At 44.9% G+C, this 71796-nt stretch overlaps 2 protein-coding genes and 2 pseudogenes across 2 annotated transcripts in view; 1 reads left to right on the forward strand and 3 right to left on the reverse strand.

Moving 5' to 3' along the window:
* The first annotated feature begins 29241 nt into the window (after window positions 1-29241).
* Window positions 29242-43023, forward strand: LGALSL (galectin like). Its single transcript, XM_035110388.2, has 5 exons — window positions 29242-29706; window positions 30350-30421; window positions 30569-30657; window positions 31345-31522; window positions 39863-43023. Exons 1-5 carry the CDS (start codon window positions 29674-29676, stop codon window positions 40004-40006), a joined length of 516 nt encoding a protein of 171 aa, XP_034966279.1. The 5' UTR covers window positions 29242-29673; the 3' UTR covers window positions 40007-43023.
* An 11780-nt stretch (window positions 43024-54803) lies between these two features.
* Window positions 54804-55961, reverse strand: LOC132591853 (ADP-ribosylation factor GTPase-activating protein 2-like; annotated as a pseudogene).
* A 5029-nt stretch (window positions 55962-60990) lies between these two features.
* On the reverse strand, window positions 60991-61534 carry LOC118082799 (serine/arginine-rich splicing factor 7-like; annotated as a pseudogene).
* Window positions 61535-65500: 3966 nt separating this feature from the next.
* Window positions 65501-71796, reverse strand: part of LOC118082887 (opsin-5) — a gene marked incomplete at its 5' end in the record, with an annotated part of 7460 nt that continues 1164 nt past the window's right edge. Inside the window, 2 exon segments of the mRNA XM_060272247.1 lie at window positions 65501-66323; window positions 68070-68401. Coding sequence (XP_060128230.1) covers window positions 65925-66323; window positions 68070-68401 — 731 coding nt within the window.

Raw genomic sequence — 71796 nt, forward strand, 5'->3', positions numbered from 1 at the left:
CCGCTGTTCAGCGGCTTCAGGCCGCTCTCCGGAGGCGCGCGGGCCTGGGGCCACCTCCGCCGCGCGCAGGGGCGTTGCAACAGGGGGCGGGCAGTGCCCCCTGGCCCAGGGCCATCCCTACAACAGGCTGGGTGGCGCAGTGCAGCTGCGCCCGCCTGCCCGCCCACCTGCCATGCTGGGAAACGGGGCAGGGGGTGGGGCGCCGGAGGGATCCGTTGCACCACGGCGCCAGGCGCCGGGCATGCTTAACACGGCCTTGAGCAGACAGGTTAGAGAGGGAACAAGCTGGGAGGTGTAGAATCAGGAGGTGAACATGTGGATCCAGAAGAAAGCCATTGCGTGCCCAGGCGCAGTCCCCCCCCCTCCAGGAGTCAGACCTCAGGATCAAATGGGAGACACAGCAACATCTTTGGGATTAAAATGGCTACAGCTTTATTGAATTTCAGATGTAGAAAAACCTTGCCATAGGCCAGTGGTTCCCAACAGGTGGTCCGGGGACCCCCAGGGGTCCGCGAGCTATGCCAGAGGGGTCCGCAAGATGCTATTAGAATAAAAAATATATTAAATATATTTTGTATGATAACAGATTTTTTGTTTTGGCCGCTTCCTGCATGAGCAGAGTCTAGTGCAAAACTAGAATTAGATAGAGGCAGTAGTTCTGCTGTATGCCGTTAGGTGGCGCTTTACAGACACTACTGTTTTGCAAAGAGGCAGCGCGCGCATTCTACTAACGCTCACCTCCTCAAGATGCTTTGTGCACGTCGGCTTAATTTGTGCGCTACTGCGCAGGTACCCTGTCTTCTCCATTCCCCTCCCTCCTCCCTGGCGTGCGCTGCCTCTTTGCAAAACAGTAGTGTTTGTAAACAAAGCGTTGTTTTTCGCGGAAGCTACAGTTCGTATAGTTAAAAATGAACCGTTGGTTAAAAAGGAAGATAATGCATTTGATGTTCAAGCAAGTAAGTCAGTGACTCTCGAACCGATCTTGTCAGTGTCCATTGAACCTAAATCGTAACTGTAAAAAACGTATAAATATAAAATATAAAAAGACTCTTAATTTGGCTCTCACTTTTTAATTTTAGGATTAGGAATTAATGGGGGTCCTTGTCACAATAGCGGCTCGATGAGGGGTCCTCGAGAAAATTTTGTTGGGAACCCCTGCCATAGGCATTGGGTGTGTATCCTTCTCAGGCAAGATCCAGCAATCTTGCTTGCTATGCACATGCCCTGTCTGGGCTCCTCTGAAAAACAACAGCTGATTTTCAAGCTAAGGCCCGAGGTGGGAGCCCTATCTAGCAGAGCTTTTGGCTACAGCTGCGGCAGGCGCTTGAAAGGCTAAGCCAACTCAGTGCCTTCAGCTCTTTTATAACTGACTCTGGCGCACCGCTCAGGCACACTGCATGTTCTGCCCGGAAAAGACGGGTGGAAAAAGGCTAATGATCCAGCAAAGATCCTCTCTCTGGGTCTTCTTCTGATGTCCCTTGAGGTCGGCTCTGGGGCCGACTGCACTACCAGCATCAGCTCTGGCCCCTTTTTAATGCTTCTGGAGCGGACTGGAATGAAGCCTACTCCAACACGGTCCGCTTCTCTTGCCCTGCCCCCCAGGCTCCGTGGATAGGCAGAGCAATGGCTGGTGAAACACCGTGGCTTCAGGAGGACGGGGAAGCTGCGCCCCAGGCTGTCACAATGCCACCCCCCACTGGACCCAGTGTGCAGCCATTCCAGGACAGGGCTGGGTGCTGCTAAGGGTCTCAGTTTGAGCACAGAATCTGAAAGCGGACAGGGGGAGCTGGACGCTGCTTCCGTTTCACAGCAGCAGGCTGGTTCCTCTACTGCCCTCCTCACACCAAGATCACGGAGATCCTTGCACATTGCTGAGTAATGGGCCAGACAGTCCCAGAGAGGGTGTTACTCCTTCTCGCTGTAACTTACGTCTGCTTGGGAAAAGTCCAGAGGAATAGGGCTAGGCAGGGAGGGGCCAGATGCTAGTCTTAGCAACATCTTCACCCAGGAAAGTTTAGCCTAGATGAACTCTAGGCTGGTTGTACTTTGAGTCTCGAGTCTTCCTTTTGACCTGTGGATGAAGCTGCCTTCCTAACAGCCCCCTGACATCCTCTCCCATTGCAAGCCATGGGAACCTTGGTCAGGTTTCTGGTTTGGGTCAGGTCACTGGAACAGACTACTTGAACTCTTAGCATCTTGGAAGTGGATTTTCCTTCTCTCAGCACCTGGTGCCAAGAAGCAGAGTGGCCTCTGTAAAGGGGGGGGGGAGCTATACATTTATCATCAGTTCACAGAGATGTTACACATTGAATGAACAGCACATGGGGGGGCAGGGGGGAGAAACTACTGAAACACATTTTGAATTAAAGATGTTTATGGTGCTGGCAATCATCCAATGTGTAAATCTAGCATTTATGTGTTCCTCTTCTGTTTCCCCCAGACATTTTCTCAGCCTTGTCAACTACATTCCGTCATCATTTTGAGAGTTTTGTTGGTGACTTACTTTGTATGCTGTTAAACAAGACATTCTTGTTCACGAAAGCTAGATGCTATCTTGTGTAAGCTGCTACATGCATTACTTATATCAATTAGGTAAAGTGGGTGTGTTTCTTTCCAGTCATTTGCAAAGTGTTGTTTTAATTCTGATTCATGTTAAGCTGAAGCAGTCTTCTTTATGCAGGTATGTTAATAAACAGGTATGTTATGTTATACATGCAGGTATGTTAAGTCAGATATGGCCACCTGGTACACCATCTTCTAAAGTGCTTGGTCTGGGCCTCAGAACCGCCTCCTCCCCACAGGATCCCTTGCCCTGCCAACAGGTTGTGCCTGAAGACTTCTTAATAAACAACATAGCAATATTTTGCGGGGGAGGACAGTGACGGACTTTTTCATTTGATTTTCTAGCAACTCACCAGAAGGTAATAAAAACTCGGCAAGCTCTGCCCCCCCCCCCCCGGCAAGTCTAATGGGGCTTTAGATCCATGAACAGAGTTGCCCATGAGGCAAAACACAGAGGTGCCCAGCTTTTTCTGGAATCATGTTAGTAGAGCACCGTGGATCAGACCAAAGACCAATCTAGTTCCAACATTCTGTTCCGCAAAGTGACCAAACAGATGCCTCTAGCAAGCCCAGCTATGAATGCAATAGCTGTTTCCTGTTGTTGGTCCCCTGTAGCTGGCAATTATCTAATCCACTTTTAAAACCATCTAAGTTAATAAAATAAAATAAAATTCCTTCCAGTAGCACCTTAGAGGCCAACTAAGTTTGTTATTGGTATGAGCTTTCGTGTATATCCTACACCAAAGGATAAATGGACATAAATCTGACATCAGGAAACCCAAGACAGAGAAACCAGCAGGAGAACACTTCAATCTCCCAGGACATTCGATACAAGATCTCAAAGTAGCTGTCATATTACAAAAGAATTTCAGAAATAGACTGGAAAGAGAAGTTGCCGAATTGCAACTCATTACGAAACTTAAAACCATGGAGAGACCTGGTCTGAATAGAGACATTGGATTCTTATCTCATTATACATGATAAAGCTATCTTTAGCCATCTCACCCCTTCCATTTTCCTGTAAGGCCAATTGTAGTCGTTAACAGTCATCCACAGGTTTACCACTCCTATCAGCCAATCACCCATTCCAAACCTCCTTCTGAGTAATGCCCCTCCCCACCCTCTCACTATATATAAGGGTCTGGTGACTTCTGTTTCAGTGTATCTGAAGAAGTGTGCATGCACACAAAAGCTCATACCAATGACAAACTTTGTTGGTCTCTAAGGTGCTACTGGAAGGAATTTTTTTATTTTGTTTCAACTACGGCAGACCAACACGGCTACCTACCTGTAACTACATCTAAGTTAATGGCAGTAACTATATATTTTTGAGCAGTGAACTCCTTAAGTAAACTACGTGTTCTGTGAAGTTCTTCCTTTTATTTGTTTTGAATGTCTCACCAGCTGATCTGTGTTCTCGTGCTAAGAGAGAGGGAGAAAAATCTCTTTCCACTTTCTGCACACCATATGTACCGGTAATTTTATAAACCTCTATCAAGACTCTATCTGCTTTTTTCATTTTTTAATGTGAAAAGACAATTTAAAGCCTTGGGATAAAAAAGTTATTTTAAAACATTTGGTCTCCTGTTGAGCTTAACACATTTATCATTTGAGGGTTTTAAACAAATTGTTTACAATTGCATTTAACCTGTTTGTAATGTATGAACATATTAAAATAGCTTAAATTAAAATATATATGATGCTTACATTCAAGACTATATTAACTATGCACAAACACACATGCATAAGTATGGATATTGTATATGTATGTATATTTGGGATACCCAAAAATTTCATTCAATTTACGCTATTCAGCCACTTGACCTCATTCATATTAATTTGTGGATTTCCCCCCATTTTTGCACTTATCTCAATTTTTTTGTAAGGTGTCACTGGAACAAGAATATTTCAGAACAAAATGTGTACAAAAATCGTGAATTTTCATGCTTTTTTGGTTTTCAGATTGATACAGAAATGAGATGGAACAAATTTATGAATGAATAACATGTAAATAAACACACACAAAGATCTTGTAGACTCTCCTGTGGAAAAGTGAGATATTTTAATGAAATAAATTAAATTGTTCCAGAAATTCTAAAATAAAGAACTTAAATTTCCTCAGAAAATCCTTTCAAAAAATGAATACTGAACAAAGCTTAATTTATCTGCATCAAATTGATGGGGCCGTTTGTGAACTGATCTGGCCTGAAAGAATGAATGCCTGTTGTTTACACATCAATGAATGGTGTCTCTGTGCTTTGTTCCTGGATTTAACAACATAGGAAAATGGAGAGGAGGGCTGGTTTTCCGGTTCAATGCAACAACAGTGTGGTTTTGTTAAATTGTTCCTTAATGTGAAATGCCCTTTTATGTTAAGTCCCCTTCACTCCAAGTCCAAGACTCATCTCAGAGAGGATCTCTGTAGTAAAAAGCATATGAATTCTGATGAACTGGATTATACTTACCCAAATTTGCTGTCATTCATGTTACTCCAGCAAAGGTATTCTGCATGAATCTACAACAGTGAATCTGGGATGGGATTCCTGACCTGCCTAAACTTGGCTGTAGCATATATGAAAGGGTTTGCTGTTGTTTTTCACAGAAACATGCTGAGGAAGTCAGTAAATGGGGAAAATGAAAGTAAATTTGATTTCCTATCACAAATGAAACTTCATTGCACAATCTCCCCTCTCCTGTCCTATTATTTTTTCCACAAAAAAACATATATTCCCAGATTTCTGAAGATCATATCCATTACATTTACCAGAGCTTTAAATGTTACTTACACTGTTCCTTTAACGCCTAATATATTTCAGAAATATCTTTCTGCGTTGATTGAATTATTTTCCAGATTGACTTTGCATTTGAACTCTAGGAGATGTGCTTCTTAGAATTTTGCACATAGAAGAATGTATGCAGAGCTGGAAACCCATTCCTTAGATAGTTGTTATTAAATACCTCGTTCAGCACACTGTTTTGGAGCCTCTGATTGGCTGGAGCAACTGGGAAGCAACAGCTTATTCAGCCCACAGCTTCCAAAGTCCTGTTGCAAGCAGGGATAGTGGCCAGGAACACACAGTGTGCAGAATGTCTCTTCTTTTATGATTGTCATAGTTAAATGCTGCTGCGAAAGGAACCAGGATCCAATCACTTTTGACCAGCTGACTTTTATAGGGGAAAAACGGACGGCCTGAATTATTGTCAACATCTGTATTTTTCTGCTCGATTCCAAAACCCAGTTTTTAACCATATTTGTCATTTCCCCAGTGGCATTCTGCATTTTTGTTCCTATAATAATATTGGAAGGAACATTCTGTTCTTGCTGCAGAGCCCATGCCATAGCTGCCAAGTTTTCCCTTTTCTCGCGAGGAAGCCTAAGGGAATTTCCCTTAAAAAAAGGGAGAACCTGGCAGCTATGGCCCATTCCTATTTTCCCCTCTTCCTTTTTGTGCAGCTGATTGTGTCTTTTATAGGGTAGTAACACACACACACACACACACACACACACACACACCAGCAAATCCCATTTGGGGAAAACAATTTCTGCTGATTTTTGTAGAGCCATAAAACTGCTCCATCATGGAAGCAAAATGCTCCTCCTTAATCTATTGATTTCCCATGCTTGTCTGTGATTCATCCAACCAAATTAACTTAAATTCTAACTGCATGGAGACAGCTGTTTGTGGGTATCACTTACCATGCTGGATTTCCTGCTATCCTGGCACCTTATTTACTGTCTGTGAGACACCAGGTTAACTAATTCCATTTCTTGTGTGTTTAATGGCATTTGATTGCTCCTTATATGATATCTAGCCAGTTTTCTTCAGTTATCTGCTGCACCTATTACTGTTAATCTATGGGGTGCAGAGGTCTGCAGTGGGGAGGAAGGGGTGGCATTGCCTCTCCTTCTGCTAACTTCCTCAGTTAATTTATTTTAGGGCCCCAAACTGACTTTGGGTGGTTTTTCACTCCCTCAGCAACCCCCTGTGCCCAATCCCACACTGTTCAGTCAGGTGCCGCAATACTCTAGATCAGGGGTCAGCAAACTTTTTCAGCAGCAGGCCGGTTGACGGTGCCTCAGACCTTGTGGGGGGCCGGACTATATTTTGAAAACAATATATGAACAAATTCCTATGCCCCACAAATAACCCAGAGATGTGTTTTAAATAAAAGGACACATTCTACTCATGTAAAAACATGCTGATTCCCCGACTGTCCGCGGGCCGGATTTAGAAGGCGATTGGGCCGCATCCGGCCCCGGGGCCTTAGTTTGGGAACCCCTGCTCTAGATGGACGTCTCAAGGGAATCAAGTCCTTGAAGCGGACAGGAAAGGATGATAAACTTTCCTTGCATGAACCTCCTTAAGTTATTTTAGAACTGGAGCCCTTGTGAAAACCATGGTCTCTCCCCACATAAGGAATCTGTGCTTCAGCCTGTCTCCTTGATGACTCAGCCTTGCTACATATTCTTTAATCCTTATTGTTCGGGTTTTTCTTTTGCTCTCATGGGATAAACTGCCTAATCTGAGTCTTTCATTCTTTCTACTTGGCCTTGATTTCTGATCCTGGATTTTGGCTGGGATTCCAGGCCTTTAAGCCTTTGGTGTTCTCTTCAGTTTCCTTAATTCCACTTGATCTGATGTTTAAGTGATTGATTTTCAAGCAAACTCACTTCATACCGATTTAAATTGATCTGATTTTTAAAAAATTGTTTTTTAATTAAAGGTTTTCTTGGGTTACAGAAGTACTGGTACATACATCGTCTCCACATTCAAATTACAAAGTCCTTTTTTACAGATCAGCTATATTTGATGTGAGATATCAGTGTTGTACACTTTAAGGTTGGGGGAGAAGTCAGGTGGGGAGAGAGAGTGGGAAAGTCGATCTAGCTTTTAAGTGAATGACTTAATTATCCTTTGGATTTCACAGTTCTCAAAAATTTCAATACAGTTCTTGGTTAAAACAACAAAAACATAGTGCACTGAAATGGATATTTTAGAATAAGATGTATTTTAAAATGTGTTGAGGCAAAATATGTATTCAGATGTGTATTTTGTGACCCCCCCCCATACAGACATCCTTTTGTAAATCACAGAAACAGGATGGAAAGAAATATGACAATGACTAAATACGACATAAGAGGCATCACTGAAACCTGGTGGGATGAGTCTCATGATTGGAATGTAGTAATAAGGTAAAGGTAAAGGGACCCCTGACCATTAGGTCCAGTCGTGACCGACTCTGGGGTTGCGCGCTCATCTCGCATTATTGGCCGAGGGAGCCGGCGTATAGCTTCCAGGTCATGTAGCCAGCATGACAAAGCCGCTTCTGGCAAACCAGAGCAGCACATGGAAACGCCATTTACCTTCCCGCTGTAGCGGTTCCTATTTATCTACTTGTATTTTGACGTGCTTTCGAACTGCTAGGTTGGCAGGAGCTGGGACCAAGCAACGGGAGCTCACCCCGTCACAGGGATTCGAACCGCCGACCTTCCAATCAGCAAGCCCTAGGCTCAGTGGTTTAACCACAGCGCCACCTGGGTCCCTTGTAGTAATAGAGGGATACAATCTATTTCTGAGAAATAGACCAAACAGGCAAGGAGGAGGAGTGGCATTATATATCAGAGATGTGTATACCTGTAAAGAGATCCAGGATTTAAAACTTCAAAGCTGTATTGAGAGTATCTGGGTCAAAATTAAAGGGAGAGAAAAATAACAGTGATCTCATTGTGGGAGTTTACTATAGACCCCCAAGCCATAGCTGCCAAGTTTTCCCTTTTCTCCCGAGGAAGCCTATTCAGCATAAGGGAATTTCCCTTTAAAAAAGGGAGAACTTGGCAGCTATGCCCCAAGCCAAACCGAGGACACAGATGATGCCTTCCTGGAACAGATGACCAAGCATTCAAAAGGAAGTGAGATAGTAGTGATGGGGGATTTCAACTATCCTGATATTTGTTGGATGTCAAACTCAGCCAAGAGCATAAGGTCGAACAGATTCCTCACTGGCCTTGCAGACAACTTCATTGTCCAGAAAGTGGGAGAAGCAACAAGAGGATCAGCCATTTTAGATCTGATCCTAACCAATAGTGATGACCTGGTTAGTGGGGTAGAAGTGGCAGGATCATTAGGTGGGAGTGATCATGCTCTTCTGGAGATTATTATACAGCAGAAAGGAGCAACCAAGCATACTAAGACTCAAATCCTAGACTTTAAGAAAGCCGACTTCAGGCAATACCAATGAGACGGAAACATGGAAGGTGCCTAAAGAAGCCAGGGTGGCTATCTAAAGAACATTTAACTGAGTTAAGATTTAAAAGGGATATGTACAAAAAATGGAAAAAGGGGGAAACCACCAGAGAGGAATTCAAACAAATAGCCAGCACGTGTAGAGACAAAGTCAGAAAAGCTAAAGCACAGAATGAACTCAAGCATGCTAGAGAGATGTTGTAATATCATGCAATATTAATTAATAATTGCAATTAAAATGTTAATCTTACTCCAAAGTGGTCACAAAAATGTGTACTATCAAGGCTCCTTAACTGCATTCTCAGAAAAGTGTCTCCATTTGTTCTTATGTTAGCTATCTTGCATTTTTCTTTGCAATAAAAGTCAACATGTCATGATAGAGGAGATATAAAATAAAGAATAACAAAGTATTTGAAATAGCACAATCTAAATTCTTAATCTGAAATTACATAATATGTAGATTTTGATCACTCATTCTGTTTCTGTTTCTGTTGGCAGATTAAGCATAAAACAAAAATATTTCCTTCCTGGCTGGATTACAAATCCTTCACTCTCCTATCCCAGCCCAAAAGCAGTAACTACTGTAATTTAAGCAACCTACTGTATTTTCTTGCTCTTGTAAAGTATATAGCTGGCAATGTGTCACTGCTTTTTTCACAGGAACACAGGAAGAAGAATTATGTCTTATTGCTACATTTTAGTCAACACACTCAATTCAGAATATGAACACAAGGTTTAGTAGAGCAAATCCAGTGAGTTTTTCATCAGGCATCCTTTAGAAAGTGAGCCCTGGATTTTGTTGGGTTGTGTTTTCTTTCCTTCAGATTTCTTTCCATGTGCCCAGAAGACAGAATACATTCACATCCAGCCATGATAAATATGAACCAGCTGCTGTTTTATGCCACCAAAACCAAATCCAAATCCAACAGGATCTATGTAACCTACATTCACTGAACTCCCCATCCTGCCCTTGCCAGCAAGCCAACTCAAATCTCATCTCATGCAGCCAACAAAGATGTTTATCTGTGTCACTAAAAGCATCCAGATTAACTGAGTGCAGGATTAATGCTGAGCTGAGCTAAGGCCATGGAATTTTGAACTTGCTGTGGAAATTATTGGAGGCTAGATACTGACTTTTAACATGAGGACTTATTACCGTTTGTTGATGTTTGTGCAATGACTTAACAATTAGCAAACCTATTCATCCTCACAGGTCTTTTAAAATTATGTTAGTCCCTGGAACTGATTGCCCTGCTGAATTTATGCTATTGTGCTGGGTTTTATGAGGCTAACTGAATTGACAGTAATGTTTTAACTTTTAATGCAGAGATGTAGAAACTTTTTCACCATTGGAGACCCTGTACATCCTCTTAGGACAACTACAATTAGCACTAGTGATTTATAGATTTCCAGAATCCTATCTTCTCCTTTGAACCTTCAATTATGGAAAATATAATCTCTTCAAAACACTTCCAAACAATGAAAAAAGGATGTAAGATGTATGCTGCAAGAAAGGTGTGATAATTTAGTGCATTCACACTGCAAAAGTAGGGTTGAACATTTTTCTTGATTTTATTGTCTTATATTTCTGTAAACTACTTTGAACTTTCTTTACAATCAAGCAGTGCTCAAATTGTATGAAATAAAAAATAGATAAAAGCTTAATTTTGATATGTCCTTGTAGCCTACCATTTCACTACCAAAATATATATTTTAAGTAACAATTATTTGCTATTGGTGTTGTCTTTTGTGGTAATCTACTCTTTTTATATTTAATAATTTTTAAAGCAAAGGATAAAATTTGATCTTCAGTAGAGTTAAGAACTTGTTATTACTTCCTTTTTTAACAAAGAGACATAAACAAAGGCCGTTTATTTCCCTGTGGATAACAGCTGTCAAATCTGGATTGAATTATACAGATGTAAACTGGAAATTAAGTCTAGAAATCTCAGGAGTTTTGGAAGAACACTTTGTGAAGATCTTAAGTCAAGACAAATACTCTGAAATCAGTTATCTTTTTCAAAAGGCAGACATATGGTACTTCTTTCATTTAAATTGGTAAGAAAGAATATACTGTACCTGGAAGATGTAGCTCTGAAAAATGTAAAGACTTTGGTGATATTCTACTACTTGTAAGTCACACTCAGAGTAGACATAGGACAAAAAAAAAATATTTGGTCTGCATTTTAATGTGAGCCTAACAAATCTGAACCAATATATCAGGCATGTCCAACAGGTAGATCGTGATCTACCAGTAGATCACTGGACGTCTGTGGTAGATCACCGGTAGATCAGTGGCTCCCCCCAAAGAAGCTAAAAAACTTTGGCTGCCCTAAAAAAAGCTCAACATCTTTGCCCTGCACCCCTAAAATGACCTGAACCACAAAAATCAGGGCTTTCTTTTCAAATAAAAAAAGTTCAACATCGCTTTCTTCCCTAAAGAAGCTCAACAACTTTTACGTGAACCCCCCAAAACAGGGCTTTCCATCTTAAAAAAAAGCTCAACAACTTTGACCTGAACCCCAAAAAGGGAGGTAGATTACTTCCAGTTTTTTTTTTTTTTTTAAAAATATTTTTATTAATTTTCCAATTAAAACCAATTATATCACATTCAATATTTCAAATTATACACATATATATATCAATCAGACCGAATGTTATGCCAAATCATCTAAAGAATTTTTTATTTGGGTTCCCATGCTTCAAGAAATTGGGAATTCCTCGCAACTGTCCACTGCCGTCTTTTTTCTAAAGTTCAAATCGTCCTTCAAGTTCATAATAATCCAGATCTTCCCCTTACAGTCACAAAGATGTTTTCCACTTTCACGATTGTTTCCCAGCTGCTGATATAAATATCAAACAAAGTCTCACAGATGTTCTTTCTCCTGTGTGAGTTAATCAGTCCAGCCTCCCCATAAATCTTCTTAATGGAGCTCCTGTTGCGTTGAAGCAATTCGAAGTAGCGCCATCTTAAAAAGCTCAAATCACTTTCGCTTTCCTCTCATGGCCATGAAAATTTACGATCATTATAGAATTTACAGCTTTTCCAGGCAGGAGACCCAAACATCAAACCATAGACTCTTGGTAAATTAATGGATCTCCTTGCCCTATAGCTGAACTTAGCTTCAGGTCGCTGCTCCAATTTCAAGTGCGTCACAGCTCATAAATCCTCCGAACGCATTCAGAACTCCTTCCGTCCGACTAGGGGGGGGCTTTTCTCATCGGCAACTCCACATCTTTAAAAAAATATGCTCAGTAACAACAGTTATAAGGTTCAACTCACACAGTCTTTTGCTTCTCTTTCACTCCAAACAAGCCAGGACATCGCGTCCGGGAAGGTACGAGGCAACAATATGAAGAAAAAAAATAAAATAAAAACTCACTCCCCTTATCGCTCCGTCCCCATCAATCCTTCTTCCAGATGCAGTACAATCTTTGACTCCTCTCACTCGGCAGCATAAATTTCTCAGCAGTAAACAGCGCTTCTTTCCCTCCTTCTGAAGTATGTCCATAGATTTAAGCCTAATTATCTTCTTTAACCATGGAAATCCCCGCCATGCAGATTAGCGTCCGGGAGTCCTGGCCCTTGTAAGTGCTCAGCCCAAGCTCCCCCCACTCCAAAAACAGTCGGAGTGGGTCTGGGGGCATCGCGGGCCAGCGGCCCCTCTCCGTAACCCCCGGAGAGGGTAGGGGGTTGCCATTTACTCCCCTAGCAACCGCCAAATTCCTTACAAAGGTCAGAGAGATGGAAAACAGGTCCGCCATTCCTGCAGGCGGAAACCGGAACCAGATTACTTCCAGTTTTTAACTCTGTGAGTAGATCGCTGTCTCTTGGAAGTTGGCCACCCCTGCAATATATGAACCCCAAACACAGCTCTCCTGAACTTTGTGCTTCTCTGACTTTTGCAATGCAGTTCTGCAATACAAGAATGAATAAAAATATGCATATTGGTATAAAGTGCATGCAAAAGGTGTAAAAATTTTCACAAGGCCTTTTTATATAAAAATGCAAAACTATGCAAAAATGGGACAAATCAAATTTAAGATTGGGAAAATGAGAAACTACCCCCCCCCCAAAAAAACTGATGGACTAGTCCAAGTGTGACTAATGCATTTTTTAATGTGCCACACTGAAATCTACAAGGAGGCATTTTCACTTGACGGCAGTACCTGCCAAAATGCAGTGCAACTGCACCTGTGTTTCCTAAGTCCTACTGTGTTCAGTGGCCTTGTGCCCAGGACTGCAGTTTTAAATATGATTCCCTGTGACAAAGCAAACATCTATGGCTGACCACACAGTTTGATGAATATTGATATCTTGTATGGGGTTTGTTCTCTCTCTCTCTCTCTCTCTCTCTCTCTCTCTCTCTCTCTCTCTCTCTCTCTCTCTCTCTCTCTCACTTTATTAATATTGATTACAGAGAACATACCCTTAAGGTATACGTTTCTATTTTTGAAATGGCAAACACTAAATGACAGACTTAGCTACGATGTCAAATCCATCTATTCCAATGACATTAGGGGGCATGCAGTTCATACTCAACTCCATGTCATTTCACACTGGTCTGAACATGCTCAGTGCCACAAAATGCTTACTGACTCTTAAGGTAAGGAATAGGCAGGCAATGGAATGGAATTTTCTGAAAAAGCGCTCCGTGCTGCAGCATTTTGTGGCAGGTCCACCCTGTATCTTTGACTTGGGCAGTGTATGGCAAACATGCATCAGCAAGGAGGCAAGAGGTTCTGCACAACATTATTGTAGTGTTAGATTATTACAAAATTACAAGTCATTGATTGATTGATTGAAATGCTTTCTTGGAGGGCAAACCATGACAACTGGTTCAGCTTCATTTTGTAGTGTAGACATGTTAGCTCACAAACCAATTTAACTTTCACAACTTATTAACTCACTGAGAAGAAGATAGCTGGTTGCTTTATTAAGGTATTTGCTTACTTGCTTCATAATATTTATATGCTGCTTGATTAAGAAAAACCTCAACACAAGTTCCTCAAATGAGGTTCAACCACAAGAATGGTCCTGTATTGCATGAATAGCTTTTGAGCCAGCCTCCTTCTTTACATTATTTTAATTTTGTTTTGGTCCCCAAAGGCAGTCATTATGATTGGTTCACCTCCACCCTGAAGCATGAGGTTGTTTATGCCTTTTTTCAAAGCACATTCAGTACAGTAGGCGTCTTTTACTGGCCCAGTCATTACCCTCAAGCCGTGCTTTATTTTCTGGGGGTACTTAAGGATGCGCAGTACCAGCACCTCTTTTTCCTTGTTAAAAAGTCTGGCACTTACTGTAACAACTTCATGGTGAGTAACAGCACCTCTTTTTCTGGGAAAAAGTACTGCCCTCAGCCATTGCTAAATTCTAGCTAAAGATACAGAATGGAATCTGCATTGCTCATTGCACAAGAATGTTTGCATTTTAAAGGAGACGAACAGAATTAGCTGAAACATTTGCCCGACTTAGGAGTCCCTGAAAGTAGGAGAATAACCTTCAAACACATTTTTCATAGAATCATAGAATCATAGAGTTGGAAGAGACCACAAGGGCCATCCAGTCCAACCCCCTGCCAAGCAGGAAACACCATCAAAGCATTCTTGACATATGCCTGTCACGCCTCTGCTTAAAGACCTCCAAAGAAGGAGACTCCACCACACTCCTTGGCAGCAAATTCCACTGCCGAACAGCTCTTACTGTCAGGAAGTTCTTCCTAATGTTTAGGTGGAATCTTCTTTCTTGTAGTTTGAATCCATTGCTCCATGTCCGCTTCTCTGGAGCAGCAGAAAACAATCTTTCTCCCTCCTCTATATGACATCCTTTTATATATTTGAACATGGGTATCATATCACCCCTTAACCTTCTCTTCTCCAGGCTAAACATAACCAGCTCCCTAAGCCGTTCCTCATAAGGCATTGTTTCCAGGCCTTTGACCATTTTGGTTGCCCTCCTCTGGACACGTTCCAGCTTGTCAGTATCCTTCTTGAACTGTGGTGCCCAGAACTGGACACAGTACTCCAGGCCAACACCGGCAATATTTGAAAGGTCTCTTTACATTTTAATAGCATATTTAACAATTAAAAGCCTAAAGTTTTCAATAAAAAGAGAGGCAGAACTCTTCAGGTTCAATTATGCGGATTCCACCAGCAACTGACCCCATAGGACAGTTTCTATCCCACTGCCAGTAAAATCTGAATTTTTAATAAAAGGCACGGTTCTCTAAAGATAGTCAATCCACCCCATGTACAATGCATAAAACAACAGCCACATATTATTTAATGCTATGCAGGTAGGACACAAAGGGTGGAAGATTTGTCTGCATAGTCACATACAGTATATATGTTCAAGGTGCCAGTTCATAGGGTTATATCCAATGCTGCGTATACAGAGTTCCACTTATGCAACAGAACTTCCCTTCTCCCCACACCAGTGCCAGTTTTACGTATAAGCTAAACAAGCTATAGTTTAGGGCCTCATACTCTTGGGATCCCCCAAATATTTTTAAACCGAAATAACCTGGATGTACATTTCCAAAATATAAGATAAAAAACAATTACTTTGATAAAATACATATTTTGTTATATGCAAATGGCTTACAATACCTATTAGGTCCATAAATTACCATATAGCATATATTCAACACACAAAAACCGCGACAATTTCTTGTTGACAAAGGACAGCTGGGCATATATCGGGCCCCATTACCTTCAGTAGCTTAGGGGCTCATCAAACCTAAATCCGACCCTGCCCCACACGATTCCAAAATCTGTCCTGGAAAGTCCCAGAACCCTCTGGAGTTCACTTGGAGGGTGTGGGATATGTGGGAGAGGAGAGATGAGGAGGGAGAAGTCTACTGTTCAAGCAGAATGATGGCATTGGATACAACCCATAGGATTTTTGCTTTTCTTTGAAGACCCTTTTGTTCACCCAGACAGTTGTTACTGAAGTACCATGAAGGTTTTATGCTCTGTTGCTATGGCTGCAGTAAATTGTATTTTATTTAGATTTGTATTTTTAATAATTTTAAATAGTGGTTTGTATCCTAAGTGGGTCATGCTTAGAGCAGCAGACTTCCTGAAATTGTAATGGCTCACTGTTTTCAATGGGTCCACCTTAAGCAGGATGAAGTCCGGATCTAGCTTGTTGTGAAGCACACTGAAAGTGTTTCCTGAAGAGCAGGATATTAAAACAAAACAAAACAAAACAAAACAAAACAAAACAAAACAAAACAAAACTGTATATACATAGCCTCTGTACATGCAATCAGCAACCTTGTTTCCAGCTGGTGTGTATTTGCACACATATGATTTTTGTTTCCTCCCCTCCTACCACCGCTGTCAGCTAGAATTTCTGGAGTGGAATCATGGTGGCAGCAAAGGGCTATAGGTCCCCTACCCTGCACCACTGTCCTGCATTGCAACAGGGAACCAGCTGACGGCTGCTTGCTTTTTAAAAAAAACATGTTGCATCTGTTTCGGGCCATGCTCTAGATAATTAGAAAACCATGCAAACTGAGAACCACCAAGAACTTCAGAAGTCCATGGTTGCTAGCAACAGATCTCTTAAATGAGCAGACTTGCATTTAATTCAGATGGGCTCCATTGTTATCAATAGTTTTAAAGGTAAATTAAAGGTAAAGGACCCCTGACAGTTAAGTCTAGTCGCAGACGACTCTGGGGTTGCGGTGCTCATCTCGCTTTACTGGCCGAGGGAGCCGACATTTGTCCGCAGACAGTTTTTCTGGGTCATGTGGCCAGCATGACAAAGCCGATTCTGGCGAACCAGAGCAGCGCACAGAAATGCCATTTACCTTCCTGTTGCAGCGGTACCTGTTTATCTACTTGCACTTTGACGTGCTTTCGAACTGCTAGGCTGGCAGGAGCTGGGACTGAGCAACGGGAGCTCACCCCATCGCAGGGATTCAAACTGCCGACCTTCTGATCGGCAAGCCCAAGAGGCTCAGTGGTTTAGACCACAGCGCCACCCATGTCCTATCAATAGTTTTAATTAGGTATAAATGCAAGTTGGTTGTATTTGTGAATTGTAATCTAGGTATTTCCCATGTATAAGAATCATTTATGTTCAAGTTATTAACCAGTTAAAATGCATTTTCCCTCTGTCACACCCACGAAGGCAATGAGATGGCACAGGATCCTTTGTCTTACAAAATTGTTGGATAGGAGTAAGTACCAATTAGAAACAGAAGAACATTACACAGGAGAATGAGTTGAGCAGGGGTAAACAACCATTTTCAGAAACATGTTATTATTCACTGTTATTAAGGTTAGTGCACTTATTAACTGAAATGCAACTATGATCAAGTTAGAAATGAACATCTTATTAAATGCAAACCAGACTGGACACACCCATTCAGGTTACATCACCAAAAGATAAAGGAAATGTAATTGGTTCTGAGCATAGCCTACTGGTAATTAGGTCAATTATTAATTGTACTTCTAAAATTCAAATATAGCTGTAAATAGGTAGGCATGAATATTCTGTATACATTGCAAGCTAAGTTGTTGGCTACCTGTGAAGGAAGGACCCAATGCACTAGTTAAATTTTTCGGCATCTAGAAATTAGGAAGGAAATTAGGAGAATACAAAAGCCAAGTAATAGGTGCAAACAAATCCCCAGCTGCCAGGGGCGTACCCAGGATCAAAATTAGGGGGGGGGCAAGGGGCGGGGGCAAGGGGCGGGAGGGGAGGGGCCACAGTGGGAATGTGGGCGGGGCTACGTGGCCTGCATCCTCCCAGCTCTTCTGAGGAGGCAGTCCCAGGCTCTTGTTCCCGGCGCGAAGCTCCAGAGGTGCGCGGGGAACGTGAGCCTGTGGCTGCCTCCTCCAATTACACTCCCCGCTCCCGCTTACGCTCCCCTCGCGCCTCTGGAGCTTTGCGCTGGGAGCCGGAGCCTGGGGCTGCCACGCTGCGCCCCTTAGCCTTTTGCTTCTAGGGGGGGCAATTGCCCCCTCCTGCCCCCCTGCCCCCCTGGAAAGGGGAAAGGGGGGAGGGCTGGTCTGTTTCTTTCTGGCTGGGGCCGCGCCCCCCGCTTTTTGCATTGAGATTTCTTCTTTCTTTTTAGCTGGGGGGGCGGCAGCTGACTTCTAGAGTAGGGCAGCTGCCCTAACTTGCCCTGTGGTGGGTACACCCTTGCCAGCTGCCACTGCAAAATCACAGTGGGCCATTGCTGTACATTAACAAAATGCCTTCTGGAGCTGCCTGCTTTGGGATCTGCTCAAAATGGCTGTCATTACTTCAGCTGCATGTTTATATAAAAACTAGCTGGCCCGGCCACGCATTGCTGTGGCTCAGTCTGTTAAATGGACCCTCAGATTCCCCTCACCTTCAGAGTCCCCCTTCATTTTGTTGAAATGTTTTACGTGTGTTCTGTTTACACAGGCTCATCCCTGTGACTCCCCCCACCCTGTCCCGACCCATGAGCTATCCCATCCCCTCCTCCCCCCACCCCGGCTCATCCCTGTGATTGGCCCCACCCTGTCCCAACCCATGACCTATCCCACCCCTCCCCCCCCACCTAGGCGATTCCCCACCTCCACTCGGCCCAGTCTGGAAAGCTGAGCTGAGATGGTGTGGCGAGGGAAGCTTTCCTAGGTGCAGTACCAGTGTAGCCGTCACTAGAGGACGCTGTTTTGCAACCTCTCTTGTGCTCCCAGCATGCACTTTCATCTGATTTGTGAGTTCTGGAACACGTGCTTTTGGGGCTTTTACATGGCCCAGGTGTGACATCTGTCTACGCAAACAGTCTGGGGTCACTCTCATATTCGCTTGGGACGTTGTGTCAAAATTTGAACGCAATCAGTCAAGCGGTTTTGGAGAAAAGTGGAGACACACCTACATGTCCAGTTTACATTTATATATATAGAGAGAGAGATGGAGCCTGCCCTATATACTATCCAAAAATGGAGCAATTGTTTGTGACTTTGTGGTTGACATAGTTTGTAAGGAGCAAATGCACATAATGACAGGAGATTTAAATACTACTTGGTGGTGGTTGCAAATAGAGAAGTCATGACTCAAAGTCTTATGAGACTGAAAGCAAAAAGGTAGGCTAGTTTTTAAATTTTGTTTGAGTAAATTGTCTATGAATGTGTCCAGATGTTAAAACATTTTAAAATGTTTTCAGATGCTATAAAACCTGTTTATTTTATTGCTTTATTTTCCTGTTTTATTGTCACTTTGAGCTCCTTTGGGAGGAAGGGTGGGAATGGAATTTATATATAAACAATGTACACATAAATAACATACCAAACTCCTTCAACTGTTCCTCATAAGGCTTGGTTTCCAGACTATGCTTGTTCATTTTTCTCATTTGTTTATATTGATCTGTTTTCTGCTGCAGGTCTCTTTCAAGTCTGTAAACTGCACTGAAGTTTTGGAAAGTGGTTTCTTCCTTTTATCTTCTTGTATGTTTTGTAATAAATTTAATTTGGGCAAGTGGAAGAAAAGAAAGTGGGCTAAGTGTTTCTGGATGAAGAGAAATCAACAATGAGCTTCACTGGGAGAGGCATTATTGAGATCACATCACAGTAGGGCCACACCTGTCCCTAGGTAAAAGTTTATAATTCCCTTCACAGAACTCTTGTCACATTGCACAGACATGTTACAGTAATTGCCTTCTTGCTTCCATTGTGCTGATGCTACGCCATGTGCACTATGATCAAGAGTGAGTGGGTGGTTGTGCAGTGGGTGTGTTTCTGTGAGCATGTCAGATGGTATGTGGTCCACAAGTTCAGGTGCCAACCCTCCTGGGCCAGACAACATATCCAGTTTCATATTTGTGATGAGGCATTGCTATATCTCCTTTGTTATTATGGAACTTCATGAAACATCACCATTTGATTCTTCCTTGGCCTGTGCTAATTACCTTAAAGATCAGGAAACCAAAAGAGGTTTAAAGACTGTCTCAAGGCAAATCTTTAAAAATGTAGTATAAACCGTATAAACACTGACAACTGCGAAACACTGGCCTGAGAGCGCTCCAGTTGGAGAACAGCCTTTACCAAAGGTGTCATGGGCTTTGAAGACACTCGAACTCAGGACGCAAGGGAGAAACGTGCTAAGAGGAAGGCACGCTTGGCAAATCCACACCGTGATCAACTCCCACCCAGAAACCAATGTCCCCACTATGGAAGGACGTGTGGCTCTAGAATTGGCCTCCACAGTCACTTACGGACCCATTGTTAAAACCATGTTTATGGAAGACAATCTTACTCAAATACGAGTGATCACAGAAGAAGAAGAAGAAGAAGAAGAAGAAGAAGAAGAAGAAGAAGAAGAAGAAGAAGAAGAAGAAGAAGAAGAAGAAAGATCAGGAAGCCTTAGTAAGAGCATGATTTATTTGCTAAGCAGCCAAACTGAGCTCTGCTTAACTTGAGAAAAAACAAATGTGGACATTGCCAATGTTTTCTACACTTTCCTCACTTCTAAAGTTTTCTCTGCCATACTGTCATTAAGGGACCTGAGCTGGGAAGCTTAGTTGTGGCAGTTCTAAAAAAAACGGTTGAGATTTACAGTGGGCCACTCCCACACTTTCAGCATAACCAAAAGGACCTAGACAATCTTTGACCTTATGTCCTCACACAAAATTTTAATTGGTTGTTCATCCTTAATTTGGCACTGATTTTCAGGTCCAACTATAGTACTGTTTGAATTATTAATTGCCATCAAAACAGGAATAGTGGGCGGGAATTAACTAAATGCCAGGAGATGCTTTTGTAAATGTTTATTTCTCTAGAATTTTCCATATTCAAGATATTTTGACTTGGCACTTGTTTGTTCAGATGACTCAAACTCATGCCGGACTTTCTTCTTACTTGTTGCTCATCTTTTCCAGATTGCTGTTACATCTTTCCACCCTGAAACTAAAGGCACATCATTACAACAAAAGACCTGATAGGCAATGCAAATGAGTCTATAAACATAGCACACAATATCAGACTGCTATGTTGTAATACATCCAGTGTAATTATGCCACACCAAAATCCTGATCAGGCTACATTCCTTTTTGGTAAATGGCAGCCAGAAACTAAACAAAACTCTTGAAATGATCAAAGGGAATACTAGTATGGACAATCCATTTGCTGCCTAAGTTGGTCTTTGTGCATTTCCGGTCAATCGCGCAGCCATTTCGGTCAGGGTTTTGCTCATTGGAGCGAAACCCGGCACGTCAAAGGCTGGGGACACCGCTCCAGTGCAGCAGGTCCCCTTAGAAATCCCAAATTGAGCTTTCTGGGAACGTGGACGTCTGGCAGCGTGGTTTGTGGGCTTCCCCCACCCCAGAAAAGGCTCTATTTTGAGCCCCCGAGAGTGAGGGGGTTGGAGCCACAGCGCAAACAGATCTATCACTTCCTTTGACAGCGCGAAGCTGCAGGACTGATTGGCGTCAGCGATTAATACTTCCAAAGGACAATTACTAAAGGATGGAGTATTTGGAGTTATTGGATTTAATTCAAAGAGAATTTGGCCACGGGAAAGGGATTTTACCGTGTTTCTCATATTATAAGTCATGTCTTATATTTATTTTTTTCTCAAAAAAACACAACATGGCTTATTTTCAAGGGATGTCTTATTGAGCTGCGGCTCCAGCCAGCTCCCGGGCTTCGCGCGCTGCCTGCTAAGGCTCCTGCCGGCTGCTGGGGCTTATCAGGAGCGCGCTTTGAGCTGCTGCGGCTCCAGCCAGCTCCCGGGCTTCGCGCGCTGCCCGCTAAGGCTCCTGCTGGCTGCTGGGGCTTACCGATAGTGCGCTTTGAGCTGCGGCTCCAGCCAGCTCCCGGGCTTCGCGCGCTGCGCGCTAAGGCTCCTGCCGGCTGCCGGGGCTTATCAGGAGCGCGCTTTGAGCTGCGGCTCCAGCCAGCTCCCGGGCTTCGCGCGCCGCCCGCTAAGGCTCCTGCCGGCTGCCGGGGCTTTGCTTAGCAGGGTCCCGATCCTTTGTTCTTTGCCCGCCGCGGCTCCTGCCGGCTGCCGGGCTTTGCGCGGCTTGAGCTGCGGGTCTAGCAGGGTCCCGGCGCCGCGCGCTGAGGCTCTACCGTAGCCGGGCTTCGCACTGAGGCTCCTGCTGCAGCTCTTGCTGTGCGTGCTGCAGCTCTTGCTGGCTCCCACTCGGACGGAGCTCCACGTGGCAGCGGCATCCAGTTCCGAGGAGGCATCTTCCTTTTCTTCTTATGGTACCGTATTTTGCACAGACCTGCTCCCACCACAACCCGGTACTGCTACGTCTTATTTTCGGGGTATGCCTTATATTTCGCCAGGTCATGAAAATCCTGCCATGCCTTATTTTTTAGGGATGCCTTAAAATATGAGAAACACGGTAAAAAACGGAAGCTGATCCCTTCCCACATCATAGAAAGCAAGGACATATACCTTAAGCCAGAAAAAAGTGTAAGAAGTTAAACTTCCAAAGGCAGGACTGAAATCCTCCCCCCAGAAGCAGGGGAAGGGGGGGAGGAAATTTATTTAGAATTATATCCCTGTGAAATCTGAGGATTTAGATTGAGAAAGTGACATCCTTTGTCATAGCTGCACAAGAAAATGGCAGCAGCTTAAAAACGAAGGAGACATTCCACTTTCGCTTTTTTATTCAGAGACACTGAATGCACATCCTGTTTTCTCTCTGTGGTGACCTTCAAGTCAGAATGGCAGCCAAAATAACAGATGGACAATATGCAGACATAATAAAATTGATGCAAGAAAACAAGCAGGAATTAAAACCTGTATTTCTGAAGTTGAAAAACTTGGTGACTGTTTTAAAGGCTTCAATGTGAACTTTGAAGAAAAAATAGATACAGAAGAAAAACAGCAAGAAATGGACAATGGAAGGGAGGATGCAGAGGTCAAAAAAAGTTGATGACTGTTTCAAAAACTTTAAAATGAACTTTTAAGAAAAAATGGTTTTAGAAGAAAATCAGCAAAAACTGCAAATGAAAGACTGTGCTTTTAATGAAGAAAGAAGAGTGTATTTTCAGTTGAGAAGGAAAGAAGAATGGGCAAGGGAAATAGGAAGGGGAGCTGTCAGGAGTGGGTTGGAAAGAATAGAGGTTTGGCAGGGGAGGAGGCGGCGGGGGGAGAACAGGAATGAGGAGGTGGGGAGACATTGAAGAATGGGAGTGGGGTGAAATTTGTGAATAATAACAGGTTAATTGGGAGAAAGTAATTTGTAGTTATGAAGAGGATGGATAAAATTGGAAATAGTCTGAAGAGAATTTAATTATATATATATTAAAATTTAGTGAATATGAAAGAAATTTGGAAGAGATGTATAGCCTAAAGGAAGAAAATATTTTAAGATTGTGTAGATGAAAAGGAAAAATAGGTAATGAATTAGAATAGATTAATTATGGTATTAGGGAATAATGGAGTTCCCCTGTGCCCCTACTCTTCACCCTTCGTCTTAGACCTCCTGGTGGCAGGGGGAGGTGCTGGGATGAGGGATGGGGGTGGGGGCTTTAATGAGAAAAAGGTCTGCCTCCTTCGTTCTACTACACCTGAGGATTCCTTGGTGACATGGGGGATCTTTGGGGAGGGGTGGGGGAGGGGGGCAGTATAATATATGTAAGAAAAATTGAGTTAAGGATTGGAAAATTATGATAAAAGATATTTCTAAAAAAGGTTATAAATTGAAGATCAGAAAGGGGGGAAAGGGGAAGTCTACAAGATAATGATTTGAAAATTGGATGTTTTAAAGTTTGTTTTTTCTTTTTCTTCTTTTTTCTGTTCTCTTTTTATTTTTTCTTTATTTTTCTTCTATGTGTTTGTTGGTGTATTTGCTTAATTATGCTTAAAAAATCCAATAAAAATGTCCTTGTGACATAGATAAAATTATGTGGAGATATTTTTGATTTGTCTATCCAAAATGCTACTAATTAAAATGTTCTTTCTTTCTTTCTTTCTTTCTTTCTTTCTTTCTTTCTTTCTTTCTGTGACTGAGTATCTTATGGCCATACTCTTGCAATCAGCAAAACTGAGATAAAATAGAAAAAGAATTGATGAAGTATGTGTAGGGAAATGCAGAATAATTTTGTTAAAATCAGAAGAAGAATTGATGAAGTATGTGTAAGGAAATGCAGAAGAATTTTTGTAATATAAGGAACCAGAAGAGGAAATGGAGGGAAGTCATGAGGTCTAAAAAACCCCAAAGACAAAGTTTTGAAATGTTTTTGTGAATGGGGATGGGGGGGTTGTTTTTTGTAGTTAATTGTGGAAATTAATAGTGAAAAAACAATAAGAATTTATTTACTAAAATAAATAAATATCCTTGTCCCAAGCCTCTTAGGACTTTAAAGGCAGCACTGTGATTTGGACTCTTATCCAGGTGCCTGGCCAGGTTAGCATACTCAATATCCCTTAACTCTTTGGCTCCTGTAGCTTCTCTTTACAAGTGATTTGGCTGACTGTACAAGGAGTACAGGTTGTTTCAGATGCATACATTTCATTGCATATATATGCTAATACCTAACTTCATCTGATCCATTTGCCAGCTCCCACACCCTTCAATTTTGCCATCAATTACCCCTGGTAAGAACAAAGTGACTTCCCCATTGAGCACTGCATCTACTGGTTGCTGTAATAAAGAGCTGTTTGCATCTCTTAAAAAGAGGATCCTCTACCTCTGTTCAGTGCACTCCATTTTGTTCCTTTTTTTTGCACTCAGCACTAAAATTAAAGTACAGGTGGACTTAGGATACCCATCCTGATTGGCTCATGCCTTTTACCTCTGCTCCTTAAGATCATTTTCTCCAGCTTGTGTTCATAGCTGCCAAGTTATCCCTTTTTTAAAGGGATTTTCCCTTGTGCTGAATAGGCTTCCTCGCAAGAAAAGGGAAAACTTGGCAGCTATGCTTGTGTTGGGAAACTTGAATCATCCTATTTCTTGTTATTTCTTGTTATTTAGCAGACCCACTTTGGTCTGAAAAGCCCCTCCCTCCTGTAGCATCGGTCTGATTCTCATTTACCTTTTGTAACAGGTAATCTTTCCCCTTAGGTAAGAGAAGCCCCTTTTTCAATATGCTGAACATGTGTAAATCCTGCACACAAGCAGGACAAGTGGGATGAGTGCACCGAATTCTGCCCCTGTTTTGCTATCCTTGTCACTCTGCATTTCGGAGGACGAAGTGTAAAGTGGGAAATATCCTCTAATTGGGGAGGTTTCCCACAGTATTTAGCACTTGGATTTTGCAGGAAACAAAGCTTAGTGCACTCATCCCCCCCTTCCTGCTTACATTTAAGATTCACATGCATGCGCTGCATACACATAGGAACACAGTCTTTAGGTGTTTGTCCCAAGCAACACGGGTGGCGCTGTGGGCTAAACCACTGAGCCGAGGGCTTGCCGATCAGAAGGTCGGCGGTTTGAATTCTCGCGATGGGGTGAGCTCCTGTTGTTCAGTCCCTGCTCCTGCCCACCTAGCAGTTCGAAAGCATGTCAAAGTGCAAGTAGATAAATAGGTACTGCTCCAGCGGGAAGGTAAACGGTGTTTCTGTGTGCTGCTCTGGTTCGCCAGAAGCGGCTTTGTCATGCTGGCCACATGACCTGGAAGCTGTACGCCGGCTCCCTCGGCCAATAACACAAGATGAGCGCAGCAACCCCAGAGTCGGTCATGACTGGACCTAGTGGTCAGGGGTCCCTTTACCTTTTACACAAGGAACGGCACTGTTCAAAATGCCCAAGAACACCCAAGAATCCAGTCTTTGGAGAGCCTCTTCTTGGAGGAACTGCTGTAACTGCAGCGAGCCTCCCTTACTTCTTAGATTCACCAGGAGCTTTGAGGGAACATGAAGCTACATGTTCTCCCTTAAAGAAAAGTTTCTGCTTTTGGAATCAGGTTGGTAGAGTTCCTGAGATTACTACTGGGTGTAATCCTTCATTATTTGTCACCTCTGCTTCATATCCTGATGTAAAGAGGTAGAGGATGTAAATCAGGATATGAAGCATAGTTGACAAATAATGAAGGCTTACATCCAGTAACCTAAGTGTGATTTGCCTTCAGCCTTCTCCTGCTTCACTTGGGTCTCCATTGCAGTCTTATGGCTTCTTGGTGCCACTACAGTATGGCAATAGTTAGGATTTCCTGCCTTCTCCAACTATCTGTATTCCTGTCACAGAAACAAACAAAAGGTAAGCTGTTTGTCCAGGACAGAATACAACATTTTGAATCTTTGGGTAGAAAATGGGAGGTGAAACTTGTAGTGAAGTTACTAAGAAATAAACACATCCCTCTGTTTGCGTGATAAATTGTGAGCGGGGGACAGGTACTGTATGTGGGCCTGGCCCCCTACTTTAGAGGATGACCCTTTCCATTGGTGTAATACAGTCCTAATATTTTTTTTTTAAGTTTATTCGTCTCTATCACAGGCCAATAGAGAAAGATATGAGCAATATCACAACACACCAACATCCCCCCCTCAATCAGCAGAAAGCAGAAAACAGAGGGACAACTAAACCAGATGGCCAGAAGCACGTTATGTTGATATTATCAAAAACTACTAAGAAGTCCATTGGAATAGTAGGGACATGCTTCCCCCATCCAGTTCCTGCTGTAGGTCATTCTCCAAGGCAAACCAAGTTCAGAACCAAGCGAGAAGCCAGACTGAAATAGTTTCAGATAGTATTTAATATTACTACCACTACAAACCCTTTCATGGATCACTGCCTTGTCGTGGCAAAAGCACATCAAAGTGCAAGTAGATAAATAGGTACCGCTACAGCGGGAAGGTAAACGGTGTTTCCGTGTGCTGCTCTGGTTCGCCAGAAGCGGCTTAGTCATGCTGGCCACATGACCTGGAAGCTGTACTCCGGCTCCCTCGGCTAACAACGCGAGATGAGCGCTGCAACCCCAGAGTCGGTCACGACTGGACCTAATGGTCAGGGGTCCCTTGACCTTTACAAGCTGTTATGCAGATTAGCCATGACAGGTCTCCTCCTCAAACCCACGAAAGACCAATGTCCAAAATGCCTCTTACCATTTGGAATAGGTTTATACTGGCTGATACTGTGCAGATGCAATGCTGCCAGAGAAGTAAGATTTGAAGTTAATGATTGTAGCTGTGGTATAAGGGATTTTATCAAGAATGGATTGTATTTGGTTTCAGCAACAGTCTGGAGGCAGAATTAAGGGGAATCAGACCCTGAAGTACAGCATGTGGGAAACTACACAAAATTTATAACTTGCTATGTAATTGATTTGTATTTGTATTTGAATTGGTATTGGTATTTGGTATTAATATAATTTGGCACATATTGGATTCTTGTAATTGAAAATTAATAAAAATTATTTAACAAAGCATACCAGCGAGAGCATATAAATAGGTACTGCTGTGACAGGAAGGTAAATGGTGTTTCCATGCGCTCTGGCACTTGGCATGGTGTCCTGTTGTGCCAAAAGTGGTTTACTCCTGCTGGCCGCATGACCTGGAAGGCTGTCTGTGAACAAATGGTGGCTGCCTTGGCCTGAAGTGAGATGAAGGCAGCATCCCATAGTCAAGTTTGACTGGACTTGTCCAGGGACCCTATACTTTTACCTTTAACCTATAGGGCAGTGATCTGTCCATGCCAAAGACATAATTCCAATCCTCTCCAATTGTAGATACAGTAATTAGGGGGCAATTTAGGGGGTGAAACTTAATTTTTGAAAATTTATTTAGTGAGGGATCTTTAAAACATTTTTTGGGGTGTGAGGAATAAGCAAGCACATTTAAAAGGCCATAGATGGTTTAATCAGCCAACTACCAGTAACTGCCTGGGTGAAAAGAAATGTTTTTGCCTGGTGCCTAAAATTATGTAATGAAGGCACTGAAAACAGTACAGTGAAAACACCAGCCTGATTTCAGTAGGCAGGAAGTTCCAATGTATAGGTGATGTATGTTAATTGTTCACGGTGGGAAATCTTTGAGCCCCCTGGATTCTAGAGTGAAATGATAATCATGACACAGAAAGCTGTTCCAAGGATGGAAAACTCAGATAACAGGCCCACTTCCTCAAATCTGGCAAGTGTATTAACTAGGCATTCCCAAACTGCGGCCCTCCAGATGTTTTGGCCTACAACTCCCATGATCCCTAACTAACAGGACCAGTGTTCTAGTTACAGGTAGGTAGCCGTGTTGGTCTGAGTCGAAGCAAAATAAAAAAATTCCTTCAGTAGCACCTTAAAGACCAACTAAGTTTATATTTTGGTATGAGCTTTCGTGTGCATGCACACTTCTTCAGATATCTGAAGTATCTGAAGAAGTGTGCATGCACACGAAAGCTCATACCAAAATATAAACTTAGTTGGTCTTTAAGGTGCTACTGAAGGAATTTTTTTATTTAACAGGACCAGTGGTTGGGGAAGATGGGAATTGTAGTCCAAAACATCTGGAGGGCCGAAGTTTGGGGTGCCTGGTATAAACAAACCTCATAAAGAGGAGCCACTGTTATCATGAATTTTTGGAAGCCTAAGGAACATGGATGGGATGCGGGTGGCGCTATGGGTTAAACCACAGAGCCTAGGGCTTGTCGATCAGAAGGTTGGCAGTTCGAATCCCCGTGACAGGGTGAGCTCCTGTTGTTCAGTCCCAGCTCCTGCCAACCTAGCAGTTCGAAAGCACGTCAAAGTGCAAGTAGATAAATAGGAACCGCTGCAGCAGGAAGGTAAACGGCGTTTCCGTGTGCTGCTCTGGTTTGCCAGAAGCGGCTTTGTCATGCTGGCCACATGACCTGGAAGCTGTACGCCGGCTCCCTCGGCCAATAATGCGAGACGAGTGCGCAACCCCAGAGTCGGTCACAACTGGACCTAATGGTCAGGGGTCCTTTTACCATTACCTTTTAAGGAACATGGGTTGTCTTTTATTTTTTAAAATGGGACAGAAATAAGATACTAGAAGGCACAACAATTTATTGATTATTTCTGGGTGCTGCGCCAGCCACGGAATTAAAAAGGAACAAATACAGGACAAACACAGGGGTTATGTTACAGTCAGTCCGCAATTTACGCGCTTGCAACTTAGCTTTACAAGCTTGGCAAAAAATTTTTTTTTTAAGGCAGCGAGTATCCGAGAAAAAAAACACCTTTGGCAATCCTACTCGCCGTTGCACGCTATGCATTTTGACTACATGCGATTTTGGCTAGAAGGCGCGAACCCCAGATGCAAAACACTCCCTTAAAGCGAGGGGCGTCTCTTTCCATCCAGCAACCCTCCTGCCCCGCTGGGTCTCCCGCTGTCCCTTTCCCTCGCCCGGCATAGCTGCCAAGTTTTCCCTTTTCTCGCGAGGAAGCCTATTCAGCATAAGGGAAAATCCCTTAAAAAAAGGGATAACTTGGCAGCTATGTCGCCCGGCCCCCCCCCCCCGGCGTGTGCCAATTGTCTTCCGCCCGCTGGCAGAGCCTCCCCCGCTCCGCCGCCGCCGCCGCCCCTTCCTGCGTCAAAACAGCCCGGCGAGGCCAAGCGCGGTCGGGAGCAGCCTGGGCGAGTCCCCACCCCACGCGACTCCTCCCGGTCCCATGCCCTGCGCCGCCGGGCTCCCCGAAGGCCGAGGGCAGGGCTTGCGAGGCCGCCTCCCGCCTGGCACGGAGGAGCAGCCTCGCTTCGCCCGGCCACCTTCCTCCTCCTCCTCCTCCTCGCCGCCGCTGCTGTAGCACTAGCTCCGCGCGCTGCGCGCAAAGCCGTCGAGCCTCGCCAAGGAGCTCCTCCCGGACGACGCGGCGCTTGGGCGGCCCAGGCTCAGCTTGACCCCTCCGCCGCCCCCGGTCGGCTTCGGCGGCGCTTTGCCCCGCGCTCGGCTAGGCACGTCGGAGGCGGCTGGCAGCTGGCGCCCGTGCGCACCTCCGCGTCTCCCTCCTCTGGCAGAGCCAGGCTTCCCACAAGATGGCGGGATCAGTGGCAGAGAGGGACGCGCTGGTGAGTGGCACCTGGTCGAGATACTTGGCTGGGTGGGTAGGGCGCGCGGGGGGGGGGAGGGCTTTTAAGGGCGGCTTGCCTCTGGATCTGGCCTGGGGGGCTCTCGCCGGGATCCCTCCTTCCTTCCCCACCTCCTGGCTTCAGGTCGGGGCTTGAATCAGAATACCTGTTTGCAGACAGTGGCGGGAGAATCCCGTGCCCAGAAAGCGCGTGAAAGCCTCCCCCGTTACAGGGGCTGAAGTGGGTGCTTGCTGGAAAGGGAACCCTGGTGGAGTCCGCGCCTTGGGTGGCTTTGGCCGTTCTTCTATTCCCAGCCTTCAGGTGGCAACCTGATGCGCGGATGTCGATCTCTCTCTCTCTCTCTGTGTGATCTGGATGATCTTGACAGGCCTGCTCCATCTCTGGGGATAGACCATCATGGATTTCTATATTACCTGGAGCACTTGCTGGGAAATCGCGAGAAGCAGGCGACACCCTTTGTTTTGCAAAGGAAGGAAAATATGGGTTCTTGCTCCAACTTGAAATGAAATTGGCGCCCTCTGTTGCTCCCAGGGTCCTCCCTTCTCTCCCCCCAACCGATCCCTAGTGCTGAATACAAAGGGGGCCTTCTGCTTTTTGAGTGTGCACTTGTTTTTGTCTCCAGAAAATAGAAGACGGGCATTTGAACAACTCACTGGGATCTCCTGTGCAAGCAGAAGTGTATTTTCCACGCCTGGTAATGCGTCCCCCCTTTTTTTGGGGGGGGGTGTGCTTTCTCCTCCCTTCTTCCCTCTCCCTGTCTTGTGATGGGGCCTGATTTAGCCCTTTCTGCCCCTATGGTATAAAAGGCTGTTCATTCTGAATCCTTGCAATCCTTTTCCAGATTGTCCCATTCTGTGGGCACATCAAAGGAGGAATGAGGCCTGGCAAGAAGATCTTGGTAATGGGCATTGTGGATCTCAACCCAGAGAGGTAATAAGACAAGAGGGAAGGCTTTTGTTTTCCACTGGCCCAGTTTCTGTCTTCTGCAAGAAAAGCTCTGTTTGCATAAAAATAAAAAGAATGTGCTTGCCAAACACCCATCATTTCTCAAGACAAGCTATTTTTATCTGCAATGTAAATATAGATTGCTGCTTTCTCCTTTGACCCATGGCAGGGAATGTATTTATATAAGAGAAGGTCATCGTTTCCCAAAATTTCATGTGAGGGCTGCTTCACGCATGATATGTTTTCTAAGTGGAGATCATCTCCATGAGGTTTTTTTTTGGGGGGGGGCAGAAGACATAGGAGCTAACTCTGGGGGGAGGGGTCTTTGCCTCCCATAAAATATTTCAGGGGGCCAACCCCCATAATGTTGATGGGCATTGCCATTCAAATAGTGTGCATGCACCATGTCATGTGATGCAGGGTGGGGCTTACCTACCCCCCCCTATTTTATTCTAGTCGGCAGGAGAAGCATGTAATATACAGTGACTGTAAAAAAAAGATTAGGGAGCCTAGCAGGAAAACTTGTCTACACACACATTATACCTATGTGCCAGCTGTTGTCAATACCAGTAAAATGTATTTGTTTGTACAGGCTTAGAAGCCAAGGGTACTACATCCTGGATTTTATTGCTTTATTTTGGGTGAATGAGTGGGCTACTCTTCCCATTACAGTTTTGACATCAGTCTCACATGTGGGGACTCGGAGGATCCTTCTGCTGACGTAGCTATTGAACTGAAAGCCATATTCTCGGACAGACAGTTTCTCAGGAATTCTTGTGTATCTGGTGAGTGGGGAGAAGAACAGTCATCTCTTCCTTACTTTCCATTTATTCCAGACCAGCCCTTTAGGGTGAGTACTTTTTAAAATTTATAAAATAGTTGTGTGTAATTGATGAAAGTGTTTTTGGTGTTTATTTTTAAAAGTAATAATAGTCTATTTGCATATTGAAAAGAACATTGAGCCACAACAATTTCTGCCCGAGTATCTTACAAAGGCACAGATTCAAAGCTACTGATTTAATCTATGCATACGAATTTGATATTATTCTAGTTTGTGTGTCATGCATGGCAACTCATCTGAACAGTCAAGAAACCCCAGATGGTAATATTAAAGATGGCAATACCGGTATTTAGTGGTATAGCAAACTTTCTGGGTTTGGTAATTACAACCATAAGTTTAAAGCACTCTAAAATTATGCCTCTGTTTGAAATGGCTACTATATAATTCATGCTACTGCTTCCATGCCTCCTGGGGTGCGTATGTGTACACACACGCGCACACACACACACACACACACAGGTGTATATAATTTGCTGATGAACGTTCATACAATCCAGCTGAGTTTCTCCCTGGCTGACTACTGCTTATTATATCCATAGCAGGCACAGGAATAATGAATAAACAAATGCAGCTCCACCAAAAGTTCTTCATCTTTTTTCTGCTACATACCAACTCCATTTTTACTATAATGGGTTTTTAGTAACAGTTGAGCTAAGACAGTTGAGCTAAGACAACTTACAGGCAGAAGCAAACTTCCGAGCACAATTCAAAGTGTTGGTGTTGACCTTTAAAGCCCTATACGGCCTCACTCCTGTATACCTGAAGGAGCGTCTCCACCCCCATCATTCAGCCCGGACACTGAGATCCAGCGCTGAGGGCCTTCTGGCGGTTCCCTCATTGTGAGAAGTGAGGTTACAGGGAACCAGACAGAGGGCCTTCTCTGTAGTGGCGCCCACCCTGTGGAATGCCCTCCCATCAGATGTCAAGGAAATAAGCAGCTATCCTATTTTTAAAAGACATCTGAAGGCAGCCCTGTTTCGGGAAGTTTTTAATATTTAATGCTGTATTGTTTTAATATTCGATTGGGAGCCGCCCAGAGTGGCTGGGGAGACTCAGCCAGATGGGCAGGGTATAAATAATAAATTATTATTATTATTATTATTATTATTATTATTATTAGTTTGGGTGTTATGCATTTGGTTTGGAGCATCTGAGCACAGACATCTATTTGCAGTGCATCACTCTCAAAAGACAGTGTCACAATACATCAGAAACCACTTTGGGTCCAGACATCAGCAAAGCAAATAACGCTCCAACAGGATTGTGATCAGTGTGGGAGCTTGTTTTCTTTCCCCTTTGGTCTTCACAGAGGCTTTATAAGGCAGGGAATATTTCTGAGGCCAGTTTGCAACCATCCTAACTGTAAGAAGAGTCTTCTAGCAGTTTAAAGGATCGTGTGGGCAGGGGAGAATTTAGGCTCAGAAAACGAGTGTCTGAAGGTATTATCCAAGGCATCTAAACTTTAAAGGGGCTGTTCTTTGACCCCAGGTCCTCCCTGTAGAGGGAAAGTGATTTGCAGGCTACTTTACTTCAGCCAAATGGTCAAACAGCAAGTTGTGTATTAAATGCATAATTGCACTGAATGTATTGCGTTTTTAAAAAACAAAAAAATTGTCCCAGGAGCCATTCAGGATCATGACTTCACTGTGTGGGGAGAAGTTTTTAACCTTTTCTCTTCATGCTCCAGTACACTTTCCCCCAAAGAATCATAGAGTTGGAAGAGACCACAAGGGCCATCCAGTCCAACCCCCTGCCAAGCAGGAAACACCATCAAAGCATTCTTGACATATGGCCGTCAAGCCAAGAAGGAGACTCCACCACACTCCTTGGCAGCAAATTCCACTGCTGAACAGCTCTTACTGTCAGGAAGTTCTTCCTAATGTTTAGGTGGAATCTTCTTTCTTGTAGTTTGAATCCATTGCTCCGCTTCTCTACTCTCTACTCAGTGCAAATAGGAATTAGAGATGGGACAACTTTCATTGGAACATGCAGTTAAAAGGTTAAACAACCCTCCATGTACTCTCTAGTCCTGCTTCTACCTACCTGCCACCTTGCAGCTGTTACTTAAAGGAACAATAGCAAGAGACGTGTTAAATGCAATCACAGATAATATTAATCTTGGCCCTAAATCTCTTTTCTGATCTACTCTTTGTTTCCAGGCAATCAGAGGTCTGAACATCAGCACAGACCTAATTTTTTGTAGTTTTTGAAGAGTGCCTGGTGTATGTGTGGAAAATGTATTTGCCTTAAAAAATGTTTATTAAATTTATATTCCACCTTTCCTGGAAGGAGCTCTAGGTGGCATACAGTTCTCCCTCTCCCCGTTTTATTATATATTTTGTAAAAAAAACACACACCAAGATTTCCCTGCACATTTCAGTGAGCCTTCCCTCTCTGCAGGGTCCTGTTCAGGCTCTCACCCTGCGATTACTTTATTGTTTTGGTGTCTAAAGTACCCACACATTGGACACCCACTTTGTGAAGAGGCAGTAGTATCCTGTCCAGGACATGATGGAATGCAGGGCAGGGGGAAAAACATTTATAGTATAGTGGTTATAAGTTTATGTTTACAATCTGCAGCTGGATTCCTTTGTCTTGAATAGAAGGAGGGAAAGTAAATTACGTGACTAGTGCAGCCTGGGATTATGGGATTTCTAGCCAGTTTGAGGAGGCAGCAATTAATTCTACTGTAGACCACATTTATTACTTTTTCCTTAGGAATAGGAGAGTGTCCAGATGAAAACTTGAGAGCCATATTTAAAGTGATACTTAGCATTGTTGCTTATTGTTGTTTTGCATCCTTTACGAAGTGTGATTTAAACTGCAGGATAAATGGCAAAGTCAGCTTTTGAGGTCAAATCAGGATAAAGCTTATCTGAGTACATCTATCCAGGCCACAGGCCCATCCGATACTAAGACTGGGAACGTTTGCCCCCCCCCCCCAGTATATTGTTTACTGGGCTTAAAGACAATCCAATTGCACCATGATCTTGTGTTAAATTAGTTTTAGCCACCATTCAATTTCTTGTTTAGTTTTGTTTCTGTGGGCTGGGTAGAATGCTGGGTTTGTATGAGGGAGAATCAGGAATAAATCCCCATTCAGGCTCTTTGCAGGTTTATATATTGATTTGTTTGTTCAACATATTTAGTAGCCAGTCTTTAACCATGGCAGAAGCATAGGATGGAAAACAAAAATACAATAAAGTAATAACAATCTAATCAATAACAATCAATGTAAAATATAGCAGGCAATTAAAATCTAATGTAAAAATGAATACAGTGTTGAAACAGCCTGCCTCAAGTCCCCGATTGTGTAATTTCAGTTGGCAGAGGAGCGGGGCCTCTAAAGCCAATCTTGATGGCCAGACAAGTTCATGTGGGAAAAGATGGTCCATTAGATACCCTGGTTCCAAACATTTTAGGACTTTTAGGTTAAAACTAGCACCTTGCACTGTGCTTGGAAAATCACTCAGTCATTGTAGCTGTTCCACCTGTCTAGCCTCCGCTAACATATCTGCAGTTTCTGAACAGTCTCCAAAGGCAGCCAACAGCTCACTGCAGTAAGTAGTCTAAACAAGATGCAATGAAAACATCACTTGAGAAATTGTATTTTCTTTTCATTGGTTGCAGTGACCCAGAAAACCTTTTCCTACTCTACAAGCATATTTCCCAAAGCCTATTGGTCGTATTCCAACTAACCTTTACTTACAGTAGACCCATTGAAACGAACGGCCATTACTAACTTGACTTCCTTAATTTTAATGGGTTTACTCTGAGTAACAGTCAGTTGAATGAAACCCAAAGTGCAGGATGGAGTTGCTGGCAAAATGCATCCCTGCCCCACAGCTGCACCTATTCTGTGGACTGGTAGCAAAAAGGAAGGTTTAGTGAGCCACTTTACATGTGTGGTGGGCTGGGTTAGGTTTGATGGGTCACAAATTGTCCAACAAGTGATTTGCAACAAGTGATTGTACCCTGCAACTTTTGAGATAGTTAAATATTCTGCCACTTAATCAACAGCAGGATGGCTCTGTGTAGAGTAGCAGTGGCGTTGTCCCAGCAGCAGCAACACTTCATTCTCAAGGATGCAGTGAGACGGTGGTAAGGTCAAGGGAGCTCTGAGTTGGCAGCAAAGGCATCCACAGGTGTGCACAAACCTGTGGGATGCTGAGAGCCCTGAGTTTCCCTGACCTTGCTGCTGCTTTGCTCTGCCCTATCCCAGCAAGCAGTAGTAGTACCACTGCCTCTTCACCCTTTTAACTTGCTGCTGCATTTAATGTACCCTTTTTTATTGCAGGTTGTGGGGGGTGTTCCCTTCAGAAAGAGTGTGCTCCTGATCTTTAATCTGTATACATCTGTATCAGTACCTTTCTAAAAGACCTGTCTTTCCCCTCTGCATCAAGGACTCTTCATGCCCCTTCATAGATGTGAGGATGCAATTTACTGGTGCTGAATGGGGTCAATGTTGTATTCTCATCACAGACATTTCAGTATCTGAAAATGCCTTTATGAGGAGGAGCAATAGCTCAGTGATCGAGCACAGGTTTTGCAACAACAACGGAATAAAAAACGTTGTTGGTGGCATCTGTCTTTCTTGAGAGGTAATGGAGTGCACTGAAATGACCTCCCTGGGGCACAAGCCTGGGCAGTGCTTATGGAGGTCCTGGGCTGTGCGGATGATGACCCACCCCCCTTGGCCTCCCTGATGAGGTCCAAAGGAAAGCAGAGCAAGGGGTTTGGCACCAGCTTGGCTGCAGGAGTTGCCAGAGGGAGGCGTACACGGCGCCATCCAACCAACTTAGGGAGTGGACTCCGGATTTGTGTAAGGTTTACTCCTCCGCCTTTCCTTTTCCTGAAGACATCCCGCAAGGCAGCAGAGGTTTAGGATCAGAGTTTTCTTCCTCCCAGGTGGGCTGCCTTCTTAGGTTGACAAACCCCACCTGCCCCAAACTGCCTTTTTGACCACTGGACCCACTGTTGGTCTTTGCATGCAGGGGAAGTCCCTAGCTCACCTGGTTTAGCCAGCCAGTCAAAACCGTTCCCGGGATGTGGCTGCTGGGAGCTTCTAGGAGCCACAGGTGAGAGCTGAGTGCAGGGGGCGGGGGACCAAAGGTGAACAAACTAGCCCAGAAGGAGCATGACATGCCCCCACTAGAGGTACTACCCCCACACACAATTACCATTTAACAGCACATTTCAATAATCCTCACCAGGGCCATCTCAAGGATATCCGGCGCCGTGGTTCAAAGATCCCTCCGGTGCCCACACCCGCCACATTCAAAGATCCTTCTGCCGGCGCCCCCCCCCCCATTTCACCTTTTTACAGCGGGGAAGAGGCGGAGGCTCCGGGGCTCGCCCTCGGCGGCCGGCCGCCTCCTGGCAGCCCTCACACGCTGCAAGGGTTTGGAGAAGCGCACACGCGTGTGTCGTGGTGGGCCTTGGTGCTTTGGCAGCTCCCGCTGCCATGCCCTGAGGGCCCCTTTGCCGAGGGGGAGATGGGAAACGCAAGAGGCAGCCCTCCGGGCGGACAGCTCTCCAACGGGACGGAGGCTCCAGGCGCTGCTCGACATGGCGGAAGCAGGCTGATGCAGGGAGGCGCTGCGTCCGGCCTCCGCCTCTTCTGTGGTGTCCTCCAGCGCCCTCCAGAACTTGCCGCCATGGTTCCTCACACCACTAGCTTCTATGGCTAAGACGCCCCTGATCCTCACAGCCGTTTTGTGATATAGAGTACTTCAGGGGTGCAGAACGTTTGGCCCTCCAGATGTAGCTGGACGTCAGCTCCCATCGCCCTCACCAGGCATGGCCACAGCCACGGATGATAAGAGTTGTAGACCAGCAAGCAACATCTGGAGGGTCACAAACGTCCCGCAACTGACTAACTGGTGGGGGTAAAGCTAAGGTGGATAGATGCCAAAGAGGACAGGGGTCCATCACCTTCAATTGTTTTCTAGAAGGGGGAATTTCAGCTGGTGTAGTTTGTCATCCAAGCTGCACCTGATGACATTCCCTCTGCTGTGTGACTGTTAAAGGTGCAGGATCCCATCCCTCTTTTGCATCTTGTTGCCATGGGTGAAGGTGGAAGAGACAGTGGGTAGCTAGGCTTGAGATCCGAGTCAGATGCTCAATGGGAACTTCTTTGGCCTCAGAAGCTGGGATATTGTGCTTCTGAGAATACAGAGGTCACCAGTAGCCAATATATATATATGTTTCATCACACACAAAAGAAATCTGGAATGTGAACAAGAGCAAGCTGGACTGTGGGCTTTTCATACTACAATCCACTTCTTGAGGTGCATTTTGCCTACTGAATTCACTATCACAATAAGCCAGTTCATGTCAAAGGTGCTAGAGAACTTGGGTGACTGGAATTTTAGACCTTTGAGCTTCTTCCCTTCCAAAATTCCTAGAAATACATTTCTTCAAAACATGGGTTGATTCTTTTTTAGAATACAATCTTAGGATCAGACGGACAGGACCCCCCTCCCCGTTACATTGATGCTTGGGGACTGAACTATGTATTTTTGCTGGCAACATGGCTCAGTTGGTTGGTGCTGATAATGCCAAGGTTGTTGGTATTTACTCCCATCTAAGTGTGTGCCACTCAGGTGGCCCTGTGGTCTAAACCACAGAGCCTAGGGCTTGCTGATCAGAAGGTTGGTGGTTCGAATCCCTGCAACGGGGTGAGCTCCCGTTGTGTTGCTCAGTCCCTCCTCCTGCCAACGTAGCAGTTCGAAAGCACATCAAAGTGCAAGTAGATAAATTACCTTCAGCAGGAAGGTAAATGGTGTTTCCGTGCGCTGCTCTGGTTCGCCAGAAGCGGCTTTGTCATGCTGGCCACATGACCTGGAAGCTGTACGCCGGATCCCTCGGCCAGTAAAGTGAGATGAGTGTCGCAATCCCAGAGTCGTTCACAACTGGACCAAACGGTCAGGGGTCCCCTTTGTGTATAGGATTGCACTCTTAAGAGCCTTAGAAGAATACAGGCCTGTAGTCCTATTTTAAGTGAAGAATTGTAGAACTTCTACTGTTGCCTTGAGTTGGTTCTAGGCCCCTGGCATATTATGGGTAATGAAATTGTGTGTGTGTGTGTTCTACTCATTCACAAAGTAGAGAACTGTAGAATTCTTATTTTTCTAGTGTAGATTCACCTCACTTTGGGCCAGGAAAGTCAATGTTTGTTCTTGCTAGGCAAGGACCAGAGTGGGGGATTAGCACTGTTTGTTTTGGTAATTCAGTGCAAGTCAACCAATATTTTTCAAAACTTCATACAATCTGTTGTTTCTTTTGTTTATGTGGTAGCAGTTGGTGAGGCAGACCTGGAGAACAACCCTTTGGTCATTGATGTCAGTACAGCTTACCTGCACAGGCCTGCTGTGAAGCTGGGCTCTGCAGACACTTAGCCAGTCCAGCACTGCTGCTGTGCAACCCCAGCCTTGTTCCCTCCCAGGACCTGCGCAGATAAGCTGTAGTGATGTTGGATGCTGCTGTAGTGATCTACATTGGGAAAGGGTGGGAGACCAGTAGCTTCTCCTATTGACCAAAAGGCCACTGTAGAGGCAGTGTGGTGGGGGCAGATCCAGCCGCCGAGGCATGTAGCACAGCAGCAGCAGAGGGTGATACATTCCTTGGAGGCTGGATCTGCTGCCCCTGTGGATCCTGCCACCTGTGATGCAGTCACCTTTCCTTGGCCTGTGGGTGGGCTGGCCCTGGATGCTGGTGTTGTGAACATAAATGATATGTGGACTGTACAACTGTAAAGTAACTTCAGATTCACAACCTCACACTGTAAAGTAACTTCAGATTCACAACCTCACACTGACTTTCATTATTTCTGTGCCATTAGTCGCATTGTCATTGTGTCATGGAATTTTTGTGACCATACTATGCATTCAGCAATATCACTACGCCTGGTAGAGTAATGCTCCTAGGATTTGTGATAATTCATCCATTGTTTGTTTTCATCATTCAGAATGTACTTTCAATACACAAATCCTTTTGCTGTAGTCATTCTATCTAGTCATTTAGTACATTGTCACAGTAGCTTTATGAGGCTATGCTCATTCTAAAACTGCAGACCTGGGTCTGGAGCTGAGAAAATGTATTGGCCAACTGTCACCCAGTGATCCTCTCAGATCCACATTAAAGACACTGGATTGTAGTGATTTTGATCCATAACTGGGTGTTTATTGACTGGATTTCAATTATTCTGTAAGGAAGTGACCTAACCCCACAGATGCTCCAAGCAGTATAAAATTGACTATGGTTCCCATAATGGTGATATTTAAGTTCTGTGAAATGCTCTTCCCAGTTCCAACTGTGATCCTGGTTCATAACATTTCTTTCTTACAGGTTGAAATACTTTGTGAACACCCTCGTTTTAGAATATTTGTGGATGGACACCAGCTTTTTGATTTTTACCACCGCATTGAGAAGTTGTCAGCTATTGATACGATAAAGATAAATGGAGACCTCCAGCTTACTAAACTTGGTTGACCTTGTTTTCATATTCAAAAGCAAAAACAATCAGATAAAGATAAAAACCAAAATTTTAGATTCCAAATTGGCTCAGATGCCGTCCACATCTGTCTGAAGGAGCAGAGGCAAGCAACCCTGGAGCAACTTCCCTCTAGGGCAGGCGCCACCGTTTTGCTCCTACAGTATAAGCAGCAAAGAACATACTGACGGACTGAAGTACAGCACTGTTTATCCTCATGAAGAAAGCAATTGATGATTACTTGATACTGAGCCGGGCCCCTTTCTTCTTTGGCACTAAATAGCCTACACCTGGTGGATAATCAAATTATAGTGGATCCTGAAAGAGTTGCTTCATTGTCTATAAACTGCAGAAGCTATTGACAGGGCAGTTTTGAGTGCTAAATGTATTATTAAATGGAAACATTTACTTTTGGAAATATTTCTCCAGCACTTAAGTGGGTTAATGTAAGTGTAACACAGATCACAAAGAGGGTTAAATGTGGAAGTCATTATTCAGTGCCTAATGATGCTGGTCTCCTTAACACCAATGGCAAAAAGTCCTGTGGACTCTAATGGCATGTGATTAGCTAGACACAATGGCTCCGGTCCCATCTCAACACACACATCCCATTGAATCAAGTGGACTTGGGTGTGTTTAATTGTGCATTGGATTGCAACCAGTTACCATTGTGGTTTCTACTTTGGGGAGTTAGTTGTCAAGGGAAGGGTCAAAACTGAGTAATGGCTTCTGGATTTGGCCTTCATATGATAGTCAGGGTATGTGCATAGAATGTAGGTCATTAAATGTTTTTGCACAATATAATATTAATACAATTTTTTAAAGTTTCTAGTTTATTTATTGATACTCATCGTGTTAATGTTCTAACTGCAAAACTGAACATTATAACTGCGATTTAAGAGCGGCAAAGTAGGCAAAGTATAAACTTTCTGAACCTACAAGTGTTCTTTGGGCAAATATTATCATATCATTTCGGAAATATGTCCTCTTTGTCTTTGGGCGGTTGGTGGTATCATTGTTCACAGAACCTTGGTTTGTACATGTCTTCACTAGAAACTACTTTCAATATGTTGTTAAATCTGCTGTAAATGATAAGGTCAGAGCTGATGGGATGTTTCGAGGGAGCGGGACTCCCAGGCACACACAGGAATAGAAGTTTCTAGGTTTATTGGTGTGCTTAGGTTCCAGTTTTGTACCCACTTAACTGGGTGGGAGTAAACTCAGTGGGACTTATTTTTAAATTGGCATGTATAGGATTGCGTTGTTAGACCTTGAGAATACAACTGTCTTCTGCAGACTAGCAACTTTTTGTGGCTACTGTCGTGAGTGTGGGAGAGAACAGAATTCTCAGCACATCTAAGGACAAAAAATAGCCTTTTTAAATGGCTCAGTTAATAATGTATCAGATACCTTCACCTAGGCCAGTAGTGGCCAAACTTGGCCCTCCAGCTGTTTTGGGACTACAATTCCCACCATCCCTGACCACTGGTCCTGTTAGCTAGGGATGATGGGAGTTGTAGTCCAAAAACAGCTGGAGGGCCAAGTTTGGCCATCACTGATCTAGGCCAAGTGGTAGAGATGAGCACCACACCCCATAGTCATCTTCGACTGAACTTAACCATCCAGGGGTCCTTTACCTTTACCATAGAACTGCATTGTCCATGTGATTACATAGCCCAATGAAATGTACCCCTCTGTCAATGTTTCACAGGGGGATTTTGAGGACTTGTTGCAATCTGAGGAATGGACATGTCTTATTTTTAACACATGTATTATAGTGACTTTTAAAGATGTTTATTATGGAGACTTTTTATAGCGTAACATTTTTTTAAAAGGCAAAAAAGGCAGCAAAATGAACTTATGCTTAAAACAATCAGTCAATCAAAGCTGTGACCTTCTTGTTTAAGATAAGATTTTTTTAAAAAATTAACCACTCCTCTGCATCACTCACTAGAAGTTCTAGGTTTAGTCAGTTCACATTGAATTCATTTTAGTGAGGAGATGGGGCCAAAATTTCTTTCATACAGAAACTCTGTAAAACTGGACTGGTGCTAAGAAGATTCTGCTAATTCACCTGTGTGTAGCCTCTGCTCAGGCCCTGCAAAAGTTTACAGTGTCATATTCTGAAGTTCTGCTCTATCACAAGTAACAGACTTGGCTAGTCTGAGGTTAAAAAAGCCATTGCATGATGCCCAGATCTGCCTGCTTCACCTACTAACCTTGGCAGTGTCACCCTCCCCTTCCTGGGGCACTTTGCATTGCAGTGTTAGGTGGGGCTTATAAGAAACAACAGTGGATAGCATGGAAGAAGTTTTCTGCTTGTGTTTTAAGGGACATAAAGAAAGGGATACAAAGGAACCCCTCAAGCGAGGATCACAGCAGAAAAAAGTCACTGAGTAATCAAGAACAGTAATTGGTCCCACTGAATGTTATGAGAATAATTCCCGAGTCAGCATGATTAGAATTGTGTTTTAAGACTACAATCCTATGCATATTTATTTTGGGTTCAGCCCTTCAGTGTTCAGTGGTGCTTACTTCCAACATGAATAGGAGCAGGGTACAATATGATATGTTGCGGTCTTCTTGGGAGTATACCCTGTCGCAGAAAGTCCGAATTACTTCCAGGTAAACAAGGCTAGGATCAGGCTGCATATATTTAAATCATAATATCCACTGAATTTTATATATCTTTCTGCTGTATGCAGTAAATACTGTGTTGATAAACAAACACACCCCATCTGAGTTAATGTAAGAATAAGCACAGAGTAGCTGTACATGAGTTTGTGATTGCATGCTCTTACAGCAATTCAAAAGTGTTCTGCATCTTTCATTGAGTAGTACAGTATATGTTGTGATTATGATACAAATTATGGATTATGGATTACACACTTTGTACACGAAAAACCTGGGGGAACTGAACCAGAATTCCTGGAACTGCATGAATGTGTGACTAGACTTTTAAGCATGCAAGTATTCACCCTGAAATCAATGTCAGGCCAAGTACCTGACTGAATCTCACTTGCACTATGGAGACGAACAGAACAGAGCCTGCATGAAACACATCTTCACCTTTATCATTGTGGGGATAGCTCTATATTTCTGTCTCTGCTGCATGTGATATTACCACTCCTCAGACATCAAGATAATTAATGCCCCCTATGATTTGGCAATATTGTTCTGCTATGCTACTGTTGCAAACACCCAGGAGAAGTAATTAGAACGAGGCAATTCAAAATTTTAAATGGGAACTTTACCTTTGACTGTTTCCTTGATTCCACCCTCTTCCTTCTCAAATTTGTATCAGAACGCAAAAGGTTGTTTTCAGGTGATCATTCTGCCTCCCCTCCCTTTCCTCTATGAGTAGCTTTATATGAGTATTGTACTCTTTGTACTGCAGTTTAGATTCAGCGTAGGAATCTGTCAGGATGAATTTACAAGATGTATAAATTGTTGAGCTGATTGTGTCACTTCATAGTGTCTTAATAAATCCTACAGTATTTCTATACAGTACAAAAAAAATATTCTTGAAAATAAACACACAGAAAAAGGTTTTCTATAAAATGTTTGGATTATTGGTGTGACATACACAAATGGACAGGTACGCTACTGATCTCTAGGATTTGGGATAGAGTTACATCTTTTGGGTCATAGAATCATAGAGTTGGAAGAGACCACAAGGGCCATCCAGTCCAACCCCCTGCCAAGCAGGAAACACCATCAAAGCATTCCTGACAGATGGCTGTCAAGCCTCTGCTTAAAGACCTCCAAAGAAGGAGACTCCACCACACTCCTTGGCAGCAAATTCCACTGTCAGAACAGCTCTTACTGTCACAAAGTTCTTCCTAATGTTTAGGTGGAATCTTCTTTCTTGTAGTTTGAATCCATTGCTCCGTGTCTGCTTCTCTGGAGCAGCAGAAAACAACCTTTCTCCCTCCTCTATATGGCATCCTTTAATATATTTGAACATGGCTATCATATCACCCCTTAACCTTCTCTTCTCCAGGCTAAACATGCCCAGCTCCCTAAGCCGTTCCTCATAAGGCATCATTTCCATTTTGGTTGCCCTCCCCTGGACACGTTCCAGCTTGTAAGTATCCTTCTTGAACTGTGGTGCCCAGAACTAGACACAGTACTCCAGGTGAGGTCTGACCAGAGCAGAATACAGTGGTACTATTACTTCCTTTGATCTAGATTCCCCAAACTTCGGCCCTCCAGATGTTTTGGACTACAATTCCCATCATCCCTGACCACTGGTCCTCTTAGCTAGGGATCATGGGACTTGTAGGCCAAAACATCTGGAGGGCCGCAGTTTGGGGATGCCTGATCTAGATCCTATACTATTGATGCAGCCCATAATTGCATTGGCTTTTTTAGCTGCTACATCACACTGTTGACTCATGCCAAGTTTGTGGTCTACCAAGACTCCTAGATCCTTTTCACATGTACTGCTCTCAAGCCAGGTGTCACCCATCCTGTATTTGAGCCTTTCAATTTTTTTTGCCCAAGTGTAGTACATTTCACCGTGTTAAAATTCATCTTGTTTGCTTTGGCCCAGTTCTCTACCCTGTTAAAGTCATTTTAAGTGTGATCTTGTCCTCTGGGGTATTAGCCACCCCTCCCAATTTGGTGTCATCTGCAAACTTGATCAGGATGCCCTCAAGCCCATCATCCAAGTCGTTTAAAAAGATGTTGAATAAGACTGGGCCCAAGACAGAACCCTGTGGCACCCCACTAGTCACTTCTCTCCAGGATGAAGAGGAGCCATTGATGAACACCCTTTAGGTTCGGTCAGTCAGCCAGTTACAAATCCACTGAATGGTTGCATTGTCTAGCCCACCTTTTACCAGCTTCTTTACAAGAATATCATGGGGCACCTTGTCAAAGGCCTTGCTGAAATCAAGATAGGCTACATCCACAGCGTTCCCTTCGCAGGCTTGTGAATCTGTCAGAAAATGAGATCAGATTAGTCTGGCATGACTTATTTTTCAGAAACCCATGCTGACTTTTAGTGATCACAGCGTTCCTTTCTAGGTGCTCACAGACCGTTTGCTTAATGATCTGCTCTAGAATCTTTCCTGGTATTGATGTCAGGCTGACTGGGCGGTAATTGTTTGGGTCCTCTCTTTCCCCCTTTTTGAATATAGGGACAACATTTGCCCTCCTCCAGTCTGCTGGAACTTCGCCTGTTTTCCAGGAATTCTCAAAGATTACTGCCAGTGGTTCTGAAATCACCTCTGCTAGTTCTTTTAATACTCTTGGATGTAGTTCATTTGGCCCTGGAGACTTGAATACATCTAAACTAGCCAAGTATTCTTGTACTACCTCCTTACTTGTTCGGGGCTGTGTTTCCCCTGCTGAATCATCTGCTCCATATTCTTCAGGTCAGGCATTGTTTTCTTTTTTGGAGAAGACTGAGGCAAAGAAGGCATTGAGGAGTTCTGCCCTTTCTCTGTCTCCTGTTTGCATTTCACCATCTTCTCCTCTAAGTGACCCCACTGTTTCCTTGTTCTTCCTTTTGCTACGGACATACCCATAAAAGCCCTTTATGTTGCTTTTAACCTCTCTAAGAAGCCCGAGTTCATTCTGTGCTTTAGCTTTTCTGACTTTGTCTCTACACGTGCTGGCTATTTGTTTGAATTCCTCTCTGGTGATTTCCCCCCTTTTCCATTATTTGTACATATCCCTTTTAAATCTTAACTCAGTTAAAAGTTCTTTAGATAGCCACCCTGGCTTCTTTAGGCACCTTCCCTGTTTCCATCTCATTGGTATTGCCCGAAGTTGTGCTTTTATTATCTCCCTTTTAACAAACTCCCAACCATCATGAACTCCCTTCCCTTTTAGTATTGCTGTCCATGGGATCTCACCCAGCGTTTCCCTAAGTTTTCTGAAGTCGGCTTTCTTAAAGTCTAGGATTTGAGTCTTAGTATGCTTGGTTGCTCTTTTCCACTGTATAATAAACTCCAGAAGAGCATGATCACTCCCACCTAATGATCCTGCCACTTCTACCCCACTAACCAGGTCATCACTATTGGTTAGGACCAGATCTAAAATGGCTGATCCTCTTGTTGTCAGCACCCATCACCCTTGAAGTAACCTCACTGGTTTCAGTAGGTCCTCATGAGTGTGACTTCATTGCATATCACCCTTCATTTATTTCAGAAAAAAATACTGATTTGAGAAGAATACTTGTAAAAAAAGAGTCTTGGTTGTTTCCTCTACAGTCTTGTAAATGTCTAGTAGGACCACAGGTTTTCAGTTCATGGGTTTCAGGCTACAATAAGAGATGCTAGAACAAATGGTAGATTGACAAAGAATAAAATTTTCTGCTGTAGACTGAAATCCTAAACACATTTTATTGGGACACAAGTTCTATTGAACGTAGAATAGTAGGACTTACTTCAAAGTAAACATACATAAGATTGTGTTGTATGACTAATGTTCAGTGTGAACCTATGCATGTTCACTCAGAAGTCTGTCTCACCATGTCCAGGTAAGTGGGCAGAAAATTGCACTGTAGGGCTGCAACCAACACACTTACCTGGAAGTAAGTCCCACTGAAGTCAGTGGAACCCACTTCTGAGTAGACATGAATGCTCAATGGTAGGAGGCTTTTGTGGCACAAGGCGAAGATTACTCCCAAATATGTTGAACCTGTGATAAAATCCATCAAGTAATATTTTAAGCTAACCCCATAATCAGATTTGTTGGGACTTTTACATTCCCCATCTTACCTTAATTTATCATTAATAGCTATTTATCATTAATAGCTATATTCCACACCTCTTTATACCATTCTTCCACATTGTCCCTTCCACTTCCTAGCTATAATAACTCATGCCACTGTTAATAAATTTGTGAGCAAGTCCTTCATAGCCTATGTACATTCCACCCTGTCATAAACTGATAGCAATGAATGGACTTTCATTCAGCTTTAACCCTGTGATTTGTCTCATCTCCTTCAACACCCTTTGCCAAAATTTTTGTATGTATTTATACCCCTACCACATGTGAACATAAGTCTCTGTTTCCTGCCATCCCCAACATAACACCGAATATTTCTTGTTTATTTGATTTAATCTTGCTGGTGTTAAATACCACCTCCATATTAACTCATTGTAATTTTATCCTTATAGACATCATTTTCAGAAAGCATTTCTCCCATATTTCCCCCCCAGCTGTGGCAATTTATCTGACCTGTTATCTCCTTTTTCCACACCTCTTTTAGACAACATTTCAAGTTGCAATCTCCAGGTTTCCACTTAGCTGACACATACATTTATCCTATGGGGGGAAACCAGGATGCATAACAGAGTTCTGAAGAAACAATGACTGCTGGAGCTGGAAGAGAAAGCGCAAATGGAACCAAACTCACAGAATAACAGGCTTTGCAAGTGCCTGTCTCATCAACAATGCAAGCAGATGCATGAAAGTAAAAGTTGTCATCTACTACTTATTTTAAAAGAACACTGTTGGTGATTTTAAGTAGAGAATGAGCAGGAAAAGCCCTCCACCCTCCATCTGCAGTAACAGATTCCTCCCTCTCAAGCTATTTCCAGTTTGTTTCCACACTCTACCCTCACAAACATGGGTTCAGCACTGCACAGAGGGGGAAGCAGTTGGGGCTGGATAGGAATGGAGAAGTGGCAGGCAGAGAAAGGCTAAAACAGCCCTCACACTGCAGCTTTTTCCTAAACTGGCCCCCTTCAAGCTGCTTCCCCCCTTCATTTTAAAGAAGCAGTGATTGTATCCACATGCAATGGTAACTTGATTCTGACAAAACAGGAAAGGGAGTTTGCCTGTTGTGGCTTCTCCTGAAACTCAGCAACCTAGAAGGGGCAATGCAGGCCAGCAGACAGTGGGCGAAGGTGGTGAGCTTAAATGTCATGTACTGATTTGAACCAGCTAGCTAATGCATAGCTGCCAAGTTTTCCCTTTTCTCGCGAGGAAGCCTATTCAGCATAAGGGAAAATCCCTGTAAAAAATGGATAACTTGGCAGCTATGGCTAATGGCAGGCTTCTAGGGAGAATATTCTTGCTGTGCTAGAAGACAAGATACACAAACAGGTAAACCAATACCTTTTCTTGGCCTTTCAACTTTCCTTGGAGGCCATATCAGAAATACCCAAGAAAGGAAAAGCTCAGTCAAGAATCTTTCCTAATATGCTGCCCTGTGCAAGGCCAAAATTTGGCACCCCCAAAATGGATCTTCTCAATTTTGCAACTCCTTTGCTTGGTGCCCTGTGTGGGGCAACTGCCTGAACCATCCTAAATCCAGAGCTGCCCCCCCCCCACCAAGCTGCATTATCCAGAGTCAAACTGCTACACACACCCCAGCGATGGCTCTCCAGGGATGGAGACGGCCCACTCTAAATCCCAGGTGCTGAACCTGAGCCTCTGCATGGAAAGCAGGCACTCTCCACCCAGAGCCTGGTCTACCTAGAAGTTGGCCAGATTGGCACCCACCAACAGCTCAGGACCAAGGGGTGTGCAGAACCCACCTGCCCATGGTGCGCGCGCACACCTGGGCAGTTGCAAGAGGAGTGCGAGAGGCAGGGGCGTCCAAATGGGAGTGTCTCCTCTGGGTGCCTCCGGGATAGAATCCAGCAGTTGGTGGGGAGGGCATTACAGCACCCCGGGGGGGAACAGACCCGACCCCTCTGGCCACGGGGGGGGGGAGTCACTGGCAGAGAGCCAAAGGGGACCCAAAGCAAACTTCTTGAGTTTCTTGTCCATGTTCTCGGGGGGGGCGATGCTGACCCCCCCTCCTTGCCAAGGGAGCCTCGGGGCGCCTCTGCCTGACAGCCCTCCCTCCTGAAGCGCAGCCGCCGCCTCGGACGGAGCCTGGCTCTGGCCCCTCCGGCGCCAGCCTCCTCCTGGAGCACCGGGTCACGGCGTGGTCCGGAGAGCCAGACTCCACCTGGCCGAGCAGGAGCGGCCGCCGGCGGCGGAGCGGGGACGAGAGAAGCGCCGGCGTGGCCATGGCAGGCGAGGGGAGCCAAGCCGGATTCCTTCCGCGGCGGCGGCTGCTGCTTCGGAAACCAGAAGCCGGCCCTACCCCGACCACGCATGCGCGTTGCCAGGGGGGAGGAGGAAGCAGCGGGGAGGGGCGGCGCCAAAGGGTTTTCCAACGACACCACCGGCTCCCGAGCGCAGCTTCCGACAGGCGTGGAGGAGGAGCCGAAGTAGCCCGCGTTTGGCGCCGCTTTGTTTTAAAGGCTTGGAGGTAACCGCGTAATACAAGATTAAAACACAAAATGCATAAGGAAAACAAAAGCGGAACAAAAGAAGAACCGCCTCCCACCCACCACACGTTCCAAAGGATATAGGATGTTGGTCAGCCAAAGGCCAGCCTGGTTGAAGAGAAATGTTTTCGCCTGGTGCCTTAGGTGCCTCCCAGGGGAGAGCATGCCTGGTTTAACTCTTTCCGTTGAAATACCTCGCAATAAGTGGAGGTGGAGCAATGAATCATAGAACTGTAGAGTTGGAAGGGACCCTAGGGTCATCTAGTCCAGCCCCCTGCAATGGCCGGGGGGCCTCGAACCCATGACCCTGAGATTAAGAGTCCCAGGCTCTACTGACTGAGCTGTGAACCCATTCTAATTTTATACCTGGTTTTAAGACCGTTGGGGAGTAGGGTGAGTGACAAGCCCCACTTGGGGAGCCCCAAAATGGTGAAAGCAAGAACTCCATTAGTATTTTGGTGGTGGTAAAGGTTTTGTGCCTTTAAAGGCCGTGTAAACATAAAATGAACAGCTTCAACCCTCCATGGAGGAGACTCAGGCTATGTACAAACAATATCTTTGAAGCACATTTCGAGTCCATTTCTCCCGCTTAAAGAATTCCGGGCAAAGCTGCTGAGAATTGTAGCTCTGTGAGGGGAAAAACTACAATGCCCAGAATTCTTTGAGGCAAAGAATGTGCTTCCAATGTGCTTTAAAATACGGTGTTTATGCATAATAGGCTTGAATTTCTGCCTGTTTTATCGTGAAAGACGACGCCTAGATATTTTAGGCAGTGGACCTGTTCAGTTTTCTGGCCGCGTATGCTCCATGTATAGTTCTTAGGGCGTTTAGCGAAAGACATTATTTTTGTCTTTTGATAATTAATAGTGAGATGGGCTTCTGTACAGTATTCCGCTAATGATCGTAGTGCCCTCCGTAGCCCAATTGGGGTCCTCGATAAGACCAGAGCGTCGTCCGCGTATAGAAGGATAGATATATGCCTATGTGCCAATTTAGGAGAGTGAAACTGTGGCCCTTTTACTTTTGATACAATGTCGTTTATATAGTAGTTAAACAGAAGAGGAGCTAGGACACAACCCTCAGCTGCTCTTGGGGGCCAACCTTAACATCCTGCCACCTAATTTGACGACAGCCGAAAGAGTACAGTCCAAATTCCTTAGAGCGGCCTTACAAATGCCCCCGTGTGTGTCAAACGCGGCCATACGACTAGAAACAGGCCTGACCTGCGTGGAGGCCAGAGTGTGGATGCAGGCTTGTAATCTATGGCTGAAACTTCACATGAACCCTCAGGGCCTACTTCTGTTGCTAGTGAAAGATAACTATCAATCCCTCTGGAGCAAGACCATAGTGAATAAGATGCTGAGTATAGGCCTCAACCCATCCAGCCTTATGTCACGGGATCTTAATACAGCAAAGACCCTTATTAAACAGAGGATTATAGATATAGAAAGACAGAAGGATTTGAGTAAAGTGCCTCACTTTCTAATTGAGGAGGAAAGGAGATACTTGGCCCGCCCAGCCAGGTATTTATTCCACCTGGAAATACCCTCTCATAGAAGAGCATTCACTTTGGCCCATAACCGCATAATGCCTTCAGCAGTTCTCCAAGGGAAGTACAAACGGATCCCTTTATGTGAGAGATGCTGCCTGTGCGGATCAGGAGAAATGGAATCTATCGGCCATATACTTCTGCGATGCTGCTTCTACGAGGAAGTGCGAGGCGAGCTTATCCACACTATACTGGCAGAGCTACCTGGATGCTCGGATAATTTCTATATAGAGTGGCTTCTTTCCGTCGCTAACTCTAATGTGTCAGCGAAGGTAGCCAAATTCTGTGCTAGAGCCATAAAAATTCGGTCTAATCTAATTAGCAGTGTCCAAATATCTTCAGAACATCTTCAGGACTAGCTAAAGAGGACCCAGTGATATTAACTGCTGCAGTCTACCCCCCTAAGTAGTAACACTCCCTTTAATCAGTTTTCTTTTAAACAATTGTTAAAACCTATACTTATTGCCTATTTTTATATTTTTATTGTTTTTCTTTTATTGTTTTTATGTACTGCATATTTATGTGTGTGCTGGTCAAGAACCGTAACAATCAATCAATCAATCAATCAATCTGCCTGTTTTAAATGACTTTTAACAAAGCTGTTCACACAGTTCCCTTTTAACATACCTCCCTTACTGTCTTTTAAAAAGATTTATCCCTAAGCATAATCTCTCTTTTCTCCTTCTATCCTGAAAAATCATATTAAAACCCTTGGGCAGCAGGGAGGGAAACATATAAAATCATTTTTAAAAAACAAAAATCGCCCCATTTCTATTCAAGCAGGCTCTTGCACGGAATGTCCCTCAGTGCAATGTAGAGCAGTGCAGAAAGCATCTGTCAACCTGCCCTGATTTATTGATATTCCCCATGTTTCCTCCCACTTCTTAACCTGCATGGGGAAGTTTCTGATCGGAACCCGAATTGTGCAGTTGTATAGAGCTCTATACGCAGGTTAAACCACAGAGCCTAGGGCTTGCCGATCAAAAGGTTGGTGGTTCGAATCCCAGCGACTGGGGGAGCTCCCGTTGCTCGGTCCCAGCTCCTGCCAACCTAGAAGTTCGAAAGCACGTCAAAGTGCAAGTAGATAAATAGGTACCGCTCCGGCGGGAAGGTAAACAGCATTTCCATGCACTGCTCTGGTTCGCCAGAAGCGGCTTGGTCATGTTGGCCACATTGACCTGGAAGCTGTATGCCAGCTCCCTCGGCCAGTAAAGCGAGAATGGCAAACAGCAGAGACGTTTTTATGATATAGAGTAAAAGGTGGGCTGCGCAAGGTAACTTAGCTGGATTTGTAGCTTCTTCACTGTCCAAATCAAATCCAAAGAGTGCTGGAAAAGAGAGACTGGTGGGGTGCCACAGAGTTTTGTCCTGAAGCCATTGTTGTTCAACATATTTATAACCATCTGGCCTAGCGGGCGGGGCCCACGCTCACCAGCCCTTCTGAAGAGGCTCCTCATGAGGCTGGAAGAACATGGCCCGGCTATGAGGTGGGAAGGCAGCTCCCTGTGAGGTCCTTTCCTCCTGGCCTAGGGGGCGAGGCCCAGACTCACCCAGCCCTAGACAGAGGCTCCTCATGAGGCCGGAGGAACATCGCCCAGCTAATGTTTGATTGATTGATTGATTTTAATATGCTGTACACCGCTTTGATATTTTTATTAAAAATATAAAGTGGTATATAAATTAAAAAATAAATATAAGAAAGAAAGAAAGGACCTGGACAGAGGAATTGAGGGGATGCTAATCAACTCTGCAGATGATAGCAAACAGGAAGGGTTAGTCAGTGCCACAGAAAACCAGACTGGAGAATTGCGCCCAAACTAACAAAATGAATTTCAGTAGGGAAGAACCAGCTGCACAAATATAAGATGGTGGACACCTGGCTTGCCAGTAGCACATGTGAAAAGGATCTAGGAGTCTTAGTAGACCACAAGTCATGAGTCAACAGTGTGGTGCAGCGGGGGGACGGGACTACTGCTATTCTAGGCTGCATCAACAGAAGTGTATTGTGACCTTCAAATATCTAAGGGACTGTCACATGGAAGAGGGAACAAGGAGATTCTGGCTAAACATCAGGAAGAACTTTCTGACAAAGCTGTCCGACAGTAAAACAAATTCCAACAAAAGGTGGTGGACTCTCCCATTTACCCCACTCTAACACAGAGCAACTTCCTTTGTTCTGCTAAGGACAGCATTAATGCTTCAAAAAACTTGCCTGGCTAGTTTAGGGTTGCCATACGTCCAAAATTTCCCAGACATATTCGGAATACTGCAGTCGGAAGCAGTGTCCATGTGGAAATCACACATACATACAAAAAAAAATCTGGGAAAATCCAGACATACATGGCAACTCATGTCAGCACTGTCATTCCCCCCCCCCCCCCCCGGGCTCAAAAACTTCAAAAATTAACCAAAAAACCACTTCTTGAGCTACACAACTTTTCTGTCCGGATTGTCACTGTTTGAAATATAGCTCAACAATGGAATCCTCCATTAGATTTTAACAGGGTTGTAGAATGTGGGTGGGGGCTCCTGGGGTATTGGCTCTAGACACATTTTTCTGTTGGGTGCTGCTCTGCTCTGCCCTGCCCTGCCCAGCCCTGTGCCAGTTTCCAAGTCTGGGATCTGATCTCAATGATTTGCCAGGCGGAACACTGTGACAGAAACCAGAGCGCACAGAAACGCTGTTTACCTTCCCTCCACAGTGGTACCCATACTTGCACTGGTGTGCTTTTGAACTGCTGGGATATCCCAGAGCTGGGATAGAGCAATGGGAGCTCACCCCGTCATGTGGATTTGAGGCACAGTGGTTTAGACCAAAGTGCCGCCCGCATATGAGAGGACATACCTATTTTCAATAGAAAAATGTTGGAGGGTATGGAACAGGACATCCCCAGGGCTCTTTTTTCAGCCGGAATGCACTGGGACTCAGTTCCAGCACCTCTCAGTTGGACATCATTGCCATTCTAAGAGAACAAGGGAGATGTTCATGGTGACTTCTGGCACCTCTTTTTCTAGAAAAATAGCACTGGACATCCTCATTTTCATCAGATAAATGTTGGAGGGTATGGTGAAATTATGATTGAGGGTGGTTAAAAAAAGAAATAGTGGTACTGATAAGTCACTCCTTCTGATCCTCCAACTGGGGCAAGGGTCTAATCTCAGATGCGCAGAATCGATCTGCGCAGCTTGCACAGAATCGCTCTATTGGCGCTTTGCGCACGTGCAAAAGCATGCCTTCAGGGAGCTTCAGGTTGTGCATTTTCGGGGTGTGCACCGCACCAAACCCAGAAGTACCGGAACGGGTTACTTCCAGGTTTCCGTGCTTTCCGCATGCGCAGAAGCACTGAATTGCGACCCACGCATTGTGAACCCTGTGGGTTGTGAACGTGCCTCCCGCACGGATCACGTTCGCAACCGGAGCATCCACTGTAGCACCAAAATAATAGTGTAAATATGACCAGTACACCATGTCAACTTCTAACTACAGTATCATAATATTTATTTATTACAGTGAAGCCTTACATCTATTTGTTACACCTGCCTCTCATAAAAACAAAAATAAAATACCCATGACTGAAGAAAATTTTTCAATGTGGAATAGGAAGGGGAAAATGTAAAGGAAAAGACTTCTTTACTAGAAGCTTCTAGATCAGGAAGTTCTGCCTAAAACGCGGAGGCTGAGTCACAATCCCTTCAGAGAAAATGTCTGTATGTAGCCTGAGAAAAGCTGAGCTATGGAACTCCTTGCCACAAGGAAATGTGACAAAAAAAACCAAAAACAAATTCAAAAGTTGTATAAATATGGGTGGAAAATGATGTCCGTAACTGCCCGTTGATTTTGTTAAACCTCGCTTCCATCTGCCACCATTTGCCCTGCACCACCATCTTTTTGGGCCTCAGTATTTTTCAGTCATCTCAAGTGGGCTCTGGGGGTTGACAGCTGTACTATGGCAACACACACCACATGTGATCATATACAGTAAATTCTGTGTATTTGACATTGGACTACTGTACTGAGATCTTGCTCTCTGTCTCTCTTCTGTTGGTGGGTCTTTCACCAATGGGCCGATAGTGATGTCTGTCTCCTCTTCCCCTTTGTCAATCTCCCAGGTGTTGTCTGTTTCCCACTGCGAGCCAAAAGCATCTCCTAACGAGAAGGGATTATCTTTGTACTTGGGTGGTCCGGATGTAAAACTTCCAGTGTCTTCAAACATATCCAGCTGGGACCGAGAGGACTTTGCAGTCACTGGTGTTTCTTATTCTATCTTTTGCATCTTGGAAAGGACAGAGTGCGAGATGGAACTCCTGGACACCAATCCCATGCCCAGTCTCTCAGCTTGTTCACGCTCTTTTCCTTCCAGGTTCTGGAGTTTCTTCTCCTCCTTCCGATCAATCTGCAACTCCTGGTATGCCAGTCTCATTGAGGCAACTAGGGACTCCTCAGCTTGCTTCTTGCACTCTGCAGCCTGTTGTTCCCTCATCTTTTCAGCCACCTGGGTCTGTCGTTCAATTTCAGTGAAACTCTGGCTGCTCACTTTTTGAGCTCCAAGACCCTTTTTGGCCCCCAGCCCTTTCTTTGTAGCACCTGGCTTCTTTCCAATGAGTGAAGGTTTTATTTCAAGAGACCCTTTAGGAGAAGTGCTCAGCAGGTTGATAGATGGACCCTGGTCAGGCTGTTGAGCTTCATTCTTCTCAATAGACTTTGCTGTTCTCTCCAATTCTAGTGAAGGCTCCACTGTGCTCTGGCCTGTTTCAGCGACATCCCAGGTATTACAAGCCTGTGTATGTTCCAAGAAGAAATCGGCATCACTCTTTTTTGGAGAGTGGCCTGCAGTTCCACTCAGCCCATCAAACAGGAGATCATTCCCATAGTTGGCCATCGCAGCAGCTGCCAGCTGCCGGATCTTCTCCCGTTACATCTGGGCCGTGCGGCTATTATACTTGGCACTGGCATCTGTGGTGGTGCAACCATACTGGCGGGAAAAACATTGGCATTGCTACCCACTTGCATACACCTCAGCTGAAACCAGCTCCAGTTGAAATCAAGCTCTGTGGACCGGATAAAGCTAAGATGCACACCCAGCGACCGGTGAACCCCAGAGCAGTCAATGCAGAGAAACACTCCATAGGTGATGCTGGCCCAGCTCGGGTTCTTCACACCGCAATCAATCATCATATTCGTGCCACATTTCAGGTATATACCCATGGGGCAGGTTTAGGGAGGGGTTTAGGGGGGAGGGGTAGGTTCAGGGAGGGGTTTAGGGGGGAGGGGGCAGGGGGCAGGGGGCAGGTTCAGGGAGGGATTAAGGGGGGAGGGGGCAGGTTCAAGGAGGGTATTTTAGAGGGAGGGCTCAGAGGGCAAGGGGGCAGGGCATGGGGACGTTTAAGGGAGGGACAGGGCACGTGGGAAGGTACCAGGGAGGGAGGGGGCAGAGCTGGGATGGGGGCAGGGGTTAAAAGGGAAATAAAGGGTCTCTTGAAGGGAGGGCTCAGGGGGCAAGGGGACATGGAAAGGGGGCGTTTAGGGGTGACGGGGCATGTGGGAGGGATTAAAGGGTGGAGGGGGCAAATTGAGGGAGGATGGATTAAGCGGTGGTGGGGGCAAGGTGAGGGAGGAGGGAAGGGGTGGAGGGGGCATAGTCATGGAAGGATTAGGGGGGCATATTTAGGGAGAGTTTAAGGGGGGAGGGGACATATAGGATGGTGTCAGGGGCAAGGGGGTATATTTAGGGAGGGGATCAGGAGGGTAGGGGGCATATCTTGGGAAAATGTAAGGGGGGAAGGGGCATTTTCAGGGGTGGGCTGAAGGGAGAGGGAGCAGAGGAGTGGGACAATTTCGGAGGGGGAGTCTGGGGGGAGGGGGGTGTTTTCAGGTAGGTGTTGAGGGGGGTGTCAGGGGGGAGGGGGATTTTTTCAGGGCGGATGTCTGGGGGCGGGGGAGCATACTCAGGGATTTGTGGGTAGGGGGCATGTTCAGGGATGGGCTGAGGGGAGAGGGAGCAGGGGGGAGGGGCAAATTCGGAAGGGGACTCAGGGGGGAGGGGGCAGATTCGGGGTGGGTTTTAGGGGTGAGGGGTGGGAGGTGCCTGCAATGTGGTTCATCAATTTCCTGTGAAAACAGAACAAAGAAAAAACACCTTTTGATTATGGAACATGGGTAGGAGTTGTGAATGTTCCTGTTATTAAACTCCAACATATATCCAATACTATCTTTTTAATCCTAAACCTAATAGTGAAAGATAGTGGAAACTGAATGCAGATTTCCAAGAAATAGCAAGGAGAGACAAGAGGGCCTTCTTAAATGAGCGATGCAAAGAAATAGAGGAAAACAATAGAAAGGGAAAAACCAGAGATCTGTTCAAGAAAATTGGAGATATGAAAGGAACATTTCGTACAAAGATTACCATAATAAAGGACAAAAGTGGTAAGGACCTAACAGAAGCAGAAGACATCAAGAAGAGGTGGCAAGAATACACAGAGGAATTATACCAGAAAGATATGGAGGTCTCGTACACCTCAGGTAGTGTGGTTGCTGACCTTGAGCCAGACATCCTGGAGAGTGAAGTCAAATGGGCCTTAGAAAGCGTTGCTAATAACAAGGCCAGTGGAAGTGATGATATTCCAGCTGAACTATTTAAAATTTTAAAAGATGATGCTGTTAAGGTGCTACACTCAATATGCCAGCAAGTTTGGAAAACTCAGCAATGGCCACAGGGCCGGCTCTAAGGGTAGGCTGGGTGGCACGGCGCACCAGGGCGCCGGACCGCCAGGAGCGCCGTGCCGGTGTGCCCATAGGCGTGCTGCGCTTGCACTCAACAGCGGCAGCCGCAAACAGCCGCGCAGTGACCGGTCCGTCCGCAGCAAAGGCGCCCGGAGCACGAGGCGCCCGCAGCAGGCTAGTCAGCTGAGGTGAACTAGGAGGACTCCATTTTGGCGCCCCTCCCCTCCGCCGCCGCATCATTCTAACCCCTCTGTGAGCCAATAGGGCTCCAGGGGGGGGGCGGAGTTCTCCTACTTTGAAATTGGCGCGCTTCCTCCCCTCAGCAGCAAACGGCTGGAGGAAGTGGTGCGTGCGCCTGCTGCTGCCTGCCTGCCTGGACTGGTGGCCTGGCCGTCTGGGCCTGGTGGCTGCTGCCTGGCTGGGCCTCTGCCTGCCTGAGCCTCGTGTCTGCTGCCTGGCTGGGCCACTGCCTGCCTAAGCCTGGTGGCTGCTGCCTGGCTGGGCCACTGCCTGCCTGAGCCTGGTGTCTGTTGCCTGGCTGGGCCGCTGCCTGCCTGAGCCTGGTGGCTGCTGCCTGGCTGGGCCACTGCCTGCCTGAGCCTGGTGGCTGCTGCCTGGCTGGGCCGCTGCCTGCCTGAGCCTGGTGGCTGCTGCCTGGCTGGGCCGCTGCCTGCCTGAGCCTGGTGGCTGCTGCCTGGCTGGGCCGCTGCCTGCCTGAGCCTGGTGGCTGCTGCCTGGCTGGGCCGCTGCCTGCCTGAGCCTGGTGGCTGCTGCCTGGCTGGGCCGCTGCCTGCCTGAGCCTGGTGGCTGCTGCCTGGCTGGGCCACTGCCTGCCTGAGCCTGCCTGGTGGCTGCTGCCTGCCTGAGCCTGGTGTCTGCTGCGTGCCTGGGCCTGCCTGGTGGCTGCTGCCTGCCTGAGCCTGGTGTCTGCTGCGTGCCTGGGCCACTGCCTGCCTAAGCCTGGTGTCTGCTGCCTGGCTGGGCCACTGCCTGCCTGAACCTGGTGGCTGCTGCCTGGCTGGATCGCGCGCCTCCAGGTACCCTGCTGCTTTGGGGCAAGTGGGGTGGTGGGGGAGTTTGTAAGGGCCAGGGGCTTTAATTGGAGAGGCATTGCGACCCCCCGCCCCACTCTGAGTGGCGAAGGGCTGGCTTGGGGAGGGACTGGCTTGAAGATAATCACTAAGTTAATGATTACTTTTGCATCAAGCAAAAGCACCTACCCTAGTGCTGAAGGCAATTGCATGCAATTGCAGCTTGCAAAAACAGTGCTTAGCATGATTACTTTTGCATTTTATTTTATGGCTACGTCCTAAAATAGGGGAAACACGGTATGTGTGGCATCTGCAGAGGATTTGAAAGTGATACCAGATTCTGTGACTGTAGATTAAATATGTTTGCATGGTCCATTATCAGAGTTATAACTATGTTCATTTCTCGAAAGAAGGTGGCTCATGCTTAAGGGAGTGCTTGAGTGGGAAGAGGGCAACCAAAATGGTCAAAGGCCTGGAAATGATGCCTTATTAGGAAGGGCTTAGGGAGCTGGGTATGTTTAGCCTGGAGAAGAGAAGGTTAAGGGTTGATATGATAGCCATGTTCAAATATATGAAAGGATGTCAGAGAGGAAGGAGAAAGTTTGTTTTTTGCTGCCCCAGAGAAGTGGACATGGAACAATGGATTCAAGAAAGAAGATTCCACCTAAACATTAGGAAGAACTTCCTGACAGTGGGAGCTGTTCGGCAGTGGAATTTGCTGCCAAGGAGTGTGGTGGAGTCTCCTTCTTTGGAGGTCTTTAAGCGGAGTCTTGACAGCCATATGTCAATGCTTTGATGTTGTTTCCTGCTTGGCAGGGGGTTGGACTGGATGGCCCTTGTGGTCTCTTCCAACTCTGATTCTATATGGAAATCTTTCATGATACGTCTTCCATTGCAGTTTAAACTGATGTTCCTTTCTAAGCACAGGGAAATTGCCCTAGTAAGACTTAATAGTAATAGTAGGATGTTTAGGATTGCAGCCCAAGGCAGGTAAATTGTGTTTTCGATTCTTCCTTCTCCTTTTTACTTCCCCAAGCCCTAAGCAGAGATAATATGTAAGTGGTGTCAGCTCCCTAAAAAGGTCAACAACTCTGCGAAATGGGGGGGGAGGGGCGCCAGAGGGATCTTCGCACCACAGCGCCAGATAGGCTTAAGACGGCCCTGAATACATCTGCTTTTTGTAGTTAAATTTTGTTTTCGAGGAAATCAGGTGTTGCCTGTTTGTGACTGTATAAAAATATTGTGCATCCACCAGTCGGTGTGCAGGTTGCGAGCCGATTGCACTGCACCTTTGCTTAGCATATGCTGAACAAATAAATCTTGTTGTAACCTGCCTGCCATGTTGCCTTTTTGTGTTGGTTCCATTGCTCCTATTACCCGGGTGGCACTTAGGTCCTACATCGCCACCTTCTCCCCGCCATGCTCAATTGCATAAATTCCTATTACGTTGCTCTCTCTCTCTCTCCTCTTCTCTAACCTAAACGGCTCCAGACCCTGCTCGCCATTTCCCCTCACATCGTTGCTTACATCCTGTGCAAGGTTTGATTTTTACTTTCTAAATGCCACACTTGTTTTTATTTTAAGAAGGCGTACATGTGCCTGAATAGGCAACTCCACCCCCCAGTCCTTTCCTCAAAGCATTCCCCCGCACCCCCGCCTGATCTTCTCTTCCTCCCCTTTACAGGACCTCTTTTTGCAGCAATGAAGAGAGTGAAAACAGGAAATGCCTACAGATCATTCCGGCTCCCTTTCTTTTAAATCAACCCCCCCCCCCATCCCCGAGAAGGACCTAGTTTCAGTCCAACGAAGGAAACTGGTGATAAAGAAACCTTTGGCAACTAAACAACTTGACTTCTTCTCCTGCATTGGGGAGTGGGCTATTGGGCTCAGAGAAGATCTCTTTCCAGGATAGGAATGCCGCAACTGGCTTTTTTCTGTGTTTGAGAGGCAGGGGAGACACCCTCCTGACCTCACCCCAACCCCCCAATTCCAGTTTAAATACTTGTTCGCAATAGCCCCCTTTCTCCCCATGGGCTTGTTAAAAATTTGTTTGTATGGATCACCTTGTTGGTTCAGATCATGGGAAGGCAAACTAAGGCCCGGGGGCCGGAACCGGCCCAATCGCCTTCTCAATCCGGCCCGCGGACGGTCCGGGAATTGGTGTGTTTCTATACCTGAGTAGAATGTGTGCTTTTATTTTAAATGCATCTCTGGGTTATTTGTGGGTCATAGGAATTCGTTCATTTCCCCCCACCCAAATATAGTCTGCCCCCCCACAAGGTCTGAGGGACAGTGGACTGGCCTCCTGCTGAAAAAGTTTGCTGACCTCTGATCAAGATCCTTGCTGCGTTCCCTAGAAAAGGTTTTCATCACCAAAATCCTTACATTTGTCAATAACACCAAGAAATCCCTTAAAATAACATAATCAAAATTCTTCCTATCATGTTATTTGCAATTCAAGACTCACACTCCTTTGAGGGCTTCCTGATGGCAAACGACTCTGAGGGAAGAGTGATCGGGATCTCTGAGCAGAGACAGCCCTGGATCTCTGGGCACGACTTCGGCTACGTGAGCGAGAATATCTCCTTCCTCTGGACCGTGAAGTGCTTCTTCTCTGACGACTATAGCGATGACAGTCATAAGCATAATGGTCTTTCTCGCCATACTCGTAACATCTATTATTGGGATCAAATGGCCGGCGTGCTGTGGCTCTATCATAGCGAAACCGGCGAAACTCCACTCTAACCCTAGAGCCACAGATCACTCTTCCATCTAGCCCACGAACTGCATCTTCAGCATCTTTTGGGTCTTCAAACTCAACAAACGCAAATCATGGAGGATTTTGCGCAATCCATACTTTGTGTAATGGTCCGTAGTAGCTGAAAGCTCTCTCAAGTTCACCTTTACCAGCACCAGTTCCTAGATTACCAACATATACTTTGGTTTCTCCACCGTAAAGGCCATAACGCGACATCTTCACCTGAGCAGGGTGGAAAGCCCAACCGTCTTCCAACAGCTTTGCTTCTGAAGCATCACATTGGAATTCTCTGGCGTCTCCAGGGACACTGGAACCCAGGCATTGTGACACAAATGGCTGCAAATCCCAGGCAACCAAATGGGGATCCTTCAATTTGTGGGTCAAAGTAAACCTCTCCAGCGGTCTGTTTAACTTTGGCCCACAAGGCCATTTTCCCACCGTCACACTCACCTGGTCCATGGGAGATGATGAATTGGGCAGGAGTTTTGGATCCCTCTTCAGTTAGCTGCATAGACTCAGTATCCAGTCACTGTGTGCTTTCTCCAACTCTGCTGATTCCCTCATAGATTTGGGGGCATTTGGGGACAGCACTCCACTGGTTTCTCTTCCTCGGCCTTCATTGGTTCATTAATTGAAATGTCAATTTGCTCAGAGCTCCCCACTCCACCCCCTTTTAAATCCTTTCCCCCCTGGATGCAAAAGGACAGAAAGGGGGGGCTATCTCAACAAGAAGTCCCATTCCTTCCAAATGGAAGCAAAACAACAACCCCAGTTCCAAGGCTTTCTGTGCATACTAGTGGAACCAAAGCCTTTTGCTTCCACCCCTGGCAATCCCCCAGAATGTCTCCTTTATGCCCTCACTGCTAGCTGGGCAGCCAGAGCAAGAGGCCCTCTACCTTCAAGAGAGGGTCTCCATAGCAGGTGTCCCTCTTTGCAGGTCAACGTCCCTCTCCTGATAGGCTGGAGGAAGCAGATGCTACCTATTTTAAGGCCTGCCCTATTCTTCCGACTGTAAATTGTTCTAACTTATTTCAAGGCTGCATTTTTATATTGTTGTAACCTCCCATCGGACCACATGCCTCTTAGCAATTGTCACAACTTTGTAAGGTTAGGTGCATAGGCATTGGCTTAGTGAAATGTGGGTGAGGTGAGGTGTGGGCATCACCTGCCCCTCCAGGTACAAGGGTATTCTGGTAAAGGAATCTGCGGGTCTGGATCTCATCCGAAGTCTGCTTGGGAGGCTAGGGCCATGCCAGGACCCAGCGGGAACCCCGGGGTGAGCTTCAGAGTTCCCTCTGTTGGTGGTTTACTCTTCCAGACTTCCTGCAAGGCGGGCAGGAGTCAGATACAGTTATTGCCAATGCCTAAGCCAATACCACTCACATTGCTGTAATCAAAGTTGTGGCCTAAATTTTGCCCATAAACCTTTGCCCATTAAAATTCTGTCTCAATGTGTTTTTATTATTCTAGGGGTGCGCTGGGACCTTGATGCGCAACTGAATTCTGTGATGATAGTGAGCTTAGAGCCATGAATGCAAAAAACAGTTTAGAGACGTAGATCAGGAGAGTACTAACTATGAGCCCCATTTTTCACATTTCCCCCTTTCTTTTCTAGGCTTTCCAGGCTGAGATGAGCTCTTTCACTGCTGTCCCTCTCCCAGAGTCCTCCCCCTCGCCCACTGCCTCCCCCCCCCTGCAGACCCCTGTTTGAAAAGACAGAAAAGGTAAGACCCCTCGGCAGGGCTGGATTTAGATGAAGAGAGGCCCCAGGCCACTCCATTTGTGAGCCCCCCCATCCCCCACCCTCATGACTAGAAGAAAATGGAAGTGTTATAAACAAAATTGAGTGAAGCGAAGAATGATGATGGGTATTTAAAATTCTGCAATTCTCAATTTCTCCTCTAAAGGACATAAGATGTTATTGTTAACTTAATTACCATGGTGATTTTTTAAAATGCCTAGAATTAACACTGAAAAACTTTTGCAATTACTGAACATTGTAAATCTGTTGTGGAATACAGTCAAACCTCAGGATACGTCCGCTTCATGTTGCGTCTTTTCAGGTTACGGACCCATGTGCAGAAGCGCCATATTGCGTCACGCGCGTGCAGAGATGCGGCACTTCACGTTGCGGCCTTTTCATGTTGCCAACGGGCCGCTGGAATGGATCCCGTTCGCAACATGAGGTACCACTGTAAGCATTAATTTTTAGGAAAATGAAGTTGTAATGTTATCCTGAAAAAAACACACCTTGAGTTTATAAATTATATTGCCTGGGAAGTGTAAATACGTAGGGCCGGCCCTCGCTAGCAATCAAAGCAGGGGGGGGGGGGGACTTCGACTGCTCAGGACAGGCTAGCAGTTAAAGCCTGAAAGGATTAAGATTGGATTTAAAGATAAGGAGTGAATGAGAGGGGGGGGAGAAGCGAGGAGGAGTGCTTGCCTTGTTGCGGGGGGGGGGGAATTAGCCTCCTCGTTTCATCACTTTATAACCATTAAAAAAAATTTTTTGCTTCGGGGGGGGGGGCAGCTGTCCCCCCTGCCCCTCGCTGGGTACCCCCATGTATAGAGCCACAAATCTCTGATTGTCTTGGAGCAGAGATGAAAATGTTCACCACTTTTGATGATTTCATTCTTTATGTTAGATAGGATAACGCCTAGAGCAGAGATTGCTTGAATCTGTAGTCACTAGGACTTTGCACACATGGCAGAATTTGCACAGGTGAGAACACGACTGTTTTCCCCCATAGCTAGCATACAGTCGACCCTCGGCTCCCAAACGCCTTGGGAGTCAAACGTTCTGGCTCCCAAACGATCAAAAACCAGAAGTGAGTGTTCTGGTTTTCGAACGTTCTTTTGGAAGCCAAACATCCGACGGGGCTTCCACAGCTTCCAATTGGCTGCAGCAGCTTCCTGCAGCCAATCAGAAGCTGCACTTTGGTAGTTGAACGTTTTGGAAGTTGAACGGACTTCTGGAATGGATTCTGTTTGACTTCCGAGGTATGACTGTACCAAGTTATTTTCTCTTCTCCGTGTGCACTACCTCCTCACCTGCCATCGCTAAATCCTGCTTTTTTAGCATGTGTTCTGTAGAATTTTACTTTACAAAGTTTGCGTGCATGTTTTATGTCTGTTTTTCTCCTGCACAGGATTATGACTTCCTGTATGACTGGTGTTTCCAATATATTTGGCCCTGGAACCCAAATCCCAAAGGCAGCTGTCCAAGTTCTTGATGATATTGAGAAATGCTTGGATATTTCTACAAACTCGAGTTTGTAGAAATGGCAAAAATGACAGCAAGCATCAGAGGCCATTCAAATCAGAAAGTAATAAAGGAGTAGGAAGGTGTGCAGGAATACATGAAGAACTACTGCTTTGGAATGGAGATATTGATGGATAAGGTGTAAAACGTGCAGGGGAATATAAGATAAGACTAATAAAATGAATCGGAAGATAAATGAATAGTATATTAACACAACTGAAGGATAAAAAGAAGGATATTGAGATCACATATGGGTGAGGGGAAGTGGGAAGGGGGTGGAAAAGTGGGAATGTATGAATTTATGGGTGTAAATTTTCTAACTGTGATGATATTGGAATTTGGAATTTTTGTATTTGAATGTGTTTCCTTGGTAATGCAAAGTTTGTGTATTGTTTGTAATGTGTGTTTCAATAAAAAAAATTAAAAAGAGAAATGCTTGGATATGAGGCAGCAATCTGTGTAAACCTCTGACTCATAACAAACTTTATAGTTTGTGTTGATGTGTTGTGATTTGTTGATAAAAAGAATTCATGTTAAATCATCTACAATGTCTGGTGTTGCCTTATGCTTTCTAAGAAAGTGGGAAATTATCCGCAATATTACATATGTATGTAAAATCTATCAAAGAATCTAAATGAAATGAGTAAATTTTAAAATTGATTTTGCATACAAGACTGCATTATATCTGAAATACACTTCGGATCTTTTAAAATACAAATTAGAATTGAAAATAAATGCTACTGATACTGAACAGAGAGATGGTGAAATTATGTCCTGCTGTTTCATACTGTTGGTTCACATGCCTCTTGCCCTTTCGGTCCAGTCTTGTTGCCCTAGCTTTGTTTGCTTGTCAGATTAACAAAAATCCATTTCCTACCCCTGGTAGGAAAAATTTACCCTTTTCTTTTCCTGCTCAATAGCCTCTGTAGAGTCAGATGTTGGTGGCCTTACAGGAGATATGGGCAGTTTCCAGTTCTGTGACCTCATGAATCCATTATTGAGATGACATGCACGAGATGGGTAGATTGGACCCTTTTATGAAAAGTCTCTTGACTCCATCATTGACACCTGAGCTTAGCATCACATACAGTCCAACAAAAGCACAAAACAAATGCCAGGTTCACGAACATTACAATCTCTTTAAACTGCATAACTACCTCCTCTGCCAGCTATTAATATAGCAAACTCTCATTTAGTTCATGTGCTCAAAATTCCTTGAGATGCCTCATTTCTTGCTGGCAGGTCTTTTTTTTATAAAGAACAGAGACCTTGGAATTCATCATAAGGATCCTGAAAGCAGTTTATTATAAACCTCATAGGAATTACTGCCCTTGCAGTGTTTCCCTGGGAGATTTCATGATCTGGACTTTGGAGCAACGTTTTCAAATAAGACTTCTGCAGCTGCAGCTGATGGATTTGGAACTTCTCCACTGTCTCTCTTTCTGAATGAAGAAATGTGTGCATTATCCTTTCCTGACCAAATCACTGACACATGGCTATTGGTGGTGTGCTTGGTGCTAAAGTAAACTTTCTGACTACAGCAGCACTGGAGGAGCTTAATTTCACGCCGGAAAGTTTTGCTGAAAATATAGTAAATGAAAGGGTTGTAGGCTGTTGAGGATTTAGCAAAAAGACATGGCAACAAGGTAACGATGGGCGGTATTGATTCACTGGAGTGAAATATTGACCAGAAGCTGACTGCGGCATATGGTGTCCATGCGCTGAGGAATCCCACACTGATCAGTACAGCCATCTGTAAAAACAACCACTTATAATTAGTTACTGGCTGGCTTTTTATATTTTCTCCTTCTCTATCTGTGTATTTCGAATCGGTGAGCGAGAAATGAAGGATTAGTGCCTTAACATTTAATAGATATTTAAACAATTGGCTCTTGCATTCATTTTGGGCTGTCCATTCATTTTATCCTAAGACCCAAAAGCAGTATCCCCTGCAGTACAGCAGTCCTCCAGCAGTAAAAAATAACACAAGATCAGGATAACAAATTAAGAACAACAGCATCCTTTATCAGATGCTTTACATCATAATGGAATGTCACCTGTTTCAAATTATAGTCCTATAGAATAAAATATGCCAGGAGCTCAGTATCTCATAGAATAGCAATATATACACCACATGCTTCCTCTATGAGCCCATGCATTGTAAGATCTGAGAGTCTTGCAGTATACAGGCTCATCATTAAGTTAGTCCCCAGTATGTATGTGGCTGGGGAAACCCAACCAGATGGGTGGGGTATAAATATTTATTTATTTATTTTAATATTATTTCTCATTAATACAATAAGCTTTTATACCAATGAATCAAACAACTGAAAAACAGAGGAGGTGCTCAATTTCTGCAACTCAAATGCATACCCGTGTTTCCCCTTTTTTAATACGTAGTCAGAAAGTAAGCCATGGCAGCATTTTTTAGCATTAGTGAAACATAAGACACCCCCCAAAAATAAGGCATACCTCCATGCCGTGTAGAACGAGACCGTCGAGCGCCCCAGCCAGCCAGCGGGTCCCAGCCAGCCAGAGGGGCCTGGAACCGGCTGCTGCTGCAGCAGCGAGCGCCTGGAGCGCCCGCGCCAGCAGCCTGGCCTCTCTTTTTTTGCCTGCCCGAGGCAGCCTGCCGCCCCGCCACCGGAACCGGCGGCTGCAGAGCAGAGCGCTCCGCAGCGCCGGGCAGAGCGCAGCGGCTTGGCCTCTTTTTTTTTCTTTTTTGCCTGCCGCCCCGCCACCGGAACCGGCGGCTGCAGAGCGGAGCGCTCCGCAGCGCCGAGCGCTCGGAACGCCCTGCAGCGCCAGGCGGAGCGCAGCGGCCTGGCCTCTTTAATTATTATTTTTTGCCGGCCGCCCCGCCACCGGAACCGGCGGCTGCAGAGCGAAGTGCTCTGCAGCGCCGAGCGCTCGAAACGCCCTGCAGCGCCGGGCGGAGCGCAGCGGTCTGGCCTCTTTTTTTTCCTTTTTTGCCTGCCGCCCCGCCACCGGAACCGGCAGCTGCACAGCAGAGCGCTCCGCAGCGCCGATCGCTCAGAGCACCCTGCAGCGCTGGAGGGAGCGGAGCGGCCTGGCCTCTTCTTCTTCCTTTTTTTTGCCTGCCACCTCACCACCGGAACCGGCAGCTGCAGAGCGGAGCGCCCAGCAGCACCAGGCGGAGCACTGAGCCAGCAGCCTGCTGCCTTGGTGCTTGGAACCGGCTGCTGCAGCAGCACCGCACAGAAGGCCCAGCAGCACCCCGAGCCAGCTGCCTGGCCCCTCCGAGGAGGCCTTAAGGTACAAGACATCTCCTGAAAATAAGACACCGTGGGTTTTTTTGAGTAAAAAAAGAATAAGACGGTGTCTTAAAAAGGGGGAAACACGGTACATGAAGGCAACCACACACAAACAATAATGTTCAATCTGTAGGGACAAAATCAATGTCTGAATCAAAGGAGCACTGTGTTCCTATTGCTCTTTAAAATACAAAAATACTCTGCTCACAACAACACATACCCACCAATGTCAACTTCTTCTCCAGCTTTGCTGCATTTGAAGTCCTGTTGAAGTTCTGCATCTTTTGATAGGTTTTATGAACCTTCCAGGCTATGCCCAAGTAACAGATGGTAATGGTAATTGCTGGCAGAATGGTGCACAGAATGAACATGCTCAGAATAAAGGAAAGCCCATTAGATGAGTTGTGGAACTGGCCCCAGGCTATGGTGCAGGAAGTGCCAAATGGTTCTGGGCCGTAATGCCCCCAGCCTAGCAGAGGCAACATGGCCCAGAGGGCTGCATACAGCCAGATTAAGACAATAGAAACATGGATGACTTTTCTGTTGATTGTATTACCTAGGAAAAGAAAAGAAAAGGTAGACTATAGACACCAACAGTATTTGAATAGCATAGAAATCTGCAAGGCAATTATCCCTGTATGTTGTCCAGCTCTCCTGGGTGTCAGACTTCCCAGGCTCTATTTGGAGATGGCAAGAACTGAGCATGGGATCTTCTGTATCCTCTGTAAGCCTTTGCTTGGGCTGTGGAGACATTATGTACATGATCTCCCTCAAAAGTAACTGTTTGAGTTATGGATATATAGACATACCGTAATTTAGAACACACTCGTCTAGTGTGATACCTTTGTGTATACGTATTGCCTGACAACATTTATAGGCCTCCTTAGAGCATTCTCAGGGAAGCTTAGTACATTTCCATTGGTCACCAGATGTGGTTAACTATCTTTGGCTAATAGCAGAGGTACACAACCAATGTAAACAAAAATAGTCTTTTTCACACCAGCAACACAGTGCCAACTGCTACATGGTATTATGCATTTCAATTTACAGCCCAAAACATATTTACGGCCACACTGTATATCTGTCCTGATTGTTTACTGCAGTATAGATATGTGAAGTCCTGGAAAAAACCATGCGTTTTCCCCTGAAAAAATAGATTATGGAATGTTTTATTTTAACATGATGAATAAAATATTTTAAGATAAGGGGTTCAAATATTTTATAAATCATTTTTAAAAATTATGTATGGTATCAGATGATTCTAATTTCTGTGAGGACAAGCAAGTCCTAGGTTACACACTGAACTCTCCAATACAAGAACAAGATACATTTCCTCCTTTAGGAGGTGCTGTTGTCACTAGAAAAGAAAAAGGTTTCAGTTTTGTTTTTGCATGCGTGTGCTATGCATTGGTTCTGTTCCGCTTCACTAGGCCTCAAAGCCCTGGAAGAAAATATACTGTGGAGAGGAAATATGAATAATTGTTACTTCTGGATTTTTAAAAATTGTTTTGTGGAGTGTTTTTTGTTCCACATAAACTAGAAAACAGTTCAGGAGATTGTTGCTCCATTTGTTACAAATACAAATAAATATTATTTTAAAAGTAAGTTCTTTTTGTAATAATTGTTTGGATACACTATATCTTTAATATGCTAGTTGTGGTAATTTTATGCCCATTAAAATTGTCCATAGTTATATTTTATGTTTCTAAAGTAACAGAATGTCTTTCAATCTGGAAAAGAAAGAAGAAGTGCTAATGTAGAGTGTTTTTTTTTCTTTTCAATTTTTCCAAATATTTCCATTTCCCCCTGAAAAAAACCGGGTTTTTTCCCCCCGAGCTTCAAAATTTCTGGAGAATTTACATCTCTACTTGGGCCTAAAAGCAAAATCAAGTTAGAGATGAGCTTGCAGTATCTCCAAATCTGGGAGAGTTGTATACAGCTATTAACCAAATGAAAAACAACAAAGCTAGTAGACCTGATGGGATGCCTGCCAAAATCTTCAAAGTGGGCGGAATTGAACATACACAACAACTTCACAAGCTCATCAAAAATATGGGAAAGATAAGAAATCCCAGCAGCCTTTAGGGATGCCAAAATTATCAATCTCTTTAAAAAAGGTGACAGAACTGATTGTGGAAACTATCGAGGCATCTCTCTATTAGTTGCAGCTGGCAAAATTCTTGCAAGGATCTTAGCAAACCGTCTGGTAACAATATCCGAGGTGAATCCCAAAATGGTTTTCAGCCTTCTAGGGGGACAGTGGACATGATTTTCACTGCTCAACAGCTTCAAGAAAAATGCAGAGAGCAAAACCAACCCCTGTTTATTGACCTGACTAAGGCTTTCGACACTGTGAATCGTAATGCCTCATGGACTGTCCTTCTGAAAATTGGCTGCCCAGATAAATTTGTAAATCATTTGTCTCCTTCATGATAATATAACAGCAACAATCGCAGATAACATTGGCTCTCAAAGTGAACCATTCACAGCCGGATCAGGTGTCAAACAGGGTTGCGTTATTGCCCCAACATTATTTTCATTGCCATGTTCCTACACTCTGTCGACGGGAAACTCCCCACCAGAGTAGAAATCAAATATCGAACAGATGGAAAGCTCTTCCATCTGAGCAGGCTGAAAGCAAAAAGTAAGGTTACTGTAACTTCCGCCATAGAGCTTCAGTATGCTGATGACAACGTAGTGTGAGCATGCTCAGAGGATGACCTCCAAACCATCCTAAATATCTTTGCAGAAGCTTACAAAAAGCTTGGCCTATCACAACAAGTACAAAATAACCGCTCTGCAGCGCCACAAATCCAACTCAGTGGTGTAACGTTGGAAAATGTTGATCACTTCTCCTACCTAGGCAGTTACCTTCCCACAAGGGCCAACATTGATGCCGAAATCCAGTATCGCCTGAGCTCTGTGAGTGCGGCTTTCTCCCGATTAAAGTGCAGAGTGTTTGAGGACAGGGACATTCGCAGGGAAACCAAAATGCTTGTTTACAAAGCTATTGTACTACCGGTACCAACCTTACTGTATGCTTCTGAAACTTATAAAAACCATCTCCAACTGCTCGAAAGATTCCATCAACGGTGTCTCCGAAAATTTTTACACATCACTTGGGAAGACAGGTGAACTAATATCAGTGTACTAGAAGAAGCAAAGATCACCAGTGTTGAAGCAATGATTATTCAACATCAACTTCGTTGGACATGTCATGTTGTGCGGATGCCTGATGAGCGTCTTCCAAAGCAACTACTCTATTCCGAACTTAAAAATGGAAAGCGTAATGTTGGTGGCCAACAAAAGAGGTTTAAAGACTGTCTCAAGGCAAATCTAAAAAATGTAGTATAAACACCGACAACTGGGAAACACTAGCCTGCGAGTGCTCCAGTTGGAGAACAGCCTTTACCAAAGGTGTCATGGGCTTCGAAGACACTCGATCTCAGGACGCAAGGGAGAAACGTGCCAAGAGGAAGGCATGCTTGGCAAATCCACACCATGATCAACTCCCACCTGGAAACCGATGTCCCTACTGTGGAAGGACGTGTGGATCCAGAATTGGACTCCACAGTCACTTACGGACTCATTTTTAAAACTGTGTTTATGGAAGACAGTCTTACTCGGCTACGAGTGATCACCAAAGAAGAAGAAGATCCAGTTCTAACTGTAGCTTCTTCTTCCACATAGAGATTTCTCAGAAGACAGATGAGGTGATCAGGCACTCCCATTTCTTCAAGAACTTGCCATAGTTTGCTGTGGTCGACACAGTCAAATGCTTTTGCATAGTCAATGAAGCAGAAGTAGATGTTTTTCTGGAACTCTCTAGCTTTCTCCATAATCCAGCGCATGTTTGCAATTTGGTCTCTGGTTCCTCTGCCCCTTCGAAATCCAGCTTGCACTTCTGGGAGTTCTTGGTCCACATACTGGACATCCAAGGACATCCAGCTG

The sequence above is a fragment of the Zootoca vivipara genome, chromosome 3 (assembly GCF_963506605.1).
Source record: "Zootoca vivipara chromosome 3, rZooViv1.1, whole genome shotgun sequence".
NCBI lineage: Eukaryota > Metazoa > Chordata > Lepidosauria > Squamata > Lacertidae > Zootoca > Zootoca vivipara.

Excerpts from the sequence above, each read along its gene's own strand:
- LGALSL (XM_035110388.2), top strand. The coding sequence starts at position 29,674 with ATGGCGGGATCAGTGGCAGAGAGGGACGCGCTG. Across the intron at positions 30,422-30,568 it reads AAGTGTATTTTCCACGCCTG|ATTGTCCCATTCTGTGGGCA; the intron begins GTAATGCGTCCC and ends ATCCTTTTCCAG. Across the intron at positions 31,523-39,862 it reads TTCCAGACCAGCCCTTTAGG|GTTGAAATACTTTGTGAACA; the intron begins GTGAGTACTTTT and ends TCTTTCTTACAG.